The sequence below is a fragment of the Gymnoscopelus braueri genome (assembly GCF_963280865.1).
Source record: "Gymnoscopelus braueri genome assembly, chromosome: 16".
Taxonomy (NCBI): domain Eukaryota; kingdom Metazoa; phylum Chordata; class Actinopteri; order Myctophiformes; family Myctophidae; genus Gymnoscopelus; species Gymnoscopelus braueri.
This window is the reverse complement of record NC_137616.1, coordinates 30149456-30201753: the sequence shown is the minus strand read 5'-3', so window position 1 is coordinate 30201753 and position 52298 is coordinate 30149456. Positions and strand designations below refer to the sequence as shown.

General features: G+C 41.7%; 1 protein-coding gene across 1 annotated transcript; it reads left to right on the top strand.

Moving 5' to 3' along the window:
- The first annotated feature begins 6640 nt into the window (after positions 1-6640).
- snap25a (synaptosome associated protein 25a) lies at positions 6641-51957 on the top strand. Its single transcript, XM_080454125.1, has 8 exons — positions 6641-6737; positions 29344-29490; positions 33017-33058; positions 38232-38280; positions 42001-42118; positions 47275-47391; positions 49100-49244; positions 49901-51957. Exons 2-8 carry the CDS (start codon positions 29419-29421, stop codon positions 49967-49969), a joined length of 612 nt encoding a protein of 203 aa, XP_080310251.1. The 5' UTR covers positions 6641-6737; positions 29344-29418; the 3' UTR covers positions 49970-51957.
- Positions 51958-52298: the final 341 nt, after the last annotated feature.

The following is a 52298-nucleotide window of genomic DNA, read 5'->3' as shown; positions in this document are numbered from 1 at the left end:
ACACCATGAACTTTTTCTTCTTTTTTGTGTGTTTTTGGTCTCCCCTACCTCTCTTCTATCCCCAAAAATACCCCTGTTTGAACACTTTTTACTTTTTCCTCACAGAACCAGGAGATCACATGCATACAAACTGGCTCAATAGTGCCCCATGCCAAACAGGACAATGTGGTATTTCAGGTGAAAGTGCTTTATAAGCCAAAGAGAAGTTAGTTGGAATGAGTATATCTGAGGCTTGATTTAGGCTCAAACCTTTTGAAAAACGTTTGAGGGACATAAACAATATGATATTAAATATTATTATTTATTTTTTAATTCATGGTGTAGATCCTTTAAGGCACAGATCATTAGGGAGTTCATGTTTGTCCAACAATCCTCATTGGAAATGATCTTTGTCTCTCTGTGGCTTAATAAAGTATTTAAGTGATTAAAACAAAACAAAAACAGAAGAGAAAACAGAGTCCATTGAGGTATAGAGTATATGGATCAATGTGGATCAATGTTGCGTCTGACAGCCACCTTCACCACTGGACCACCACTGGACAAAACCTTCAGCACAACACTAATTCATGTTGCCATATAGCTTCCAATCTATCAACACCTCAACAGATTGGATATCACTCTTCCCACAGGGCCGGGATTGGCGCCCCTGAACGCAGACAAACGTGCCGAAAGTGAACATGACCAGAACGGGATGAAACAAACGCAGAATGTTAATGGAGGGAAAGAAGGTGTGGTATTTGTGTATGACCTCGTATGACCGTGGCTTTACATGATGATAGTAAACTTTATATGAAATAGCACAAAAATCCAGTGCTCAAGTTTTTTTCACGTTCATTGTTGATAGACTTTATCTAAATTATATTATAGACCAAACCAGCTGCGAAAATTAGCGTCTAAAAACCAAATAGGTTGAATGTTGACCCAAGCAAGACCTTTTTTGACACGGCAGGCTAATAACACAGAGTGTCGTGACAAGATTTCGGAGCAATACGAAACATTCTAATAGCGTGTTTGGTAGGATGACTAAAGACTTTAAAGATTAGAGGGGAGAGAAAGGACAGAGAGAGAGAGCGAGAGAGAGAGAGAGAGAGAGAGAGAGAGAGAGATGGAGGGAGGGAGGGAGGGAGAGGGAAAGAGAGAAACTGAGAGAGGGGGGAACAGATTTTTATGCTGAGTCACACCAACTGTCACCCTCCCCCATGACAAACCAAACAGCCTGGATGACTGGCTGAACGTCCACATATCACTCCTTCTGTCCCCGTTCCATCTCTCCTCCCTCTCTGTCTCCCCTTTTTATCTCTTGCACTTTCTGTCTCTAATATGTCTCACCCTCTCCTGCTGTGTCTCTCTCTCTCCATCTCTCTGTCTCCATATGTCTCACCCTCTCCTGCTATCTCTCGCTCCATCATTCTGTCTCGCCGTTTATGTTTGTGTCCCCACTCTGTCTCTCTACCCCCTCCACACGCATCCAACCACCCACACAGACACTCTCTCTATCTTTCTCTCTCTCTCTCTCTCCAGCGAGGTAGCCCCCTCTCTCTGTAGATCTGAGTATTCCCTCTTAGCCCCCCTCAGCTTCGCTTCTATCTCAGTCTTTCCCACCTCTTCCTCTCTGTCTGCTTTGTCATTCTTTCACGCTTCAGCCTGTCAAACCCCCCCCCCCTCCCCCCTCCATCCCCTGTTCCCCTCAGCCTGTCTGCTCTGCCAGCCCTGTGTAGTTAATTAGGAGTGAGGAGAGCTCAGGGTGAAGGGCTTGTCTCGTCCAGACTTGATCATGCATGTGTCTAATCTCCTCCACTTGCTGCGATATTTTGGCTCCTTGGCCGCCAGGCGAGAAGCTCTCCGTCTCTTGGATGCACTCTCTCTCAAGGTGATGTGTGGGTGCCTGTGTGCACGTCGATGCACGTGAACGCGTAACTGCACACATGATTTTGCCGAACTGAACGAATGCCTTCACAAAATATAGACACCCAGGCGCACAGACGAATGTGCTCGTGCGCACACACGCACGCACACACACACACACACACACACACACACACACACACACACACACACACACACACACACACACACACACACACACACACACAGGCTAATGCTCCAACTTAAAAGGCCCTTTTGAACAGTTTGACATCTCTTTCATCTCTCGGAATAGGAGAACCAGCTTTACTGGCTAAAAAGGAAGGAAAGTGGAGATTGACCTGTTGAGCACGATCTACATTTTCCCATGAACAGAGTTGGTTTAGCTAGCACTTTTTATTGTCCACATAATCGTCATTTGCATAATGGTACTCAGTGATGCAATGCAGCTCACATTTCTTTGAGGGGGCATGGGTTCACACGTGTGTTGCATACCAACAATACGAATCAGTAGAGAACATTTGAGAAGGGGCTTACCTTACCAGAGATAAACACAGACTGACTGCAACATCGTCAGTTGAGTCCCATGGGCGTGTTGTAGGTCAGTGGTTCTAAACATTTTCTGGCCGTGACCCGCCCAAAACAATCATATTTTAACTGCGGACCCCCCACCCTAACAAGCACTTGGAATGTAGGAGTTGAGGCGTTCAATTTGCTTAGCTCGGTTCCACGGATAAATATTGTGAAAATAGCAGATCTACAAGTTCACAATGCCTTGCAACGCTCGTGAGCTTGTAGAGCGTCTATTTTCACAATGTTTGCCTCTTTCTTTTATTATTTGACAATTTGGCCAATATTTGACCAGTTTTTATAGTATAGTTTGTTGATTACTTTTGATGCAGTAATGGACCTTTTCTTTTCTTTTTCTTTTTTGAGTTATTAAAATGGTCTTAAAAGTCCTTAAATTGACACTCCACTGTCATCTGGGGAGCCCCCCATTGACACTTCACTGTCATCTGGAGACCCCCACCCCTCAAACAAAATTATGTGGGGACCCCCCTGGGGGTCCCAACCCACAGGTTGAGAACCACTGTTGCTGCAGGTTGTCCCCTCATCTGTGACTTTGCTTTCCTGTCTCCCTCCATCGACCTATTTGAATAAATCGATAAAACCCTTCAAATAACTGGACGTGCCATCTTAGAAATAACGTTATCTGCATCAAATGTGACAGTAGATAAAACGTAGAGATGTAACTGTAGATTAAATGTTGCATGTGGGTGGAGTTGAGTAATGAGAACCTCTGACTGAGTATTCAGAGAGTCACTGCTGGACAGAGTCACTAAAGCAGATAGGCCAAAAACGTGTCTGAAAAAACGTAATGGGCGGCCTACTACAGCCTACTGTTAAAATTGCGTCTTAGGATCTTAGGCTGATTAGATCCCTCTATTACATGATTTGGATTGAATGATCAATTGATTGATTGATGATTGTATTGACAAAAAAGCACATCTGCACAAAAGCTTTTTCTTTTTTGGGGGGGGCGGGGGGGGAGGAGACATTCAACAAATAAATAATATCAAAATATTATACTGTAATATAGTCTATATATTCTAGAAATCTGGTCAACATAACTTCTGTAATACAGTATTACATGCCTGTTGGAATACGAAGTTTGATGGGGAAGCTGTCAATGTGGTTGGGCCCAGATTCCATCTGGTGGGTCTGTGACCACCCAGGCTCACCCGTAGATCCACCCCTGTAGTGTTGAGGACAATAAGCCTTCAAATGTATGGCCAAGCTAACACTACTGTAATGAAAGAAAGAAAGAAAGAATGGATGAATGAATAATCCAATCAATAATTCAATAAAGCAATCAATTAATCTCGTTTCCCAAAAGACCATTACACTGAAATGTCAATCAATGTTAATGTTGTGCCTCATTCGTCTTTTAAATCAGAATAGATTAGGGAAAAGGTAGATCAAGGAATCCATGCATTCACAGTTGTGACACTCTACACACAGTAACATTTTAAATAGAACCAGTTAATAAAGTGCTACTTGCTTTCTATCTATACTTTATTGTGTAGTGATAAAGACAATAGGCCTGCAAATGTATTGCCAAGCTCCAAGACTATATTATGTTAATGAACGAATTAATGAATAATCCAATCAATAATTCAACAAAGCAATCAATGAATCCAGACCAATAAATTGACTTGTCAATCAATGTTAATGTTGAACCTCATTTGTCTTTAATATCAGAATAGATCGGGTACATGGTACATCAAATAATCCATACATTCCTGTTACAATGCTGTGACACTCTACACAGTGAATTAACAATAAAATCCGCAGTAAGGTCTGAGGAAGAGCCTCCCAGCTCGAAACGTAACCACCAATAAAGAAAAAAAAAACACGATGGGAGCAGCACTCTGGTGTGCGGATTTTATTGTTATGTCATGTTGAATTTTTTATCCAGCACCCAGCCCAGCAGGACAGGCAGGATGCGTGTCTTTTGTCACTTTGTGACACCTTTTTCATTTACACTCCACACAGTAACATTGTAAATTGAAACAGCCAAGTGAAAATAACATGTAAATGCTTTCTGTATGCAGCAGACATTGATTTATCCCAACTATTTAGTTTGGGTGTCTCATAAATAGGATTAGAGCTTTGCAGGGTTATTGTAAATGAGATATGATGCCTATATGTACCAGTTTGGTTAAGAGATTACATTAGATGACTTTCAGATTATTTTAATCAATTTATGCTTACATGCAATCTGTTACTACAATCCTGTCATCCTGTACATACTGTTCATAGCTGGCTAGTTCGTACATTGCCTGTATTGATTGTGTAAACACACCATGCGACTCCAGTCTATTAATGCCTTGGTCAGCTATATTTATACAATATTACATAATGAATAATGAATCTGTAGGGATTTCCTTTCACTTGTCTTCTACTGTACACACACACACACACACACACACACACACACACACACACACACACACACACACACACACACACACACACACACACACACACACACACACACACACACACACACACACACACACACACACACACACACACACACAAACTCCTCTAGTTTTTTCTCTCCTCTGGCTCTCCTTTCTGGATGGATTTTTCATGCAGAGTTATCATTATCATTAATTTAGCAGACAGGCCCGCTTCAGAGCAATTGTAGAGACATTTGTTAGAATGCCAAGCAGGGACACAGAGGGAAAATCCCCACACTGCCGAATCCCACAGAGATACTGTATAGAGTGGTGGCATCAATCGCTTAGATTATAGATTAGATGTAGGTTAAAAATCAATTGGAAAATGCAAAGCTGCATTCACAATCCATGTTTCTTTTCTCATCTGTAGCTGTGATTAGCAGGGTGATGTCTAGAGTGTTGATGGAAGAGAAAATGGTGTGTGTGTGTGTGTGTGTGTGTGTGTGTGTGCGTACATATCATATCATTGCGTAAGTGTGTTTTTGTGAGTGTATCTACAGCACTCGTTCTCAACGTCGGGTCCAGGGGCTCAACGTCGGGTCCAGGGGCTGCCAAGGGTCCAAATGGACCCATATGTCTGTACCTCTGAGAGTGCACAAATGTATACACTCAGAGTAAATTAACGTTGAGGATCTTACAATGTGTATTTGGGTTCCCAGAGATGAAATAAACTGCATCAAATTGGGATCGGTGGCCTAATGCATATTAAACATTTGGAGCTTTAAATTTAAAAGGTCGAGAATCACTGATCTACAACATTATGTTCAAATTCCTGTGTTGATTTGTGCGGGGGTTGTGGAATGCCTCATTGAGGGAGGTCATGGGATGGAGAAAGCCACAAGCTCACACTCAATCAAGAAGGAACAAAGGAGATCTGCACATTGTCCTTAAAAGTGCAAATTTATTGGCACATCCAAACAAAAAGTGACTTTTCGACTTCTACAGCATGAGCATATCCTTTGTTGCATCTTCTTCCTTACATCCAGCACCTGCCATGTTGGCTCTTTGAATTTATCTGCTAAGCCTACTCAGACCGTGACAGTTAAGTAGTTAAAGACTAACCAAGAGGCATCAGCATTATGACATGGTTAAAGTTACAGCCGGGAATGTAGCAGTGAAAGTCAGCAATGTGGATTTGCAGGGATTCACATGGCACATGTTTCCCCAATTCTCAGGATGACATAATACCCATTAGAATATAAAAGTGGTGAAACAATAGATTTGATTGTTTAACAAAAATACCATGTAACATCCAAGCTGCTCCTCTGTTGCAGACAGACAGGCCTACTTCAATATATCAGTGTAATCATAAAATGTACATCTACCCATATATTTGGTAGGCCTATAGGCTACAATATTGACACAGAAAGCATGACCCGTCAAAACATCCACTACATCTAAAAATAACACATGGTGGTTTTGTGATGCCAGCTGGCATATTACAAAGGCATATAGAAGTCTCTCTCTCACACAAACACTCACACACACATACACACACACACACACACACACACACACTCTCTCTCTCTCTCTCTCTCTCTCTCTCTCTCTCTCTCTCTCTCTCTCTCTCTCTCTCTCTCTCTGTCCGTCCCCCTGTCCCCCCTCTCTCTGTCTCTCTCTTTTGACAGATATCTATTAAAAGCTGCTGACGTCAAAAGCATCCGCCATCTTTGACTACACTGCTTTGCTTTCCCATTGAAGAGGAATTGAGGAGGTATCAGCCACGCACAGTGCCTTTGGAACCACATCCAGTCACACACAGAGAGGAGGTGAAATCGGTTAGTTGTTGAAATACGCCAGACATTTCCTCTACAACTGACTACGAGGCAACGGCCAGGGACACAACAGGTAGGAGACCAAATAAGGCATTTTCCCACCTGTTTTATCCATTCCTGTATTAATACTTTTTTTAAAAGCAAAGGACTACAAACATTTGAGAATCATTTCCTTTGGACACACACCCCCTTTGTCTGTTTTTATACTCACTTTCGCCGGCTGAAATGATTGTTGATGCCAGCGTCCATTATTTGAACCTTTTACCGTTCACTCTGGATTTCATAATTGGAAATATACAGCGGATATTTGGCACCACGGGGGACCGTTGATGGAAAGAGGAGGGTAGAAAGACAGAGGAAACTGAGAACAGAACAGAACAGACACGCCTTGTGAAAGCATGAATCTCATGTGTGCGATAATAATAATGCATTATACTGTAGGTGTGTGGGGCGTTTTCTGTGTTTCAGCACCTCGGACAGCGCCACAGTCTCCAAGCTTTTATATTACCTCCCTTTCCTGGATGTGTAGAAAGCGCACATGTCAAAACGAGTGGGTTCATGCTCAGTTCAGTATATAATATCGTGTTCATTCATATCGTTCGTGGCCGTGGGGGGGAAACAGCATTGGAAAGGTCAGAGATTATAGGGATTCTTCATCATTTAAGCCTGAGGGAAAACGGTGGATTCTATCCTATATATATGTACGCTGGGGCTGTGTGTTATCGCTCTCGTGGTATAGAATGCTTAATTGTTGGTTGAGAGAGAACCTCGTCTTCTCTGTAACCTATAATACTCCAATGCTGATTGGATATACTCCTGATGCAAAGCAAAACGGTGAATGATGATAAATCTATCGCTTTCAACAAGTCGGGCCAGGGAAGAAAGAGCGTGGCATATACGTGAGTTGTATTGGAAACGAGGCGGAGAGATCCTCACATCACCATCTAATGGATGTGACGGTGTTGAGGTGCTGGATTGATGGAGGGAATGTCATCCTAACAGGAGGAGGGTAAACAGGTGGTGGTGGTGGGCGGGGTACATGATCCTTCTTTTATTATGTTATGAGCTCGACCAGGCTTGTCTCCCTTCGCTTTCCTTTGTTACTCAGTAGTTTTGCATCACAATCGGCAGCGTCCTCGTCACATACAGGATACATTTCCATGACGAAGCGACGGTAGAAATGTCTTTCCCAATTCCCCAGTGGGGTGCATGGCTGGTTATAAAGGCGATGGGCGGAGGCTAGATTCTAAACGCGGAGGAGAGGAGAGTGCGGGGGTGGACGGCGGTGCAACCCGCACGATGACACCTCCAACACCCTATCAATCCACATGCCGTCTCCGTGGCTACGCAGCTCGTTGTCAGTGAGCCCTGCCTCCTGGCAAGTGGCAACACGTATCATCATCATCATCCTGCTATCCTGTCCACCTGTTTATTGTATAGGCTACACCAGTGGCTCTCCAACTTTTTGGTGATTTTTTTTTGTGCCAGGGACCCCCTGAACAGAAGATTTGTGTTTAAAAAAGACAAAATTATTCAAACACTTTCAAGTTTTTTTTGTAAATGATCGTGGTAGATCTGCTATTTTTGAATAGCCAATGCATAAAATATGGATAAAGGGCTTAACATGTTTTAACACATTTAGCTGGGGACACCCTGGAACTTCCTCAAGGACCCCTGGGGTTCCCCGGACCCCACTCTGAGAACCATCAGGTACGCAGAGTGATACCTGATATATATAGCCTCTATACTGTTAAGTCCTCAGTGATAATTTAACTGTCCTAGTCCTACAACAAATGTAGCCATATAGATTAACAGAGGATTTTACAGTTAAATACATAAACTGACTGAAACACAACCAGGTTTGTGGCGATCAGAATTTTCAGCTTGTTGCTGCAGATGAGCTATTTATCATAGAGGTCATGTGTTGATCTCTGACACGTTATATTGACCAGTGGGACCTGTTAATAGCCAATTTCCATTCTATCCTCTAGCACTGACTGAATGTTATAGGCTACACTCGCTACAGTGCTCATCAAGGCAGCCACATCACAGCATCATGGCCTATACACATTTTATGTAAGATAGGCCACATAATAACAATATTAGCCTACAATTTAACCACTTAAACCCGCTATTCTTAGCTACTAATTGTACTTGGACCTGTTTTTTCCCCTCTACACCAAATGTCTTTGCCAAAAATAGCCGATCTACAAGCTCACAACGCTTCACAGCGTTGTGAGCTTGTAGATCTGCTATGTTTGGCTAATGATCCCTCCAGAATGTGGATGCTGGGGTTCAAGTGGTAAAACCGTATAGATCTTTGACAATGGCAGCTACATATTAAGGACAGCCAGGGATGAACTGTATAGTCTACGTTGGGAGCTCTGACTCAGTCTCCCACCACCACCCCCTCCTCCCCTGTCGGGGAGAGCAGACAGTCACTAGCACACGCACACTTCGGCTGCCACGACCAATATCTCCTTTTATATGCAACCTTCCACAGTTGTGCCTGCAGAAAAGGAGGGAGGCGGGGGTGGGGGGGTGTGAGAGGCTCTGGATACGCGGTGACTCACGATACCATCACCCTCCGCTGATTGTTTCTCGGCAACAGCTTGACCGTCATTCTTTTCATTCGGGCAGTTTTACGTCTGTACATTGTCCTGCTTTGAAATTAAGCTAACAGACTGGAGATCAATGGTTCTGAACACCTGCCTGGCTAGATGTCTTGCTGGATGGCTGGCTGGCTGGTTGGTTGGTTGGATGGCTGGCTGGCTGGGTGCCCAGTGGGCGTTTTGGCGCAGGTATACTCGCGTTTTGTTGTGCTCTGGCAAACAGGATCAATGTCTCACTGTGGTGTACTTTACTATAGCTGATAGCCTATTATGAACACAAAACAGTGTGATGATCACACTGGAAATTAAAGGGATGGCCATTCAGGTGCTTAAAGTCACCAAGTCAGGTACATTTTCTTCATATCTTGATCAGGATGATAAGATGAACCTTTACTAGGGGGCTTCACTAGCTATCAAACCAGAATAACAGATTCTAGATCATAGATCACGTGAAAGATCACAGTGTAAAAATGGACACTTATTAGAATTCAATTAAGAGTGAAGATGTTGCCGTGCAGAACTGTCCTTGTTGTGGGATTTTAGCAGGGTGTTTTTCTGTTCCTGTCACATTGGAAGTAAGTCAGGGCAGACCAGGAGATGACATGTCCTTAATGAGATACTGTTATGTTGAATTGTCCTGTGGTGCTGTCATCTCTCTCTCTCTCTCTCTCTCTCTCTCTCTCTCTCTCTCTCTGGCTCTGTCATTCTCTCTCTGTATCTCTCTCTGGCCTTCCCTCACATTTTCTCTCTTTATCTCCAACTCTCTCTCTGTGTGTGTGTCTCTCTCTGTCTCTCTGTCTCTCTGTCTCTCTCTCTCTCTCTCTCTCTCTCTCTCTCTCTCTCTCTCTCTCTCTCTCTCTCTCTCTCTCTCTCTCTCTCTCTCTCTCTCTCTCTCTCTCTCTCTCTCTCTCTCCCCCCTCTCTTTGAGCGATGAAGCCTATATTCTGGGTTCACAGACCATCCAGAAGTGATTCAGACATGGCTATTCTGTCTGGTATTATGACAAGGGATTATATCTGGTTCTTGGAGATAGCACAATGGGGCCATTCTTCAGTTTTCAGAGTCTTTACTTTCATTGTATTCCTGGTCTCTCATGTGATCCGTTTGTTCCAGACCTGGAAAGGATTCAAATATTGTGTATTAGTTGATTTCAGTCTGAAGTGCACTCGCAATTATGACGTTACCTTGACACTTTGCAGCGGTTGAAAAGCTCTTGAGAAGAGACTCATTAAAATGATGGAAGTGAGAGATGCACAAAATTATGCCAATTATATTTCTACTGTAATTTTAATTACACATCATGGACAGTACACATTTGTAAAGATTCAGTAGACTCTCTGAACGTGTTGAATCACATGTAGGCTAAAAAGGCAAATAATGAATGACATAAGACTTGAGGATTTGTAATTGTGTATGTCTTGTCGGTGAGACATTGATTCCCTTTTCGATAATACTGCATGGTAGGCAGTGTCTTTACCAGTGATTTATCTTCATGGGAAGTGGAAAGTCAGAGTAAAGCGGAGTGTATTTGTTTTGTGTTCAGCCAGCCCCCAGGGGGGCACCCATCACTCTCCACCAGACACTCTGCATGTAAACAAATACACAGTCATACAAAATGGCCACCTCGGAGGCCTTCTAGTTGTGATGATACAAAGAGGAGGAAGGGTCACTGCCTCCCTTGATTATGATGGGAGAAATCTTTTTTATGTCATTACATTGCTTTTTGTAATATTTGGGGAGTGTTAGCAGCATGAACAATTATATGTCACACAGGGTACAAAGTATCGAGGCAAGCTTTGTTTTTTATTCTTTCAGCTGAAATAAATGTTCATTCAGGACAAAAAACATTCTATTTAAAATGAGATTACTAACATGTTTGTGTTTCCATCATGGCTGTAGAGATGCTGGTATTAGGTTGTGGGTGACAACGCCGGTACCAAGGAGAGCTCTTCAGTACTTAAAACAAACATAAGTGGGACTTTATTTATATCTCATCTATTCTAAATTTAGTCTTGTTTGTTGTCTTTCAAAAAATGTCCTTATCTCACTACAACTGACACCACTGCTCTATGGAGTGCTAATTTTATCTGATACTGATTGTTCAATATTGTTGTATATCTGATTTTGTGATACTTCTCTCTTTTTGATGAGGTTTTTGTTATGGGAGGGTGAATGAAATCACGCATTCCTCCATTAGCTCAAACATTAGAAACCATACTGAAAAAGGTGTATGTCTGCGAGCCATTAACTGTGCTGTCTGACACAGTCTCGTGTTTCTGCCGCCCTCCCTCTCTCACACACACACACACACACACACACACACACACACACACACACACACACACACACACACACACACACACACACACACACACACACACACACACACACACACACACACACACACACGGCTAGACTGCTGTCTTTTTGATTAATGAGAGAAATTTATAGAGAGAAGGCAAAAGTGATTAGAGTGAAGCAAGAGAGAGAGGGAAAGAGAATACCGGTAAGCGAAGAGAGAAAGGTAAAATATGGCGAGAGAAAAAATAATAATATGAAGGTGAGTTAAAGGGACTACACCATGCATTTTAACTTTTTCTTCTTTTTTGTGTGTTTTTGGTCTCCCCTACCTCTCTTCTATCCCCAAAAATACCCCAGTTTGAACACTCAGGCTTTCACAGCAAATCTGGGGTTTTCTGTAAATTGGTCTCAAAACAGGCCAAACTGATGTGGTCCCTGACGTGACGTCACGTCAGGGTACAATCCAACTTTAAAAAAAAAAAAAACCTTTTCCACACAGAACCAGGAGATAACATGTAGCCTGGTTCCAGACGAATCTGCCTTTGCGAAATTGCATTGCACTTTAGCAGTGTGTCGTGTGATATTGTCTGGCAACGCGAGGCTAGATAACATGCATACAAACTGGCTCAATAGCGCCCCGTGCCAAACAGGACAATGTGGTATTGCAGGTGAAAGTGCTTTATAAGCCAGAAAGAAGTTAGTTGGAATGAGTATATCTGAGGCTTGATTTAGGCTCAAACCTTTTGAAAAACGTTTGAGGGACATAAACAATATGATATTAAATATATAAATATTTTTTTTAATTCATGGTGTAGTCCCTTTAGTTTAAAGGAAAGACTTTTGAATTATTTAACTCAATAATGGTCAAATGAAGCCCTCTTTCTGCACAAATGACTGTGGATTGCTCTGCCTCATGCTAGAAGCACAGAAAGGAATGGAAGCTGATATTGAAAAGTTTGGCCCAACCAGGATAAATATTTTAGTTATGGTACTTATTCCCAATGACAGTCTGGACCCCTGAGAAACTTCCATAAAGAACCTTTGTGTGAAATATGGTCCCGCGATAAACGTTGACTGCCCCCCCCCCGCTGATAAAACGGTCCTGGGGACACCGAAATGGAGCACCGGGCACCACGAAGGGTTAATCCGCCCCTGAATGCACGCACATGCAACCCAGTCACTATCCCCCCTCACTATCCCCCCTAAGTACCCCAATCGTATCATTTTCCCCACAGTATTGGAGATGAGCGTATTGAATGCAGAACATACCATAAGCCTTTCTTGCGTCGGCCAAAGCTTTCATGGTCAGGATAAAAGCATGCACAGACATATTATCCCTGCTTCAGTGACATGTAAAGCAAGAGATTCATCTGCTCGAGTCAACATGAATATATGCGTCCATATCGTCCATTACGTGCCATTGTGGGCTCAGGTGCACCGGCAGCAAGGCTGCCGACAAATCTGCCCTCTGCAACCACTGTATGCCAGGGGTATAAGAAGTACAAAGATGTGTTACTCTTAAGAGAAAAAACACCACAATGTAGAAATAAATTGGATTACAATAAAAGTCTTACAAGTATTGGCATCAAAATATGCTTTTTTTCAAAATCTGTAATATTTTCTAAAAATAGCAGATTTACAAGCTCACAGCGGGTCGTGATGCAGCGCGTTGTGAGTACAGTATGTAATGGGGTTAATTGGCTACTGTATGTTTTGTAATATATTCTAAATCTAAAATCTGCAAAGTAAGTTTTCAAATAATTGCAGTGGAGTAAAAAGTACAATACTTGCCTGAATTACCTCTGAGATGTAGTGGACTGGAGTAGAAGTATAAAGTATTGAAAAATGAGTACAGTACTTGAGTAAATGTACTTAAACTTTCCGCCACTAGTTTTTGGTGAAGCTGTGTGTGTGTGGATTTTGTGTGTACATGTACAAGCTCAACACGTCACGACTTGTTGTGAGCTTGTAGAGCTGCTATTTTCACCATTTTTTTAAGAAATAATAATGTATTAATCATAACCGAGGCAAAAGTTTGAAATAATTGTGATATTGATTTGAAGTCATACCGCCCAGCCCAACTACAGGGTACATAGCTTCATACTGTATATATAGCACACACCTTGGTGTTCAGAATTGTTGACTGAAGAGAAGGTTTGAAGTTTAGTCTTATTCCATCAAATCAGAAAATTGCTTGCGCCATATGACAGGTGAATCTGATATGCATGTGTTATGAGATATGCATGTGGTATGCGATACAGATGCCACTGATTATTTTGTGGGAATTCTGTGTGTAGCTTTCTGATGTGTTATATTACCATAATCCTGTGTGAGCAAAGCATACAATATACAGTACAATTACTTATAAGAGACTGATAAAGGTTTGCTGGTGGCAAGATTGTCCTATAGTACTTACTGGAAAAAAATATCCTCGGTGATGTAATTCCAGGATACTTATGAACACATAAGATTTTAGGTTAACTTATTGACCTCGTTATAAAATACAAAAACTTGTATATCTTACCTGGAACGAGTATGAATAATTGACTCCATGCTGTGAACTATGGGGTATTAAGGTATACTATGCAAATCCCAGAGTACTGTCTTCTAATCTCTGCATGTACTGGTCCCCTTTGCCACAGACAATTTGTATAATAGGCTACAAAGCACACACATACACACGTACACACACCCTTGAGTAAAACGGTGCTATAATGTTAACACAGAACAAAGACATACTAATGATTCTGTACATACTGTATGCATGTTTCTGCCTGAGAGGTTTGTCTTTGATCTGATCTGTATGTGTTCTTGGTATGAAGCCATGGAATAATATGATCATGTTTGAAATGGTGCTCCCTTGAGCTAAGGCTACCTGGGCCTGTGTAGTCAATAATAGGCAATTGTAGGTAACACTTACCTCCGTATTTTGTCTTGACCGAATTCTAGGCCATAAAATATATTCCTTATTCCAAATGTGTCGGTGAATCCCTCCTTTTTTAAGGAGGAGACACCTTTTCTCTCACATTGCTCAATTCTGTTGAAATTGGGTGAAAGGCAGAAGAAATGTGGTAATATTAATATACCACACAGTTAATCGTGGTAACTGTATTTCTTGTTAGGCTTTAGGGTATTTTCTATTTTGTTATCACACTATTACATTTAAATGCCCATTCATTGCAAATGAATTACTCCAATCAGATATCCACAACAGTATATACAGTATGTTGACAGTTCTATAAGGGCTACAAGAATAGATATATTGAGGTTAATGGAAAAAGGCAATTTTATATTTTTTACGAGTGACTAAAGATTCAGCCTGAAAGTATTTCTTGGCCCACAGGTCCACCCAATTACTTTTTAATGTCTCTGTTTTTATGACTTCTCAAATATTTAACAGCCTCTAAATGACACTTAGTGGCCTGGCTTCTGAGGCTCCAGTTCACAAATGAAACAGAAAAGACTCTTTATTTTCTTGTTAATCAATTAAATGATTCCTTCTAGCAATGAAATGACACATTGGAAACTGAACAGAATTTCTTCATGGAATCTCAGAAGGCAAAGGTGCTCCTTTGTAAAAAGAAAAAAACAGTAATGAAGAAATTGAATCCTGTATTGTACAAACATGGCCCATGCTGAAAGGGCTGTGACCAAAGGGATAATGAGACACACCAATATTGATCAGGACATTAACGGCTTGATGGCCTATTAGCGTAGAATCTCTGCAATGTCAGAAAGTGTATATACGCTCAGGGGGATCCTCCAATGTTTCCTGCCTGGGATTCCATCAAATCCCCATACTGTAAAAGAGACATCCTTTTGTTTTTTTCCCAGAGCGCTCCAGAATCTGTTGACCCTGATTTTTATTACCTCATAAAACTAGAAAGGTTGTGCAGAATTCAAAACAGGCTGTAGAGCCCTCACTGGAAATCACCAGGTTGATAGCTGGTCATGTTCTCTGTTGAGTCCCCCCATCCCTCCCACTGCTCTCATCATCTCACCTACTCTCTCTCTCTCTCTCGCTCTCTCTCTCTCTCTCTCTCTCTCTGCCCCCCCCCCCCCCATTCCCCACCACCTCCACCATTCCAGACGGCCAGCATCGCCCCCTGAGTGCCTCATATTGTCGTGTGTTGCTTGTCACTCCTCATATCCTTGTAGCCTCCCAGCGGCAAGAGTGTCAGCTATAATAGTTGCGCCGTTAATAAATGTCCCCGGGTCACTCCCAAGGGCCAGAACACCCACCCCCACCCCCTCTTTAAGCATGAAGGAGACCACAGAGGTGACAAGCAGTGAGAGGATGAAGGGCGTTGGCAGGGTCCGTGTTTGGCTCGGCATGCCTTGTTATACTGCATATTAAGGGATTATGGTCTTGTGAAATGAATTGGGGTCCAAATGTGAGGGCTAAACGCTCTCTCCTGGGCTTTATTGTTTTGTCTCGTCTCCTTTTCTTTTTCCTGATCGTATTTACATACTGTACCATCATAGCTGTTCAATGCTCCCTTGTTAATGCTCAGAAATGTAATGCCCCCCTTTGAGTAGTGAAAAGCAAGCCATAGCCAGATATTAGTCAATCATAGTTCACAAGCACATTATTTTTTCAAAATGTAATATCTTTATTTACCGGACTTTCTGCCCTTTAATGTTAAGACAAGTTTTCAAAGGTTGATGCCCCTGCTTTTGAAGACCAATCTCGCATGCATCTATATTGAGATTGGACTTGCTTACATCTTTAGCACTGTGACCCTCTGTCTTTTTATGTTGGACAAGGACACAAACATGACCAAATAAACACACTGACAGATGGCAGATGCAGATAGCACATAACATAAAAAATATATACATTAGGTTCCCCCAAGCTATCATGCTGAGCATAGAGGGGATCGTGCCCACATCTGCAGCAAATATCCTATTGCCCCAGATGTTTCATACTCCAGACGTGTCTAAGACACAGGGTGGGGAGGTTCATCAATAAATGTTCTGGCTTTTCCTTAAAGTGGCCTTCAGTTTCTCTGGTTGGCCATTAGCATTTAAAGTAATTTAGTCATATATAGGCTGTGCCTATATTGTTGCGTTGTGGCGAAAATGTAAAGCAGTCCGGTATGGCACCACCATTTGAGATTAGCCACGCACACAAACGGACAAAAACATAATCTACGCCTCCAGGCCTTCTGACCTGGCAGAGGTAACGATAGGGGCCACTGACCCTTCTGTCTTCAGTCTGCTCAGCAGTTCAGAAACTGCTATCAGTAACAAATGAGAGCCGTTAACCATGTACCATGAAACCACATGCTCAGCAGATCTAGGAAAATTGTATATGTACCATTACCAACAAACATGCTTGGGCTGGTTGGCTGACTTTAAACGACCCACTCAGCAATTTGAACGCTGTTCAGTATTATCGCAAAATTACCTTTACTATATGTGAAAACAATTATAATAGCTGAAGATGCAATATCTGTCACATCAAACAATATAATACATGAGCTCTTAGCCTGTAAGATAGATATGATTTTTCTTTACTTTTCAGCAAGAGATAGCAGCTCTCTGTAACTACTCCAGAAACGGATGCATGCTGAGACACAGAAGCGCTTGTTTTTCATACTGAAAAATCTCCCCCCTTTTTGTAAAACCAGATGTTTTTTATTGCCATCCCCTTGAGAAAGATATTAATGGTTCCAATCTGAAAGTTTCTGATCCAAGCTTTAATAGTCCATTATTATTTCATCTTACAAGTGACAAGAACATTCTGTTTTTATTCTGTATCTTGTGGCAACCCCCCCCCCCCTCCCCCCACACACACACACACCTTAACTCCCTGACTAAATATGGTGGGCATTGCTGCAAATCTGTATAAGATTCAACAGGATCCACAAGATGCTTTTTATTTAGGTGTATCTAGTCCTCTTCTTTTTTATATAGAATTTAATCTACTAGATCCTCCTATAGCATAGTGATTTCTACAATACTATCACAGCTGAATAAGTAGCAAACATCGTGGTCGGCAGCCTCCTCCTGTTCCCTTAGCACGAGGCAGCTTGATGGACAGTACAAGTACTCTCCCTGGACATGATGCTAGTATGTCACAGGGATTTACCCTGAGTCAAACCCTTGGTGCTGAGTGTGAATCCATTTCTATAATCTTTGGTATGACTCCGCCAGGGATTGAACCCCGACTTCCCAGTCTCAGGGCACTGACACTCTATAACCACGAGGGCACTGAGCTGAATGTTGACCCACACTTCAGGTTTGGTCTTTGCACTGGTGCAGCAGAATATTAATGGTGGAGCTGTACAGTAAGCTCCCCATTTGCTGGCCCTTCTGTCATTGACGTGTTCTTTTTCATGTACAAAGATATTTTGTTTGGCATTTTCCCCACGTAACGATTAAACGATTCATTAAGCAATAATACAAGATGTGCTTCACCATCATCATTGGCATGACGGCCATGCGGTCAGGACCGAGGTGCTTGCGAGTTTTTGCAAGCATCACTGAAGGGCTCAATAAGGACAGGACATTTCATGGACTACTTGGCAGCAGTAGCTGTAGTTGCTGCCAAGTACACTTCAACACCTGTCCTGGATTATGATGGCAGGTCTAAGGCATTGTTGTATCTAAATACAGAGGACATGTTAGGTCTTCACCCAGCCGCTGGCAGCCGTGGCAGCCAGTGGTAACGGGTTGCTTAATGATGAAACAGATATCACATTCCTCTATTTTACTTCCTCTCTGCTCTTTCCATGTTTGTCCTATTGAGCCTGAGAAACTGCTTCGTACTGCCTGGTAATACATTTCTGAAACTATGAATTAATGATTGGCTTGACAGAAGAATGAAACATTTTTGTCTTCTTCATGTGGGAACTGGGAAGCATGATATTCATATGATTTTAATAACATAGTATTGGTGCCTTGGACATGCACAGAGTACAGGACTAATGAGCAGTCTATATTCCTCAGCCTATGGCTTATGAATACATACTTAATTTACATACATACTTCACTTCTGGACAGTACAATGCACGTATATTTCTATATACTCTATTTTTGCCGGACCCAGCCAATACAAGTCTGTGTCATCTATTGATTGATTGGTTTGGTAGCCGACTCCCTATTGTTGAAACACGTGTGCCTGAGTGTTCCCTAAACCATCACAGATGCATAGACTGACAGCATCACACAAAGTTACACGGTTGGCCTAACAACAAACTAGCCAATTGTCCCTCCAGGCTATCATAGGATCAAAAAGTGTGTGATAACAATGGAAGCTGGTCTAGAAACAATCCATTTCCATTCCGGGTCCGGCTTAACTAAGCTTGCCTAGTCTTTAAGAGTGTCATTAAGAGTGTGTGTTAGTTAAGATTGGTCATGTAGATGGGTAGGTAATGTAACACAAGGTAGGTAATGTAACACGAAATTTGGAAAATATTTGAACATTTTTAGAAAGGTTTAACTATAATCATATGCCTAAAATAGGGACGCCAGGGTTAAAGGGGTTAATCTTTAACTGCAAATTCGGTCAAGGGATATACTGTAGAGGGTTCAGGGATACACCGTTCCCTTTCACTGCCCTGCTGAATAACCCCTGTGGACGAGGAGAGGAATGCAACGAAAAGGTCACCAGAACTAAGGTTGAGGTTAACTGTATTGACTAGACGGTGACACAGGAGCCTTTGATGTGTCTTTGTCTTATTGAAGTAGACTGGTTACAACCACACTTGCAGTGTGATCCTCTGGTTGTCCAAGTACGTGTGAAGTCATGCATGGGTGGTTACAGTCAAGCCAGATGAATTAGTGATGGAGTCTACAGCATCTCAAAGTCATTCTCTGAGGAGTGGACCAGTGGGATGCAGTTAATGTTAGCTCTTAAACTGAGAGAGAGACACACTAGTGGAGCTGGCAGCCATGTGTTGACTTGTGTTGTGTAATGTGTGTTGTTGTTACGTTATTATCCTGCCTCACGTCACTTGGGGTTCCTGCTGGTACTGTGTGTGTGTGTGTGTGTGTGTGTGTTTGTGTGTGTGTGTGTGTGTGTGTGTCTGTGTGTGTGTACGTGTGTGTGTGTGTGTGTGTGTGTGTGTGTGTGTGTGCGTGTGCATGTGCGCGAGCACACACGTGCATTTGTGAGTGGTGGTGGTTAGCGTGGGTGGTCAGTGTGTCAGAAGGAATCTACAGAATTTACATGGAGGGGGCGCACTGGTTGTTCCCAGATGCTGAGTATGGTATTTAGATAGTATGTTATTTACTGTAGATGCTAAGTTTGATGTTCACTTGCTGACCTACAGTTAATTTGTAGCACTTGATGGTTTTCTTAGCATTCTTGTTTGTGAGCACGTAGATCGGCTACTTCCCCAGAACCTTCCATACCGTGAAACTTTCCTGAACACATCCTTATGTATCCATTACAACCAGACCCACCCCTGAGGGGGGATGTGTGTATCATTTTTGGGGAGGTCGAAAATAGCGAAAATAGCCAACCTGTCACAATCTGCCCCTGTCACTGCCCTGTTGTGACTCTGCTCCTGCTCACCCCTACCCTCTCTGTGTGGCCCTGATTGAGAGACTGGTTCCACCTGGGTAACCCAGCTGTAGACTGTTGTTTAATTGGACTTGGAAGTGTATTTAATGAGTGTTCTGTGAAGTGTCAGGTTGCTGTATTATTGTCATCTGTTCGTTTGCTGCCCTGTGCTTTGTTCCTGCTCGGGTTTCTGTTTTCAAGAGTATTTCTATGTTTTGAAGTTTGACCTTTGAGGTGTACCTGAGTTTCTAAGTAAAGACTATTTAAGTTTGTTCCTTGTTTCCAGTGGCTGTTTTCTGCATTTTGGGTCCTACATTCCATCCCTAGGTGTGTGAGCGTGACACAACCTACAGGCTCACAACGTGTCAGAACCTAACGGTTGTGAGCTTGAGCTCCACCATTTTAGTAATAAATTGCAGTATGAAATATGGCTTGAGTGGTTAAAAATGGCGGGGTTGTGTAACTTGTGTTGCCTGAGTTTAAATACTCAAGTCTTTTACTTTAGTATTTCCGATCGAAAGTGTTGGGATCTGCATTTCCCCAGACAGAATGTACTGTAATTGAAGCAAGGTTTTGACATTACACTACAATAGTGGATAGAGAAGCTAACAGGCAGCCAAAACATGATCGATTTACAGCTTCACTGCATCAAAGTCTCATCACTGATCTCATTTTGTCATTTGTTTGCTGGTTGTTTTCCCTGTGAGGGTGTTTGTCAGATGGGGAGGGATGGATGGGTGGGTGGATGGGTAGAATGATGGTTTGATTTGTAAACATTTCGGTAACCGTATGGCCTGGACCGCTGGCATAGCGGTCCAGAAATCTCCAAAGTAGCCTGACGTTGTGGATTCGAGTCCCGATCCCGATGGCCTTTGCTACATGTCACTTCCAATTTCTCTCCCCATTTCCTGTCAGACTACTATCCTATCAATAAAGGCATAAAAAAAGAAACATACAATCTTCATACATAAAATAGCAGGGATAAAACATATCTCCACCGGCAATAAAAATGAATGACCAGAGGGGGCATGTCAAAAGTAGAGGCGTGCCGTGGATCCCCCCAAAATCAAACCCAATCCATCCCATGGATGGATGGATGGATGGATGGAGAGCCGAGAGAGAAAGAAAGAGAAAGAGGGAAAGACAGAAGGATGAAAAAAAGAGAGATGATGAAAGGTGGGGGTGGGTAAACCTCATGTGGTATGAGTGTGGTTGGTTGATATATGCCAGCCTTCAGGGGAATGAGAGCCCAGTGGAAATGAGAAACATGTTCATATCGTTGCTGTCAGGCAGAAACCTTTTATCTCCATATTTCAACTTTTTTGTTATTTCACAAATGAATGCCCTACTTCGTTGTGTGACAGTGTTGGGGCAAAAGTTACGAATTGAGCCGATCTACAAGCTCAACAATGCGCTGTTTCCGCGGTGTTAGCTTGCAGAGCGTCTTATTTTTTAGTGTGTTTGTGGGTTTTATTAAATAATGAACAAATGAAAAGTATTAACAAGAGCTTGTGACTAAATAATAACCACACTGGAACACAGATTTTTTTTTTCTTGAAAAGTAACAGCTTTGGACATGCAAGGTTTCCACCCGGCAGAGACGATATGTTTTATTGTGCTGCTGGTGATTGATCTGTCATAGGACTCTGGAGGCACTAGAAGGACTGATTGATGGATGGATGGGCGAATGGATGGATGATGGATGGGTGAACGGGCAGGAGGATAGATAGGAGGCCGATTCGATTAATTACAGGAAGATGGACGGATGGATGCTGTAGTCATTTGTACAGAGTGAAATTCCATGCCAATATTAACTGCCGCTTTTCACCCAGGATAACCTTATAAGGCCATTAATGCTCTCCGCCAAATATCACCTCAGGAGTGTGCCGTGTTGGCATCTTTCTCCTGTTAATTGCTTTGGAAGCTGTAATAACTGCCGTGTAAGCCATAAACTACGGTTTACAGCGTGTTTTCTAGCGCTATAAATTAAGTCAAGTGGCTGCTCGGCCAACCTCATTCTCCAGAGGTCCTTGGCACAAAACGGATGTAATAAAGAATACGTGGATAGGCGTGTGCGTGCGTGTGTGTGTGTGTGTGTGTGTGTGTGTGTGTGTGTGTGTGTGTGTGTGTGTGTGTGTGTGTGTGTGTGTGTGTGTGTGTGTGTGTGTGTGTGTGTGTGTGTGTGTGTGTCCTCTGAGCATCTCCAATACTACTTGGTTTCAGGTCTGTGCAACTCGGAAATAAGTCACAATGGATTCCGTCTCCTGTTATATTGTAAAGTAGGCTATCTGGTGATATGCAGTACATACAGGAGCAGTGGGGGTGTGTGTGTATGTGTACTTTTATTACTATACTTTTGAGGGTGAGAAATAGACAGTGTGAGGACGATTTTCCTGTTCCTCACAAGATAAAAGGTTGTTTTATGGTTTAATATTATTGCGAACGCAGCGGAAGGAGGCGCGCGCAAGTGGAGCTTCCTATGAAACCGTGCTCGGGTTGTGTGTCTGTCTGTGTGCAGTATTGTGTGCACTGCCTGTGTGCAGCCGCGCCCCCATGTGACTCACACTCTCATTGGCTGCTGACAGATCTCAGAGTGCAACAGTGTGGCTGAAATCCGCCTGCCCCTGGGTGACTAATTACACTCCTCTGAGAGAAATATAGCAGCTACAGTCAAAAATAACACATCTAAAAGCATCTAGACGAGTTCATCTATTGGGATATCTTAAGAATTCCATGTCATTTGTGCATATTTCACGCCGGATGGCAAGTTGAGAACACCTTAGTTTGAGGACCGTTTTAGATTTATTCTTGCTATGTTATTTTCGAGCTGCGTTCGCTTCCCGCATTTGCGCGTCTTACTTGTTCGGGGATCAATTAGGAAAAGATTGTTGTTAGGATTAAGCATTTAGGGGTTAGGGATGTAGTTATGCTGATGTATACTTTTTGCGCGCACACTGAATAGCCAATCTACAAGATCTTGTAGATTTAGTAGGGTTTGGATGTGTGTGTGTGTGTGTGTACACGCTGGTGCATAATCGCAAATGTTTCTAACAGGGCCGCAGGAAGACAGCTGTGTGACAGATGTCAGAAGCAAACAAACAAGTAAATCAGTAAATGAACGGATTCATTCTGTCTGACCTGTTTTACAATGCAACATGCAAATTTAAAAAAATGCCTCTGGTGATAAACCCACCCCATATTTGCATACTGGGCCCTGATTAGTCCCTCACTACTTCGGGGGGAGTGAAATCCAAACACAACTGAGTGGTGCCAGACCAAATCTGCCGAGGGCTATTTATTTTTTGCAACGGTAGATTCGTCTGGTTTCCAGGCTAACATATTGTCACTGCAGACTATCTCTCATTCTCATGGATATAATGTACATTATCCTTAAAGCTGAGTATCCCATTACAATAATCTGAGTAACTGAGATTAATGTAATAGGATTACAGTACATGACACTACACACAAATTGGCTACTATAAACTATACAGTTACTGAAACGTTAACCACTTAAGCGGTATACACCATTGTTTGATGAATAGCAAAAATAGACAATCTTGACCCAATATTTCTGAAACTTCTGAAAATATTGAAATGATTGGTAATGCTCAAAATAGGAACGGTAGGTAGAAAGTATTTGGCTTACATGTGTCAGGTATGCTGTGGTAGAGTCGTAGGGACTTCTTCAGTCTTCAGTCCACATGTGTCTTATGGAAATACCATTGAGCAAAGACACTGAAGCAGCCTTGCTCGTAATTTACTGTGGGTTAAAGTCAACCATGTCAATAAATGTTAAAAGATTACGACAACCAAAGCCGTTGTACATTACATATAAGGGTGCAACAGTTAATTGAACTAATCGATTTAATCATACAAAATCTATTTATAATATTGATCATCAAAATGTCCAAACATTTCCAAAAATAGCCGGTCTACAAGCTTACAATGCTTCACGCTGCAACGCATTGTGAGCTTGTAGATCGTCTATTTTCGCTACTTTTGAGAGGCACTATCGTGCAACACTATTGTACGTAATGTTTTCAAAACGTCGATTTGGATGGAAAAAAAAACTGGCTTCTCAATTGTTCAATGAAAAGAAAAGGTAATCGATAGAATAATTGCTACAAAAAGAATCAATAGCTGCAGCACTAATCGCATAGTATTTCACATTCTGTTGGTTGAGATCATCCAGCATTTAACCACATGTTTAGAACCCTGCTGAGTTGAAATGCCTGTGCATTAGATTTTTTAACTTTCTTGGTGTTTGTCACATTCTAAGAGACTCCTTGTGAACTGATATGTGAATAACACCTCTAAAAATCTGAGCTGGTTTTCAGGATGGATCATTCTGTTCTGTGTTAACAGAATGAATGAATAAATAAATAACTGTATTAATGTCACCCTTTTAACTCTAAGATGCAGTCGGCTCGCCTTTGTTCTTTAAATAAATAAATGTATGAATTTACTGGATCCGAGTAGGCCGATATAATCCACATAGTACAGAACCTATGATGTTGACAATCATTGTGCCCATTTTAATCACTTAAATCCTCTAGACTTCAGACCCTATTCCTCTCGCTCCCCTGCATCATTTCAAATCGTTGCGGCCATGTTGGGTTATATAAATCTTCCACTAAACTAGACATGAGTTTACTTACTTACTTACTTTTTCTAAATCAAATCTCTTTGCCAAAAATAGCTGATCTACGAGCTCACAACATGTTGCAACTCAATGTGTTGTGAGCTTGTAGATCTGCTATGTGGCTAATGTTCCCCTTCAGAATATTGAAGCTGGGATTCAAGTGGTTGAATGACAAATAAGAGTTGGCCAAACAGTCAAGGCTCCAAGAACAGGAAAGAATAAATTTGGGTTTTGTATATTTATTTACCTAAAAAGAATCACCAGTCTATGCAGGGTGATATCATGTACAGTGCAGCCCGGGCAAAAATAATACTTCAAAAAGCTAAAACATTTGGTTCCCAAACACTCAAGACTTGGCTTAACATTTCCACAAAGGGCCCTATCTGCCAGCTCTCCCTGCGTGTTGTCTGCTTGCTAGCCCAAGCCCAACATAAACTAAACCTCAGCACATTACAACCTGCCCTTTATAACAGGTGGATTCTACCAAGAGAAAATGACCTGTAATTGGTAATCAATTAACCCAAAGAACCCCATGAATTATCCACACAATTACCACGATTTACAACCAATACAAATTACACCAGGCGCCAATTCCTTCACAAGACTATTGATATAATACCAAACACGATAAAGCATGAACAAACACCCCTCCTCCTCTACAGTGCTTGACACCTTCCTGCCAATCTTAACCGGATTACCTGCACTGCAGAAGAGAGACGGGTGACCAACAACCAATATAACTTTTACCATTGTTTTCAAAAACAGACTTTGTTATCTTACAATGCATTGCGGTGGTACAGAACATTTTATGACACATGCAACCCTAAGCAGACACTACCAAGACGGTTGAAGGTAAATTAAATGGAAGCAACATGTGTAGTGTGCGAGTGCTGCGCTACAAGCTTGTAGATCTGCAAATTTGTGCAAATCTTGGAATATATACGTTTTTTAAAGCAAACATTTTTAACTCAAATCTTTGCTTCTAGGATTCTACAAACGTCTTCTAAATCCTAACAGTTATTTTCATTATGTTGCTGTAATATCAGTGGTTCTCAAACTTTCAAGGACCACACAAAATGATATGTATTTGTCCGCGGACCCGGTGGGGGGGGTCCCCAGTTCAAAATAAATACGATTATTTTTGGGGGTCACGGCCTGAAATGGAACCACTGAGTTAGGGTTCAGTGTGTTACCCAAGGACACTTGATGGAGGTGACCGCTCTACCTCCTAAGACACTGCGGCCCTGGTGCTGTTGAATGAATCTCACAAATCTTAATGTTAAACATATTGTACCATGGTGTATAATGTTTCACCAAGAAATATGGTCTCCACTAACTGTAATTCTAGACCAAATTACAAATTAATTCTGACCCTAACCCCATTGCAAGTTATGAAAGAATCATAAAATCCGCAGCCTAAAACATTCACTGATTGATTCACTTATGTAATAAGTCTTAATCGTTTTCCTGTGTGTGTGTGTGTGTGTGGCGCGTTGAATAACCCGGCAATGAACTTTAAGAGCTTAAACTGGAGGATTTAAATACAGCCAGTCTTTAGAGTAGCTAAGATGCAAAATGCTTAAAATGTAAATGAGATGTTTGAAAGAAGAAGGAAAAACATTTTTGTGTGCTAAACATTAATTGCCTAATTTGGTTATGTAATTGGACGGGGGGACGGACAGGGGAGCTTTGTCTTGCTTAAGTAACTCGTTATGAAGTTTGTTTGGAATCCGACTGGATTCTAACATTAAAGGGACACACTGCGTTGTGTCTGAACACTGTTCTCTGGAAGATTTATATAACCCAACATGGCCGCGCCAATTTGAAATGATGCAGTGGAGCGAGAGGAATAGGGACTGAAAGATAGGCGAGAAGAGAGAGAAAGAGCAAAGAAAGATGAGACGGAGGCCATAGAGAGAGAAAGAGGACAGAGAGAGAGAGAGATCAGTGACAGATATCTCAGTATGGGCTGCAGGGACAGAATACATGCTGTGGATAAACATAGCAGTCTCTCAACCACTTAAGCCCTATATACTTTGTTGTGCAACGAATAGCGAATATAGCCGAGCTGCAAACTCACATCGCGTGGTAATGTGTTGTGTTGTGAACATTTTTGGACATTTGACCTGTATAAAGACATTTCGATCAGGGCACCGGGTTGAAAGTGGTTAAGTTCCAGTGAAACAACGAGAACTGTTGTGGTTTCACTGTTGTTCCATCATACATCATCTCTGAAAGACAGCATGTCGTAGTAGGGATTTTGTTCCATTTCCAGTCATGCCAGTGTGTGTAAATTAAGGATTTGACTATGTATGATAACTTTGTGTTTGTATCAGACATGTTACAAACACGTGTTTGTACACACAAACATGTGTGTTTGTACACACTACACACGTGGATTTTACCTTATGTGGAGTTTGTGGACTACCTTCCTGTGTGGACCTACCAATGTGTTTTTCTGTGTTTTTCTTTTTTATTTACCTCATAAAATGCAAGACTATACGGTACCTCATTTATTGCACCTGCTGCTTTCTTTTTTAACTTGCACCTTAGCTGTAACCTCATTTACATACCTGCCACTTGTTTATGTTATATGTATGTACATATCTCAGATGTTTCCTATAATAATAATAATAATGATATAATAATAAAATAATTCCACACACTTCTTTACACCTGTAAATCTGTGATGTGACAATAAAGTTCTGACTCCAACTGTACACAATTCGAATGACCCCGTGCAACTGCCACAACCTTCACACAGTTTCACCAAATTAATTCAGAATCCTCATGTGGCCTTAAATCTTTAAAGCCCGTCCTGGTGCTTCAAGGCCATGGCTTACTGAATTTGCATTTAATTTTAGTATCCCACGTTATATGTCTGTGTACACACACACACAATCTGTCCCACGAGTCAACGAAGGGCAGATGGTTTCATACATGCACAACCGAGGGACACATTTACCATTCAAACCATGACATGCTGGTAATATTGCCTTGGCAGTAAAAAATTAAATGGCCTCATATCCTGTACATATGCACTGAGGATGTGACCAGCATATGTTGCTGCGTGTCTCTAGATATGGGCAGAAAATCAACACGACAGCACATTCTGTCACCAAGGTGATACCATGATGAACAGTTTCTGTCACGTGTCAAATCAGAATTCTGAGATGTGACAGAGGTCTGATTCTGTCTGTTCATGTGGTTAAAGCTGGCGGTTAGCTTTGAAGTGATGTCCAGTGTTGTAACTTGTATGTACATATTGTATATTAACCACAGCTTGTGACTATAAAGTGGCTGAGTTGTTCAATTCTTGCATGTCAGTTGGATGCCTTCTGGCGAGGGCAGGGCCCATTTTTGATTGAAACAGGTGAAACATGGCTACTTTAATGGAGGATTGTGGCTACAGGGCCAACGGGCTGTTTATGTCTCTGTCACTAAGCCTCCAAAATCCCAGTCACTCGTCTGGGTCGTGTGAGACTGGCATTCCTCTGCAAACATCAAGCGCCTGCTCTCTCCCCCTTCACTCCCACACAAACAAGCTCTGCGAGTGCTGCTGCTTGCTAATCTTCCCATTATAAAAGCAGAAGCCAAGCTGACAGCACTTCCAAAATGAGTCATCTCAGTTTTTCTTGTATTCATATTCACCTTTTTTACTTGCAGTGTCCCTGTAGACACCTTTGCTGTGAGTAGAATTCACCAACCCTCAATAGTAATGACCAAGGGCCCCGCTCGCTTTCAACAAACTGTCACCTTGGTGGAGGTCTGTGCTCTACTGAGCACTATGTCTAGTTTCTTATCGCGTGATAGCCAGAAACTATGCAGCATACAGTATCATGTGGTGGGAAATTGTCGTGGGTTTAAATATGGCTTCAAATATTTCGTATTACATACAAGCTTTGTTGCATACATTCAATTTGAGTGGTATGCAAATTATTATTTTTTTCAAGATAACACTGCAACTAATCCTAAACTACGGGCCAGCATCACTATTTATACTGTATATACTGTATGTTTTTGTTTTGTTACATTTGGTCCCCAACGAAATCTTGAAAAGTACGCATTGGATTGCTACGCAATTTGCTGTGCACCTTCATGTTACCCGGAGCATGAACCCTGCTGATTTTGGTCACTACATGGCCTTGTCTCTAGTGTCACCCTTAAGCCAAAGTAGCCACTTGCACACATGATATTTCAACATCCTGTGCAGATTGCCGTCCAATATACTGAACACATGCATGCTTCCTTGCGGATGAACATTAACCATTTGCGTGAACCCATGAGCTTTCCTCAGGCACCCTCATGCACCCTCTGACCAAAATGACAACTTTGCACACATGATATCTCCTAACAGGTAGACCGCAGGATGAACCTGACTGGTTTTGATGACACCATGGCTATAGCTCTAAAACTTCTGGTTTGGTGTAAAGAGGATTTTTAACTTTGAGCCTACCCATTCCGACCAGTTGACAGGGTGTTGACAAGGGGTTTTCACACATATCTTTGTAACAATAAACTGGACATGACTATATCCAGTACATCGCGAATGTCACCCACCATTTGTGTGGCCAGCGTGCACTAAAAATATTTGTTCTTCCCCCTACAGTCCTCCCCGGATTCCCACTAGGATCTTCTTCTCATCCCTGTTGGAGACCAGCTCCACTCCCCACATCCAGCAGCCATGGCAGAAGATTTGGACATGCGCAATGAGCTGTCGGATATGCAGCAACGCGCCGACCAGCTGGGTGATGAGGTGAGAACATCATGTTCTTTAGATCTGATACTACTGTGTTTTGTGCGCGCGCGCGCACACACACACACACACACACACACACACACACACACACACACACACACACACACACACACACACACACACACACACGCACGCACGCACGCACGCACGCACGCACGCACGCACGCACGCACACACACACACACACACACACACACACACACACACACACACACACACACACACACACACACACACACACACACTCACACACACTGTTGCTGTATGTCCAAAACTGTTAAAAAATAATGCTCCAATGGATCCAATCTAGTTACTATTTAGACAAATCTATTAATACTTTTCATTGGTTCAATATTCATGAAACTCACACAGACTTTAAAGCCCCCCCCCATTTTTTGGTGGGCCAACAATAGCAGATCTATGTGTTCACAACAAGTCGCAATGCAAGAGTGGCGCTATTTTCACTACTTTTGCGTGACACTCTTGTACGATGATGTACAGCTTTAATACTTTATGATAAAAAAAAGGGTCAATATGGAGATCGGAGGTTTCTGCTCGACAGCGACAATATGCACACGCGCACACAGATACATACATACATGCATATACTTTACATACATACTGTACATACAGTACTTAATAAATAGAAACACAGATGCATACATGTGGAAATGCATGCAGACATGGATACTCATCCTTTGCACTTTACAGTGCAAAAAGCAACAAACACATGAACATCACAGAGAATGCTACAGATAAAGAATGACAGGGGTAAGGTGGAAACGTCGGGTGGAAACAAGCTCACAACATGATGAGACCATGAGACACGTTGTGAGCTTGTACTGTAGGTTAGCTATTTTCCTTACTTTTGTGTGACAGTCATACGACGAAGAAAAAATAGGGCATTAATTTATGAAATAAGAACATTAAAAATATTAAATATGGAGATACAAGGTTTCTGCCCGACAGCAACCATATTTAACATCTTGATATTCCATTTTAAATGTATGTACAATAAAGTAGACTGCGTGTCTAATACTAGCTGGTGGTTTTCTACAGCTACAGTAAATGTAACAGTGACATCCTCCACATTTAACACCTCAAATGTCTATACTTCATTTCCCAAATCATATCATTTTCATTTTCATAATACAATCCCAGAACACCGTGACAAATCAAATAAAGTGATAAAGCAGCCCAAAAGTGATGCAAACACTGATAAGATATGTGGATAAAATAAGTCACAGAAAGACTACAGAGCATATAAAACATTTTCACTTAATATTTCTATCAACAGAAGAATAGTATAGTACCTTACTGTTGTCACACGACTGACGCAGAACATTTCAACTAAAGTATAATAATAACAAACAAATTTCCCTAACAGAAGAGGAAAGCATTAATTGTTACAGCTCTTTCAGATAGGATACACGTGACTAGGGTTAACTAATCACAGGGCCAGGTGAGACAACACAGGTGACAACAACATGGGCAGACAGGAAACAACTACAATTTGACTACGAAATAAGATACGCAACAAACACAGGGATCAAATAACAGAATAACAAGACTAATACAGAGAACATACTGAATAAGTTACAGAAACTAACAAGTGAACAATTGGGTAAACATGCCTAACACTTTAAACCAACCAGGGAATAAAAACAGCAAAGGGAACTAAAAGTCCAGAAACTAACACAAACAGCCAAGGGTTGAGGAGAGGACTGTGACACCCCCAAAAAATTTCTTGTTTATTTGAACGATGAGCATTGAGCTCTTCAATTCTGACCTGCATAACAATGAAAATTATACAACATCATCACATTAGCTGCTGCCTCTGAATAAAAGTTATGGCTATTACTGTAGCTAGCGTGTGTGCGTGTGCGTGTGTGTGCGTGTGTGTGTGTGCACGCGTGTGTGCATGCATTCGTGTGGATGCATGCATGCGTGTGTGTTAAGTGGAGAGAGAATCTACCTGCATCTGAACTTATATAACTGTACTGCAATATTTAATACTGTATGTACAGTATGTATGTATGTGTATGTCTGAGAGGGTGAAAGGGTAAAAAAAAGGGAGAGAGAGAGAGAGACACACACAAAGAGCGAGAGACAGATACAGACAGACAGACTCATTGCTAGCCAGGAGCAGATCAGTTCACACCCTCTGGAATCACAAAATGACTCACACTGACACAGCTGAGCAGAATATTAAACACACACACACACACACACACACACACACACACACACACACAAGCGTGCTCGGCACGCTGGAAGACATGCAAACATGGGGCAGGCATAAAATGGCGGCATTACAATACCAGTTTCTTTTGTGCGGTACTGAATTAGATGTACAGAAATGGTGAACAAAGCGTAGCGAGGGAACGCGCTGCAAGTCACACAGGCCGTCTGGGATGGAAGTGCATCGAGCTGCAACTGCAATGTCAGTGGGGTGAAAGGCTGGTCACTCAGCTTCAAGGGGATAAAAGAAATAACAGTGTATGAGATGATGAGAGGGAAGTGGGAGGTGGAGAGAAGTGCGGTGGGAGAGGAATGAGGGAAACAAGAGGCAAGGAGGAGGACGAGGAGGAATAGGAGGTGGAGAACAAGAGAGATTGAACCGAATCTGTGACATTATTGATTAAAGGCTGTGTGCTATACATCTTATGCCAGTTCTTATACTTAGTTGCGTGCTGGTGTCGCACACGGAATATAGACGATCTACAAGCTTACAACATGTCACACTGTGACACATTATAAGCTTGTAGATGGGCTATTTTCGGTGTGCGACATGATGCACGGCAAGTATAATTCAGGCTGTCAATTCCTCCACTGTCCTTTGCCTTTGACCACACAGCCACAGTTAAAATCCAGTGTGCACAATTCATTAACCTACACAGAAAGGCTCCCAGCCATGAAATAGTTTATTACGAGAATGTGATTATTTCATGGTAGCGCTAATGGCTAGGCAACGATTTAGAGTCAAAAGAGGTTCTAACACTTTACCTTTGAAGTCAATTATCTTAGATCTTACAGTAATATTCAATAAATTAGGCAAATATAATAATACAGTATAAAAATATCCAATCGTGGAGACAAACTGTAACTGACAACAACAACTTGATTGTAGGAGCTCATGTTGAGTTAATATCCATAAACATTGGTTGATCCTTGGATACTGATTGTTCAATCTCATCAAGCTCTCATCAAGCTCCAAGTCCACATAGATGTGGTACCCACAAAAAAACACACACACACACACACACACACACACACACACACACACACACACACACACACACACACACACACACACACACACACACACACACACACACACGCACGCACGCACTCTCTCTCTACGTATCACACCCTTAAAATCACATGGTTTTCAAAACAATTCCTCTAAGCGTGTTAAAGAAATATTTGACTTCTTCAATGGTGTGTTGTATTGTGTACTTGTCCTGTAAACTGTGTAAGTCCTACTGGTTCTCATCTGTTATCTTGTCTGCTTTCTCCACAGTCACTGGAGAGCACTCGCCGTATGCTACAACTGGTGGAAGAGGTAAGAAAACCCCATAACACTTTTATGATGTTAGTCTACACTGTCAAATCTGTACAGTGTCAAATACAAATGGACCCTTATGTGTCCACAACACAGCAGTATATCCCTTTCACACCACTTTAGTGGGTATATTTCTTCAATATACACATTTATAACTGTCTTGGAGAAAATAAAAAGGATAGCATATCCACTATTCTTATAATAATAATAATAATAATAATATACAGACTGAATCTTCTGTAATGTGTATACATATTTAATAACACACTTGGGATAAACATTCATGTAATCTTTGTTTTTCCTAAGACGGCAATAGAACATTTTTACTGAGGTATAGTCATCAATCTGTTTAAGAGTTACAGTGATGAGGCAGTAATGAGACATTACCATACTTAAATAGTGCACGTCACTGTACTATATTATAGTACAGTGACGTGCACTATTCAAGGTTTCTCATGTCCCCACCATCAACAAAGAAAGCCATGTAAAGTAGAACCAGACAATAGCTGCTTCAGAGGGCAGCAGAGCACAAACATGTATGACACATACGAGGGCACTGCTGTACATTTGCTTCCTGTTCAGAACAGTACTGAGGCTGGCCTGGTACAGACAGAACAATGCAAGTCCCTTGTTATTTTAGAATACATAGTTCTGCTGCACGGACCCGTAAGAAGTTGTAAATACATGAATATAATATACAGATAATGACAATAAGCAGACATGGAAGGTCTGATGCGTGGTATCTTTTGAAGTAACTTTTGCAATATACATGAAGTAAACATGATCACATTTTCAGGGCTACTCTCAAAGCAGCAGGACAGGAAAGATGATTACCTTGTCAATTCTGAATTTGAATTATGAATACATAATTGTGTATGATAATAACTCTCTTTTTGAATTGGTTTTCAAGCTACTGTAACAAGCTTGAAAAAAACCTTCTTCTTTCAAGAAGGTTCTTTGAAAAACCAAAAAAATAGACAAAATAGCATACAGTACAAGCTCACAACACATTTCAATGCAATGCGTTGTGAGCTTGTAGATCGTCTATTTTCACTGTCTTACGACGTATGAAGTATAAAGAAGTGCTTCAAGTAGCATCATTAGCATGCTGTAGTCGTACAAAATATAGACAGGTGAGGCATGAGTGCTGAAATCAAGCTGGAATAATCAAGCAGTCCCTGACTGGACTGTTAATACATACTAGGTGGAGAGAGAAGGAGAGAGGAAAATAGAAGCAAAGAAAGAGAGAAAGAGAGAAATGTAGAGAATCACAGAAAGTACAAAGAGACAGGGTGGAGAATAACAGGACATACAGAGAGAGAGGTGGTGGTGGTTGGGGGGTAGACAGAGAGAACCAGACACATTCAGGTTGAAATCAGGCAGACAGACAGAGAATAGAGAACAGAACTACAAATAAACAAATGAAAAAATAAACAGATCTAGGTAAGGATGGAATCAAAGACGATCAATGAAACAAGAATATGTGGAAGAAAGCAGCCGTGCTGTGCCGTGCCGTGCCGCGCCCTGGCGAGCCACGCCGTGCCATGCCGAACCAGCTCCCAGTGCATGTCTCAAGGTCATATTGATCGTCTGACTGCACGGCACCTCCCTGGTACTACAATACCACAGGCCAGGAAGGGATCACAGATGGAAGGGATAGGGGGAGAGGAAGACGGTTTTACTGCCACACCGATGGGACCGATAGATTTGAAAAGACGTGAGTGAGAGAAAGAGTGAGGGGGTGGAAAATACGAAGAGGAGAATAACAACACCTCTGGGTGAGACAAAGAGGGGATTGTCGGGCGGAGGTGGAAATGTGGAAGGAAGGAGGAAATGGAGGATGGTGTGAATAAAGAAGGAGAGAGAGAGAGAGAGAGAGAGAGAGAGAGAGAGAGAGAGAGAGAGAGAGAGAGAGAGAGAGAGAGAGAGAGACACAGACGTTTGACTTAATTGGTCGGAACCTGGTTTAGTTTTGATCAGAATTCGGGTTGTATTTAATAATGACAAAATAAATATAAATGTAATAACATACTTGAAAAAGTCTCACAGTGAGTATTCACATTAAGGGCCTGTCTAAATGCACTGATAGGCATTAGGCAGACACTGTAGGTGATAGGTGTTTACCCAGATTTTCATTGGAAGTTACACGATTACTTAATTAGGAACTACCCAGAATATTATTCTTAATATTGCACAAAAAAAAACAGGACTACTGTCCTACTGTGAACAGGAACAGCAGGGATGCTTGTATGTAAGGAAGCTGCTGGATGCAGTACAAGCAGTGCTGCTGTTAAAGCCCTTTGTTGTCTGAAAATTATTTAAGTAGTCACCCACCAGCCCTCAGCACACATCAGTAACAAAGATCTTAATAAAATAACAACACATTCTAAGGGACTAATACTGTATACTCCATTGAGTCCCGTTAACACTTCTGTGTCGAGCGACACGGTCATACAGCGAAGTATGGGCCATAATCACTATACTTTGTTGACCGGGGTCTCCCTGGGCTCTATACTTCTCACTTTGGTGTAGAGGTCCACTCCTGTTTTCCCTCTACACCAAATCTCTTTGATGAAAATATCAGGTAGACCTGCTATTTCCACACACACTGCCTGCTATTTTCAAAATATTTTCAAATGCCCCAGAATAGGGATGCTAGGGTTCATGAAGTTAAAACTAACCTCTGAGATAAACAGACACAAGCCGCCTCTACCCAGCTCCTGTACCTCGTAAAGTCAGGAATACCAAAGCATCCATCTGATTTAAATAAGTGTGAGGCCCTGCATCACTGGTCCTGCATGGGATGGCGGGTTGATTGTTACTGGGAGGTTCCCCCAGGGAGAGATTTGGAAGTACTCAGGGATTCCTGTTGGAACGAGGCGAATAATTTACACACTAGAGACTCCTTGTTGCTCCTCTCTCTTCCTCCTTTGGCTCTCAAAGTGCTGAGGATGCAGAGGTAATGACACGTGTGTGTGTGCGTGTGCTTGCGCTTGTGTGCGTGTGCGTGTGAGCTCGTGTGAGCTTGTGTGCAGACTATGCACTGACTCGTGTGTGTGTGTGTACAGTCTAATCTTATGCCTATCTAGCCGGGCCTGGTGCCATATCTTTCTCAGACACAATATTTTACGGTGTTTTACGGTGATACAATGTGCTTGAGGACATTATGGTTTATTTTTATTTTTTTTTAAATATTTTTGGGGTATTTTTCTGCCTTTATTTATAGTTTGTAGTAGAGATGGACAGGAAACTGGGGGAGAGAGATGGGGAGAGACATGCAGCAAAGACCGTCGCCGGGAACGGAACTCGAACCCGCGGTGTCAGGCTACTTATGAGCCTATAGGTGCCCGGACCGCAAGGCCAGCGGTCCGGGCCACTATTATGGTTTATTTTTAACCACATAATGTAATAAGTAGCCTTGTGTGGTCCATAGTTCAGGAGCTTATCTCCTGTTGCTGTGGTACAGTGCATACACCAGCCATGATGTGCAAGTACTGTACAGAGAGTACTGTACACCCCCTGGACATGACACGAGTATGTCACAGGGACTCACACCCAATCCAACCCTTGATGCTGAGTACCAAGCAGAAAGGCATTGGATCCCATTTTTTTAATAGTCTCTGGTGTGACTCGGCTGGGGATTTAACCCCCGACCTCCCAATCTCAGGGCGGACACTCTAACCACAAGAAAGACCACTGAGCTGGTATAATAACATACAAGTAGTATGGATTATTTTCACCTCTGCCAGAGATTGTTTCCACCGCATTCTATTTGTCTGTCTATTAGAATGAAAATGATTTAGAAGTCTTCTAAATATATAATGATTTAGAAGACATTTGTTGAATATACAGTATATTCAAAGATTTGCACAAAATGTTCAAGATTTTTCAAAAATAGCAGATCTACAAGCTCATAGCGCGGCACTCGGTGCCGTGCTATGAGCTTGCTATTTATGAATAGCCAAAGAAATCTAAAATGACAGAGATGCGTTCCCAGATTGAATGGGCTAAGAGTGTTTTAATCTTTCCCCTGGGACATGGGCTTTGAGTAAATGGGCTTGAACAACACACAGCCCGAGTGCCTCCAGGCCAGAGCTGAACCCACTGAACCCACTCACACAGAGTCACCAAATGTATTTTAAACCTTGCCCAGGGAATTGGTTCTTAAAACAGATTACTGTATACTATGTCTTCAAATAAATGGTCTGCCTGTCTATAGTGCCTCTACCCAAAGCGTTTAACATTCACCCATTCACACACCGACAGCAGTTGGCTGTTTTTACATTTTACAAAAATAAGAAAATATTGCGTAGCAACAATAACACAATAGAACTCTAACAAATGCTGAGTAAGGTCTCGAGTCTTGTGCAGTCAAATGTTAAGCGCACTGAAGAGATAAAAGGGGATACTTTCTTATTGGCACGTTATTGTGCCATTTGTACAATGTGAACCGATGGCGCGGTTTTCATTTAAATTTTACTTTTGGTGTCAGCGTTAATACTGTTAACCCCTGCAGTGGCCATTTTCCATGTTTCTTGCATTTAGGCTTAGTGGCCAAATGACCTTTGACCTTCTAATCAATACCAGCCCTCATCCTCTAGTCAGGGGAGGGAGATACTGTAGTCTCATTTGTTCCTTCATCATGTTAAGCACTAAAGGGAAATGATAAAAATGGATTCCAGGGATCGGGATGAATGGATTGGGTTGGACTGTAGAGCCAGTATACTGTAATCAATGTGGGATACTCAGAGGATCATGCTATGATTTACAAATGTTATCATTTAATACACATTGGAGATGACATGTGGAAATGTTAACCGTTTTACAGAAAGTGTTGCTCAAAAAAGGCATTATGTGAACTGCCACCTTATGTCACCTTATAAGAGGTTTACAATGATTACAATGGCCAGAATCCCTGTGGAAAGTGTCCAAGAACCACCTCTCTCCTTGATAACAATCTCACTGCCATCAAAGTTCCCTTGCACTTAACCCACGAGTACCCCTATCGGATGTGCTCAGTGAATGAGGGGAGAGATAAGGCTGTATTAGGCTGAAGTTGACACATTTCTTACCAAAGCCACTGACTGATTCTGTCAGTTGTCACCATTCTCTTTATTGATGGCTCCTCTTTTTTTCCCCCTCCCCCACCTTCTCCTCTCTATCTGGCTTTCAGAGCAAAGATGCTGGCATCAGGACACTGGTTATGCTGGACGAGCAGGGAGGTAAGTCTTCCAGAGGGGGAGATGGGACGTTTGACCTAAAGCAAAATGACAATGAGTTTAAGTCATAGATAAGTTGCAGGTATCAATAATGTAGCTACATACTTTCGAATATTAGAATAAACAATAATGGTTCGAGGCCGGTTCTTAGTCCCCGACTAAGAATTTATATAGTCGAATCTGATTGGCCAAATGTTGCCTATAGTCGACTGGTAGTCGGGGGGAAAAAAGAGAGAGATTGGCACTCGAATCAGTCTGATTCGACTGCCAATCACTCAGTCGAATCATGTAAAAAAAGTTATGCAATAGAGGATCATTCCTTTTTCTTTTTTTTTTCATGATTCGGCTGAGGGATTGGCAGTCGAATCAGACTCCCTCGATCGATTAGTCGACTATTTTAATTTATGGTTCTGATGACATTCACATGTAAGGTGTACAGAGGCACGCTTAGTGTTTGGATAGCTTTAGTGGAGAGAAGATACATTTGTGAATGGTTTGATTGTTTCATGTGCAATTACCTGTGTTCATTTGAGTGCATTTCCAAACTAAGTCATGTTTCCTGACTTCTGCATTTGGGTAATAACTGCCCATTTGGCTCTTAATTGATATATGGTTTATTTGTTTTTTCCTTTGGTCACGGACGCCAATTCACCTCACAATAAAGATGTTTTTTTTTTTTTTATTGCCTTTCCACTCTCGTACAAACACACTTAACTTTATTTCCCTTTTTGCTAACATTTAAATTTGTACTTTGCCTAATTTTCTTTTTCTCTGACTTGCAGCTTTTTTTATTATTATTTCTTGATTTGCACACAGGTTTTGCTTTTCGTGCCAAAGAAAATTAAATCTTGACACATGGAAGTGCCAAAAGTATTTACAGGCTCACACCACCCATGCACTCCCAGTGCCAAACCTCGTCACGATAAAATATATTTCTTCTCCATAACCTGGTCGGGTTAAACTTGTTTGTCCCTTTGGCAGCTAGTGGTCAGGTGACTTCTATTCTGATCTCAGATCCTTTTGTGCCACTCCAGGCTCTTTGATTAAAAGAGTTTTGACTTCTTACTTTTTAGTTGCAGCCATTTTGGCACAGCAAACATGCTTCATAGCTGCTAAGAAACATTGGATTCTAGGCCAATTGGATTTTTTTTTCTTTCTCTTTTTAACCCAAGACATCTTAGCTGTAGATACCGTAAGAGGCAGCAATGTGGTCTCCAAAATTTTACCTGGACAAGTTTTTTCTCAAAGTCCCAGTTCAGCACTTTTTGAAATTCTGTACAAAAAATCGTAGCAAGACGTGTGTCCATAGTATAACCTGTTCAAAGTCTTAATCTGGCCTTAAATTCTGCTGTGGCTGTCTCTGATAGTTTTAATGGCCATAACAGGTCTGAGATAGCTAGATAGGCCACCACCACCTGATTGACGTGCCATGCGTATAACGATGGAAAAGAGAGGTAAAAACAAACGATCGACTTAGCTGGTAACGACAAAATACTCACTCACTTCTCTATCAATCCATCAGTTACTTTTGTACAATCCCTGGTTCAATGCAGTCTGTCAATTTTTGACCTCTGATTGTATTACAAAACTAACACATAATTGTTATGCAGAAAATGTGGTCCATGCACTGTACCATATCAATAATATTGTGCATTAGTTGCACTATATTAAACTTTCATACACACACTAAACTGGTTAATAAAAGATTGGACACTGTTAAAATGTAAGAAGATAATATACTATCTTATGCAAATATGTTCTATGGCAGTTTACCTCTGAAGTCTGTGCTGCAGTTGGCACCGTTTGTGTTGAGACAGACTGATGATGTGATTGCCTCGCAGTCGGCTGTCTTCAGCTCTAACCCAGCTGTCCAATTGGCTCGAGAGACCATAAAACCGTCCAACCATCCCGTGAGGCAAAAGACCTTCTGTTAATTACTGTACACCAACACTGACTTCCCCCTGGAGGGACAAAACTTCTATACCCCCCCCCATCTCCCAATCCTCCAGTCATTCATCTATTCCTAATCCCTGTCCCCCAGTGCAACAGTACTTCTGTAGGATCAGCACCCAAAAGTCAATTGAAGGTGTCATTAAGCTGAGCTAACTATGGTCCTGGTTTATTGGCCTTTGTCAATATAACCCTACAAGAGTAGAAACTTCAGATGAAATAATGGAAGCATTTGAGAAAATATGCCTTACAGACCAAGTGCATTTTTACTTTTTGAATAAGTCTCAATTATGCTAATCTCACTTTAGCTACTTCTTGTATAGAATAATGTTGCTGATTCTGAACTAAGATCATTTCTTAGTTAAATAGATTAAATGCATGCATGTCTGCCAGGAATTGTACAAATCTGACAGTGTCAATGGACTACTTTTTGAATCTGCTCCATATATTACTGTTCCTCACCTTTCACACTGCTCTTGCACAACACTCTTCAACAATACAAGAGTGAAATCCCTGTGCATCATACACTATAGCATTGGTTTACCTTTCCACCAATCCACCACAAGAAACAGACAAAGACTCTCTTGACTCAAACAAGGAACATTTACTGTGTCCATAACCTTGACCCACAGCACCTACAAGTTCATCTGCCGTTCTCAACACTAGTCCTATTTAGTGGTTTGGATCAAAGACCTAATTATTATATAGAGTTAACACTTAATGGAGTTTGAACACTGGTGAACAGAGTGTTCTTTTTTGTGTTTGTTTTAATTAAACTTTAGAGACCCATCATCAAAGCTGACATTCTGCTCTTTTGCCTAAAGTTATTCTAAAAGTGCTAAATCCTTCTGACATTAGATGCCTCAATAGCCAAACTAATAAGATTGTAGATCAAAGCAGAGTTGAGAAATTGTGCATAACTTGAGGGCAAAAGTCAGTTTTCCATATTGCTAACAGAATGACAAACTATTTCTAATAAAGGATTATTTATATATATATATTTTTTTCCCACATGACAGAATTCAGTGATTGCTTCTCAATGCCTTGGATGCCCAGAACATGTCACAAGGAGAGACATGAGTGAAATCCATAAATGTCACCAGTGAAAGATTTCTATAAGCTGAAATCACTGAGGATATTGACAAATGACACAATCATTGTCACAGTTAAATGTTTTGCTTTATACCATTCTCAGGCCTAAAGATCCAGAGAGTGCACACAATTGTATTCAGGCACAACAAATCAATGCCTGCACTCGATAGAAATGTATTTTAGTTCAGTTATAGGAACCCTTCTCCCTTCCCCATGCGCACGCACGCACGCTACTATAGGGCCAATACAATATTCTTCATAACTCATATATTTCTGTCAACCGCTCAATAGACTTTATTCCACTACTGTCATTCCTTTGTCTTAACCAGAGCAACTCGATCGTGTTGAAGATGGCATGAACCATATCAACCGAGACATGAAGGAAGCCGAGAAAAATTTAAAAGATTTTGGGAAATGCTGTGGGCTTTTCATATGTCCGTGTAACAAGTAGGTACTGACAATATGCCCGGAAGGTTCTTTCAATATGTGGTGGCGTCCAGTTTTTCCTCTTTTTTTTTTGTTATACTTTTGTTCGTACTTTCTTTCATCACAGTGTCTGAAGTTGTTGTCTTCTCTCCCTTTGTCTTCTCTTTTTCTCTCTCCTTTCCCTCTCCTCTTTCCCGCCTTCTCTTTTTTCTCGTGCTTCATTCTATGGGGGATAAATGACTTGTGTTTAATCAGAGCAACTGGAGCGCATCGAGGAGGGAATGGACCAAATCAATAAGGACATGAAGGATGCAGAAAAGAATTTGAACGATCTAGGGAAATTCTGTGGTCTTTGCTCCTGTCCATGTAACAAGTAGGTGCTGCTTGCCTGCCTGCCTGCCTGCCATTTAAAACTAACAGAAAACACTGAAAATGAGGTAGAAGTGACAGCATAGTGGGCATCAGCCAAAAATCAACTGCTTCAGCTCTAACTCCGCCTCCAGCCTACTGACTCCTGGGGTGCTATGATCTGCTCTCGCTCACACGCGCACACACACACACACACACACACACACACACACACACACACACACACACACACACACACACACACACACACACACACACACACACACACACACACACACACACACACACACACACACACGTTCGCTCACATACTCACTCACTGTCAGTTTATCCAACCAAAATGCCTCCACACGCTCAGACAATATATACAAACGCATACAGAGATTAATGTGGGCACACAGACACACAAATACACAAAATGTCTGAGTGCCAGCGGCCCCAGGTCTTCATTTTGATTTGCTGCATTGGACCGGCCTCCAGACAATCCTTAATCCGCGGCTCCATGTCACAGCGCAGTCCACTGCTCAGAGCCATCATTAAATGTCTGGCTTATGAAAAGTGCATGGATGCTTCAAAAGTGGAACGCTGATTAATGTGCTCATATAACATACAAAAACATTTAACTCAGACATGCCATTTCAATTGACCTTGCCTTTACTCAGGCAGAAACTAACTAGACCTGTGCAAAACGAGCACCAAACGTTCGCTCAACCTAAGATCTGCTCCACTCAGCCACGGCTTTCCATCGAAGTGCCTCTTTGGGTGCTCTTCTGTCAAGTGTCCTTTTATATGTGCCATGTTCTCTTGAGCTAACACCTATTCACTCACAATGGGAATCATCTGCATACATGTGTAGCCATCATGGAAGTCCCATATCTCTGCTGCGCTACTGCAGTACTGTTTTGTGAGCCCCAAGAAGAATTATAAAATAATAAAAAAAAACATCCAACATTTATGAAGAAAAGTAAAGTGGACGTGCTTCGTCAGTGGATACCACTGTAGCGCATATCCAAAATGATAGTTAGAACTTAGAACTTAGTTTAATAGCAGGACTGGGTTTCCAAATGCATCTTGGCACACATCATTTTAAAGGAGCGCTTCACCAAAACAACAATGATGATTCACTGTATTATGCATAAAATATGTACATATTCCCCATAATATAAACGGTTTTCCAGAAAACTATTTGATTTAAATGTTATTAGAGCCTAATATTAAGCACAGCTAATTTAAACAGAAAAAAGTCTCATGGACAGCTACTGTCAACTAAATTCCAAATTTGATACACATACTGTGATTTAATTCACAGGATTGTTTAAGTAAAGAGTTCAATTCAAATATCTGTGAAAATGATAATTTTCATAGATTTTGCCAAAGGCTGCGACCAAAATTGAGTTGAGCTCAACTGTGGTGAAGTGCTCTTTTAATGCATCGGCTACCAATAACAATCCGATGATCTTGGTCCTGAAATGCCTCTGGGAAGCCCGACGCTGTTTTGACACTTCTCCTCATGCATGACCTTCTATCACTACTACCACGCCGCTTAACATCAAGTAGACCCAAGCCTTTTCACAGGCAACTAAACCTCTCTGTCCCACATTCCCCACCCTCTCTGAACGCACCCTTTCAGCCATTCTTTAAAATCACTAAGTGCCAATGATGCCTGCCAGTGGCATGCCCCTGTTGAATGCTCATGCATGCGATGATGGTGATGGTGATAATGATGATGATGACAGTGTTGTTGCTGATGATGATGCACCCCATAACGACAATGCCACACGTGATGACCTCTACGCTATAAGGTGGCGATGCTGACACAGTGAATGGGTTGCTGGTTGATGCTGATCAAATCCTTGTGTGTTTCATTTAACATGAGCAGGCCTGGGAGATGTCTTCTAGTTAGCTGGATAACAACTGTGGAATGGTTGAAGAGGTTGGAGATGAACGAGGGATAAACAGGAGGACAGAGAAAAGACTTGCAAGTGACAAACGGAACGACATTAGACTTAAGCAGTACTATTTTTACATCAGAAGGAAACAAAATAATAATTGGCCCTGGAATAAACATACTCGTTATTGAGTAAACTGTAGTCTCACAAATTATTTTACATCTGTTTAACCACTGTTAACCAACCTATTTTATACTTTGTTGTGCAATGGTGTTGCACGGCACAAATAGCCAACACGTGTGCGCTCGTAGATCGGCAATTTCCACTATTTTCGCCTGTGCGGCTGTGCCCCACAATTGGGATGTCAGAGACAGTGAGAAACGTACAGTTCCTGATCAGATCTGAGACTTGACCACTGAGAGAGAACATATATGGCACAACCCGGTGCATTTTCTCTACAGTGGCACTCTCCTGTGGAGCTCTGTGCTAAATTAGCCATTATCCTGTACTAGCTGTTCCACGCTACTGTTAGCTTAGGTCTCTCTTTCGCCTCAGGGGGGCTCGCAATTCACATACATGTAGGTCAACCCCATCAGATACCGCCATGATACCATGCCGGGAAGTTCACTGAAAAGGCAAAGATAGATGCAGAGATGCCTGCAAGAACAAAGAGAATCAAATTCTGTTGGAAGTTTTTTTCACTGGTTCGTGATTTATTGTTGCATATACACAGAGGGTACTGTAAATGGTGCACTAATGCCTTTGAAATCCCAGCTGTCTGTTCGATTTAGCTGACTCCAGGCATTTTTGGTGCTAATGCCTTTGGATCCAGGCTGTCTGCATGCCAGCTTTAGAGGAGTTTGATCGCCGTATAGATCAACTTGCAGGTCTCTCTGGGAATGAGTTCGATGGAACAACTTCACTTTCACCCAGGGATCTGCAGACATGTGTGATCTAATCAGATCATCTCTTGAAGGGAAGCTGATTAGGGAAACAGACTTTATCCATTCCAAGACAGCAGAGGAGATCCAAATAACACAGGGTAACAACCTGGAGGAGTGGAGTAGGGGGGAAAAGACAGCAAAGGAGAGGAGTGGAGACACGAGGAGGGGAGAGCCAGGGAGGGGAGGGAACGATGCTTAGTAAGGCACCAGAGGAAGAGAGTGAAGACAAAGAAAATAATATATCACACGAAGAGCAGAGGATTACTACAGGCAGTGTGTATTTACCACGCTGCTCCGTGTCAGCAGGGAGAGGGAGTCAACAGAATATTTGCCTCAGTCCATTTTATATTAATAAATCCAATGTAGGAGGCTAAGCACATCTCCATCTGAAACAACCACAATGCATCCTCAACAAAACCAACAGTACAAGCCGAGAAAAGGCAGAATATCAATGCAGAAATGGAAAGAAACTGAGGGACACAGAGAGAGAGAGAAGCTTGAGGTTTTGCCGTTTGAACAGAACAATAAATATATGGGAGTGTCGATGTTAAACAGAAGCTGACATATGATGTTGATATAGCCCTTGTATGCCTGACCGATCTGCCGTTTCATATCCCAAACCAACATGAATGCATGTATTTTTTCTAATGGTAGGGCCATTGAAAATGGCAATACAGTGAAATGATCCATCTTCTGAAAGCCAACCAGTGGAGCCCTATAAATGCAAAAGTCTCTTGCTGACTGACTAGCTAATCGTAGAGCAATCCTCCCTCCAGGCTAAGGGATGTTATGGCTAACTGCCCTTCCTGTACGGCCATGGTCGATTACATATCGCCGACCATGTTCCTGTATCCGTTGTTTGAAATTAAAAGCGTTTCATACATGCTCCAGCCATATACACGTTTTTGACCCAGTCTTATTGTACTTTTTTTTGGACAAAATAATGTGATGAAACACATGGACTACAGATTGCTACATTAGCACAGATGTAACTTGTTAGCCCATTGAACAGAAATCGTCTATTCTCGCTGGTTGACGACCCAATCATCCTGTCAGAACCTCGTCATATTATAATTCTCTCTACATTAATTATACATGATATGAAGGCTTATCAAAAGCAGCCCGACGTGGCTAATATAAGACCATTAATGATTCATAATTAACCAAAGTGGCTTTTCTCCATTGACTCCCTCCAGTTTCTTGTTTTTAATTCAGTTGTTAATTTTTTTCCCTTTTTTCCTTTTATTTGCAGTTTGTTCTTCACACTAATTGTTGTCTTTGTCTCCTCCTGATGATGTAACGCGTCCTGTGTTGTGTGTCTGCCAAAAGCTTTTGTCTCTTCTCTGTTCTCTGTCACACAGGGACACGTAACTGTGGAATGTAGGGTGGGGGTGGGTTGGGGATTGTTTGTGTGTATGGGGTGGAGGTGTATTTACCAATGTAACAGCATTAGAAATGGTAGCGGGTGGGGTATAAAGAAAAAACCAGCGGGTGGAGTGTTGGGAGGGTGCGGGGGTGTCTCGGTCGGGGGTCCCAATAACCGAGTCATCTCAAGTGTTGCAGCAGTCACCACGCATGCCTGTGTTACACATAAACCCTGGTTTGATTCCAGCTTGAGTGAAGGTATGTGACTCAGCGTACGAGGCTTGCCTGTTTTCCAGCAGTATGTTATATACCTAGGAGATATAACATCGTGGAGATTATGACTGTGGCGATGCCACATACAGTACAGTACTGCTGTATGATGACAGAAACCGCACCCAGACAAACCAAACCTACCTCCCCACTGATCTACCAGCCAATCCACGCCTGCTATGCTCTGCTTGACCTAATCTAGTCCTGTGTTGAGCTCACTTTGTACTTTGTCGTGCGGCCATACCGCTCGCCAGAAAATGACAGATTTACGGCGAGCGGCACGGTCGTATGGTGAAGCATGAGTTGGGCTTTAGTCATATATCTCTGTGCTGGATGCATGATTATCAAATAGCACGTCTGTATGTCAGCTGATCACACTGTAGACTTACATCTGATTTAGACTTCGTTGCACGACCCTTTCGTCTAACGACACCTTTTTCAGTTGTAAAAGCCTTTACAATTGAAAATGCAGTTTTTTTTGTCGAGCGAAAGGGTCGCGTCATGACGGAGTGTGAATTGGCCACTATTTACGTGCTGCTGCATTGCCTCAAATCCTAGGCTCTCTTCGTAGATATCTCAGTGACTATGCAAGTAAAGCGATGAGCGTAGAGTTGATGAATAACTGTTCCTCCTCTTCCTGCTCCTCGTCGTCACTTTCCTCCTGCTTCCTCTTCATCATCGGACGTGTCCAGGATGAAGACAAGCAGCAAGGCCTGGGGCAACAATCAGGATGGCGTGGTGGCCAGCCAGCCTGCCCGCGTCGTGGACGAACGTGAACAGATGGCCATCAGCGGGGGCTTCATCCGCAGGTGAGAGGGTTAATGACACTGGAGGGTGTGTGTGTGTCTTTAGGTAAATCCTCATCGTTAATTTAACTCAGAGAGTGTAAAAATGTACCCTTATGGGTCCATTTATGTCCATTTTTACACTCATGGAGTTAAAGCTACAATCCATAACTTTTAAGTGCATTGTCTCCCTCTGCCAATGGAGAGGGGTAATTGCAACAATGTCCGAACTACCACCAAGAACTCTGCCATTGTCAACCAGTAGGTGTCCTGCCCAACACCAGGGGACACTTACAGGGGACAGTCCCTGCGCGGGTCTGGTTTCTTAATCATGTGCTCTCCCGCTGGCTTTTTGACCATTACCATCCATTGCCAAGTACAACCTGTCCCGCCTGCAGTTTATTTTTGACCGACTGCTCCCATCCGCTGCCTGGCCCTGCAATGTTTTCATTGGGACCCAAATACAAACAGATAGACGATAAGGGACATAAAGGGGTGCAGGATTTGACCATTTCGGCACCACGGACAGAGACACAGTGGGCTTGGCTATTAATAGATCCATACTAATGGTAATGACAAAATTACATTCTCCTCCTCTACATTTACACACAAGATAGATATGTTCATGTCAACCAGAAGTAAAGCATAACCACACATGTTAAATAACGTGGGCCTGTTTTATATTAGCATAACGTTCTCTTGGCAAAACATCACTGCAAAGAAGACAAAAAGTTGTTCAAATGTGCAATAATTCACATAAATTGACAGGCAATTACACTGAAACCCTGTGATAGCCTACAAGGTACTATAATTGTATGGACATTTAAATTACTTTAAAACTAAAATTAAGGCATTTACTGAATTTCCAGATGACTAAAGTGTAATCCGGGCCTATTTCTGATAAATATCACTTTCTCAAGAAGAAGAATAGGGAGACCACCTCCAACCATAGTAGATGTACTACTTATATTGTAATAACATACTCTACCATACAGATAGGTTTAAATGTTTTATTCATAAAAATAAGTCACGGATTGGAGCTTTAAATGAACACTGCCAATTTGACTGTGTAGGAAGAAAAATTGGAGAGAGGGAGGATGCGTGTTTGTTGCGCGCACACACACACACACACACACACACACACACACACACACACACACACACACACACACACACACACACACACACACACACACACACACACACACACACACACACACACACACACACACACACACACACACACACACACACTGCTTAAACTGAGAGGAAATAAATTGTCCATCTGGTGAGGTGAGAATGTGGGATGTAAGGGAACCCTGGTGGGACCGGCAAGGGAGGAGAAAGAGACAGAGAGGTCAGAGGTCAGAGATGACCATCTGCAGGTGCCCAGGCATTTATGTGGAGAGAATGAGAATGCAGACGAAGCAAGACAGAGGGTGATTGAGGAGAAATGAAAAATCTAAAAACGTCACTCCTATTTCTTAACTTAGAAACTTTTTATTTTACATAAATATTATTGACAAGAATAAATTAACCTCAAGTGAAATCTATGGACATGGCAACGTGTGTGTGTGTGTGTGTGTGTGTGTGTGTGTGTGTGTGTGTGTGTGTGTGTGTGTGTGTGTGTGTGTGTGTGTGTGTGTGTGTGTGTGTGTGTGTGTGTATGTGTTGTACACGCACTACTCTTTCTAAATATACTTCCTATGTGCGTGTGACTGTGTGCATGCAGGGTAACAGACGATGCCCGGGAGAATGAGATGGATGAGAACCTGGAACAGGTGGGAGGTATCATTGGTAACCTGCGCCATATGGCACTGGACATGGGCAACGAGATCGATACTCAGAACCGCCAGATTGACAGGATCATGGATAAGGTACAGCCACATGCATTACATTAGTCTAGAGTACAGAGATATGTAGACTGTATGTATTAATTTGTATGTATTTTCAAGATTGTATTTTCAAGATTTTTCAAAATGTCCACACATTTTCAACAATTTTAAAAAATAGTGAAAAGATCTGCTTCTACAAGTTCACTACACATTGTGATGCGTTAGGAATTTGTGGCTCAGAAAGTAAAGTATAATTGTGAACATAATCAAGTGCGACTCCCGCTCGGTCTCAACTATTAGCTGCCGTTTCACTATTTGTGACAAACGATTGAAAATGGATCTTCATAGGGTCCCATAAGACACCTATAGTATAAGGGCCCTAATGAACCGCCCCTTACCACTTATGTAACCATCTGGATTCAAAGCCAAATCACACATGTGGGAAACTAAACATCTACCGCTCATTCAAAGCGGGAACCGCCCCTTGGCCAAGGGAGATATTAGGCTTCTGGGCTACAGGCAGGGCTACTCTGCTAATACTCCTAATGCAATAACATGAGGAGAACGCTACAACGCTGTTGTGACTTCAACAAAACTGATCTTGACCTCTTGCGAAGCTACCACGACAGCTACGCCGAAACACCGATACACCTATATCCTGACATTCTTATTTTTATTAATCTCTTCCTTCCACCCAGGCCGATTCCAACAAGACCAGGATTGACGAGGCCAACCAGCGTGCCACAAAGATGTTGGGCAGTGGCTAAGCTCCCTCTCGACCCCCCTAAGCCCGCACTGTCCTGCCGTGAGCGCCAACCTGCCATCAGGCGCCGACATGCTTTCATCATGGTATTGACCTTCTAGGTTTGCACACATGCACATATCACCTCCCCCGACCTGCCCCTCATTGTAAATGTCGTTCTGTCGTCTGTCGAGCTTTTTCAAAAATGATTGTCCTCGTAAAAAGATGATTTCTTTATACTCCGTATATCATTCTTTCCAAAGGTTGTATATAGTGCTGACTCGATGGCTCTCTAGCTCACCTGTGAAGTTTTTATTCTCTTTATCGAAAAATATATAGTATATATATATATATCATATATTATAATATAACATATATAATATATATATACAAAAGTACACTGCGCTGGATGACAAGTATAATAGGAATGCTCTACAAGCTGTTTTTTTTTTCTGTTTTTTTTTCTGAGTGTCGTCCTGGTAGAACTGTGTCGTTCCATTTAGGCTACTGTCATGCTCCTTATTTTGGTGTCGTCATACGAAAGGGAGAAGACCGATTGGATGAGAACAAAAACCACATGAATAAACATGTATCTAAGCGAGGGTCCAGGCTGATGGGGTTTACAAAGAGCACTTAACAATCAAAAACAAAGGCAGTCTTTGGTTTCATTGTTCTTTTTTTTCCCCTCATCGCAATCATAATGAGTTCCTGTTTAGACAATGTGCAACTAGATCTCTCTGTAGCTGTATTTGACATTGCATTCCAAGTGACGTGATTTGTGCGTTCTCTGCATGACAAATGGTAGATTTTAGAGCCTTATAACTAAAAAAACATGTCTGAAAAATACATATTAAAAAAAGATAACATGGCAGTAGCAAATTGACAAAAACGCATGCTCAGTATTAGGACACAGTTGATCGTTCCATACTCTACTACAAGTTTGCAATAGTGCCACTCTTTCTGTCTCTATATATTTATCTACTGTGACCATCTCGTTGTAAAATAATGCAAAAAGGGATAATAAAAAAAACAGGTGATGAGATCATGAGGGGAAAAAATGAGGACTTGGGGGTTGTATTGCAAAAAAATATATAAATAAAAAACAATGACCTGTTTTCTAAATGAATATGCAGTTCAGTGATGAAAATGTTGATTATGTGCTGAAAGATGGAGACTGGTTGTGTACTGTAACATAGGTTTTGGATGCTCTGAAAAAAACAAATGTTTGCAATGTAAAGCAAAGACACATATTTCTGAGAGACCTTACTTTTATAAAAAGACTGTATCTGTTGGTTTATTCTCACCGTGTGGTTTATTATTGGTTAAGAAAAACACAAAAATAATTATGAGAATAATTATGAACGACTATAAGACTCTGAAACAAGAAGAAAAAATGACATACAATGTTTTTTTTTGTTGCTTCTGAACTTTAGAGCTATGCACACCAAATCGCCAAAATGTGGAGTAGTTAGAACAAGATGAATAAATGCCTAAAATCCAGGAAAGACAACAATAGGTCAAACTGTATGATTGATGTCCTCTAACGCATGTAATATTAAAGACTCCCTCTCTGTATCCTGTCAGTGTGTAAAGTGGTGGACATTTTGTAGCTAGCTGAATTGATTAAAAGTAATGAACCCTAGTCACACACGTGTCTGTCTTTTTTGCTCCTGTCATTCGACAGCCTTTGGTTTCTGGACCACCAAGGAGCTCTGAGCAGACATCTTGGCTAGGGGATGTTATTTCTATAGCTTACTTATCAAAGAGAAATATTTTTGGTTTTGTATTTAATTTTTTTATTCCGTTTTATTGTAATTTTGCTTTCCTTGTTTTTTATTTTTTGGATTTGTCTTTTGTATTGTGATTTTTGTATGGTGATTATTGTTTTGCATTGTTTTGTAATGTTTTGTATTGTTGGTGGTGGTGTTGTATTATTTGTTTGAAATCAATAAAAGAAAGTGTTTGACATAAGCCAACTAGTTTATTTACAGGGGATCTATCTGTGTGGTCTAAAGCCAGTTAATATTCCTATCCCTCCCATAATTGCTCAGAGAAGGCATCCAGCCCAGGTACAGAGTAAGCAGTTCAGCATAAAAAAAGTCACTAAAGTCTCTACCAAATCAAATAAATTCAACAAGATAGCATAACCTCACCTGTGCTACTTGCAGGAGGCTACATAGATAGCGTGCAGGGGGGTAAATGTCCTTTTGCATTCAATTGAGTGTATTCACACTCAGGATATATAAGTGTATGGACAACTGCACAGAATTGTGTCTAGGACCAGAGTCACGAGACATAGATATACTGCACAGTAAATCTACTGTATGTCTCGTGACCTATAGGTATACATTCAT

Coding starts and splice junctions, on each gene's coding strand:
- snap25a (XM_080454125.1), top strand. CDS start 29,419: ATGGCAGAAGATTTGGACATGCGCAATGAGCTGTCGGATATGCAGCAA. Junction 42,119..47,274: donor TGCTCCTGTCCATGTAACAA/GTAGGTGCTGCT, acceptor GGACGTGTCCAG/GATGAAGACAAGCAGCAAGG. Junction 47,392..49,099: donor AGCGGGGGCTTCATCCGCAG/GTGAGAGGGTTA, acceptor GTGTGCATGCAG/GGTAACAGACGATGCCCGGG.